We start from the raw sequence: 57,330 nt of genomic DNA, 5'->3' as shown, positions 1-57,330 counted from the left end.
CACACATCACTTCTGTTTGCTTTCCACAGAGTCCGATTCTGTGTTCACCTTTTCTTCCACTCCCCCACCTCCATTTTTCCCCCAGGCCCTCCCAGATGCCCCCAGCTTCGGCTGCTGACCTGCGAGTGCTTTGGCAAACTGTTGATTACTTTATTATTTGAAGGTGGGGGGGAGAGAGGTGTCTGTACCTCAGCTGTGACCCCTGCACAGGTTCAGTCCAGAAGGTGCCAGCTGTTGCGTCCATGGACTGAAGCATGGGAGGGGGGGAAATGCTCAGTCAAACATACCCCCCAGTAGCTAAGATGATCTCCATGTTCACTCAACTGGAAGAACGGCCAACCTTTGCTTCTGCTCAACTGTTGGTAAGAATGCTTGGAACGTCCCCTCTAGAATGATACAGATGGAGATGGAGATCTTGGGGGGGCCATTTCAAATCTCCCCACTTCCTAAAATTATGTTGCAAATCAAGCCTTGAGCACTGTTGACATAGCTGGAACCCCATTTCCCACAATCATAAGGACTAGAGCCATCATTATTTGCGGGTGTGGAGGACTCCCTGGTCCTGAATGGGGCAACTGTGCCCCTGAAGGACCAGGTGCGCAGCCTGGGAGTCATTCTGGACTCACAGCTGTCCATGGAGGCGCAGCTCCATTCTGTGTCCAGGGCAGCTGTCTACCAGCTCCATCTGATACGCAGGATGAAACCCTCCTTGCCCACAGACTGTCTCACCAGAGTGGTGCATGCTCTGGTTATCTCCTGCTTGGACTACTGCAATGCGCTCTATGTGGGGCTACCTTTGAAGGTGACCCGGAAACTACAACTAATCCAGAATGCAGCAGCTAGACTGGGGACTGGGAGTGACCTCCGAGACCATATAACACCGGTCTTGAAAGTCCTACATTGGCTCCCAGTATGTTTCCGAGCATAATTCAAAGTGTTGGTGCTGACCTTGAAAGCCTTTAAAGTCTCCACCTCCATCGTTCTGCCCTGACACTGAGGTCCAGCTCCGAGGGCCTTCTGGCGGTTCCCTTGCTGCGATAAGCCAAGTTACAGGGTACCAGGCAGAGGGCCTTCTCAGTGGTGGCACCCGCCCTGTGGAACGCCCTCCCACCAGATGTCAAAGAGAAAAATACGGTAACTACCAAACTTATAGGAGACATCTGAAGGCAGCCCTGTTTAGGGAAGCTTTTAATGTTTAATAGGTTATTGTTTTGTTGGAAGCCGCCCAGAGTGGCTGGGGAAACCCAGCCAGATGGGCGGGGTATAAATAATAAATTATTATTATTATTATTCAACCTAAACAGATTTCAATTCTGCTGAACAGGCAAGTTTTGCCCTTGCAGGCAAAAGCTCAGAGATCTCCCTCCCTGTCCCACAAAAAAAAGCAGCCTGGAATTTGGAAGACTAGTCCAAGAGGACAACTGACCAATTCTTCAAAGGTCAGCGATTCATTGCTGCGCCCCCCCCCCCACTGCAAGGCCTTAATGCCTTTCCCAGGGACACACTTTCCCCCCACTCCGCCCCCAATGCATTTGCCAGCCCAAGGTGTCGAAACAATGGGGAAGGTGATAGGACGGCAGGGGGGTGGCCCAGATTCCTGCCATGTGCCGCCAGGGTGTGAAACTGCAGCCCCTTCTCCCTGGGGGTGGGCAACACACAGCTGAATAGGAGGCACACTCTTTCGCACCTCGACACATGGTGAGGAGGGGGGGGGGTCCAGCCCTGGCGCACTAATGAAAAGGACAATACCCCTTCGCACATTGTCAAGAAGAGCGTCTCAGAGCATTTCCCAAGTTGAGTAAAAGCCAACTCAGGAACCAGGAGAGGTAAAATTGACAAACGGTTGAGGGGTTGGGTATGTTTAGCTGGAGAAGAGAACACTGAGTGTTGACACAATAGCCATCTTCAAATATCTACACAATAAAACAAAATGCCCAAAGAGTACGTCATTTTGTGTGTGTGTGTGTTGTTTTTTTTTTTTTGTGTGTGTGTGTGTGTGTGTGTGTGTGTGTGTGTGTATATATATATATATATATATATGCAGGTTTTGGTGTCCTCGGGTGTCTTCCCGTGTAAAAGTTGGGGTGTCTAGGCGACGTTTCGACGAGGTCTCACTCGTCATCTTCAGGCTGGTGCTTTCGGCTTCTTGTTACTGGAACAGAGCAGGATCTCAGTGTTTGAGTTCCTATAAATTAATTTTGCAGATTCCAAATTGCTCTTTAACATGGAACATCACCACAAGAGAATAATCATGGAAGCCATCGAGATAGAGAAACACCCTCACAACATGAACAAGCGTGACGACACATCCCGCTTGCCAGACATCTGGAAATTAGCCCTCCCCACAAAATCTGACACCAGATCCAGAGGCACACAGAACGCCATCACCAATCAACCACACCAGACCCAAACCCAGACCCTCTCCACAGATAAATTACAGACACCATCCAGTAGCCAAACCAGGGTGGCACCTCCGGATGCTGCACCCCCCTGCAATCCCTACACAGATCTGGCTGGCACAGGCCACAAAACCACAGCTCGCCCCTATACACGAAGCCAAGCCAGAGCACAACCAAGTGCAGTACAGCCATCTTCTCAGAAAAACTCTTCACAAAGTTCAAGAGTTCAAGACACGAAGGCTTTAGCAACTAATCCACACCTAATGACCCACCTAAGTGGGATTCAGGAAATCACTCAAGAAATCACTCAAGATATCCCTCAAGTAATTAAGGAACAAAAGAAGAAAAGGCACACCAGCCTGGGAACCTCCTCTCTGCCCAGAACATTGGAGGCTATACACCACACCTCCTCAACAGTATTTATAGGAACTCAAACACTGAGATCCTGCTCTGTTCCAGTAACAAGAAGCCGAAAGCACCAGCCTGAAGATGACGAGTGAGACCTCGTCGAAACGTCGCCTAGACACCCCAACTTTTACACGGGAAGACACCCGAGGACACCAAAACCTGCATTCCTGTACCCGTGAAAATCTACGAAAGCAAATATATATATATATATATATATAATTGATTTTTTAACGTATCATTTTCAACAATTGTGAAACATACTTTTATACCTTATACAGTTTTTTAGACTTCTGTCAATCACATCTGAAAATTTTCCTCTCTTTCCCACTTAGTTTACATTTCTTACTTTCACTATTACATTTAAGTTTCATAATTAATAGCTTTCATCTTTGTCTTCTTTGCAATATTTCATATATTCCTCCTTACAAAACTTCTTGTAGTCCTACTAGGGTAATTGGTTGATTACAATTGCTCTTCAAATAATTCGTATATTTGTTCCAATCTTCTGTGAATCTCTGGTCCCGCAGGTTTCGAATCCTTCCTGTCATCTTATCTAGCTCTGCAAGAGTAGGTCATTTTGAGACTTACCAGCGTAGGGCGCTCAGTAGGATAAAGCTGCACCAGGGATACTAAAATGGATAAAAAGGGGTGGCCGTAACAATCAAAGAATAAGACCAGCAACAATTTTCCCTATTAAAAAAGGCTAAAGAGTTTGGGAGATGTTTTGCTAAGAAGGAAAAAAGTTGGGAGGGGCATTAGAGCGCTTTAGATCAGAGTGTGGCACTAAAAATCTTAGAGCTGCACAATTAAACAGGTCAGAGAGAATAAAATTCTCAACGCAGCACACTACCGTCAGATATGCTGAAGAGAACTACTTTTGACAGCTATGAAACCAATGGCAGCTAAATGATGATTGCATATTCGGAGGCAGTGCACATTTTTAAAAATAGCATTGATAGAATTCTGTCTATCTATATCTTGTTGTTTAGTGGTGTCTGCCTCTTCGTGACCCCCTGGACCAGAGCACGCCAGGCACTCCTGTCTTCCACTGCCTCCCGCAGTTTGGTCAAACTCGTAGCTTTGAGAACACTGTCCAACCATCTCGTCCTCTGTCATCCCCTTCTCCTTGTGCCCTCCATCTTTCCCAACATCAGGTCTTTTCCAGGGAGTCTTCTCTTCTCATGAGGTGGCCAAAGTCTTGGAGCCTCAGCTTCAGGACCTGTCCTTCCAGTGAGCACTCAGGGCTGATTTCCTTCAGAATGGAGAGGTTGGATCTTCTTGCAGTCCATGGGACTCTCAAGAGTCTCCTCCAGCACCAGTCTATCTATATATGATCTATTAAAACATACAGATGATTGCAATAAAGAACATCACAGCACCAACTCTTTCCTTAGAAACAGTTTGTTGGAATAAGAAAGTCTTCACCTGCCAGCGGATGGACAACAAAAAAGGAGCCAGTCGAATTTCTGGAGTTCCTATATTCAGAAGCTCCCCTCAGCCCCAGCCAGCACAGTCAATAATCAGCAATGATGGGAGTTAGAACCCATTGACTTATGGAGAGCTGCGGGTTAAGATCATAAGAAAGCTGTCTTATACCATGTCAGACCATTGGTCCATTGAGCTCAGTGTTGTCAGCACTGGCAGGCAGCGGCTTCCCAGGGTTTCAGGCAGGCCTCGGTCCAGTATACCTGAAGAAGCGTCTCCACCCCCAGCATTCAGCCCGGACACTGAGGTCCAGCTCCGAGGGCCTTCTGGCAGTTCCCTCACTGCAAGAAGCCAAGTTACAGGGAACCAGGCAGAGGGCCTTCTCGGTGGTGGCACCCACCCTGTGGAACGCCCTCCCACCAGAAGGCAAAGAGAACAACAACTACCAGACTTTTAGAAGACATCTGAAGGCAGCCCTGTTTAGGGAAGCTTTTAATGTTTGATGTATTACTGTATTTTAATATTGTGTTGGACGCTGCCCAGAGTGGGTGGGGAAGCCCAGCCAGATGGGTGGGGTATAAATAATAAAATTATTATTATTATTGTTGTTGTTGTTGTTGCTGTTATTATGCCTTCTCCAGAGTAAACCAAGGAGCTGACCCTCACCTCTTTCACTCCATCTGGCTCCAAAGGACGAGAAGACGTCCTCTTAGTGGCTAAAAAGCTCCCCTTTTGTGCTGATAGACTGGCCCTTGGATGTTGGAGGCAGAAACAGTGATGGGTCTTTGACCCACCATGACCCTGGGCGACTGTACAACTGGCTAGGGGCCCTTCCCTAGCCAGTGTGAGAGCCAGGGTGGTGTAGTGGTTAAGAGCGGTAGACTCGTAATCTGGGGAACCGGGTTCGCGTCTCTGCTCCTCCACCTGCAGCTGCTGGGTGACCTTGGGCCAGTCACACTTCTCTGAAGTCTCTCAGCCCCACTCACCTCACAGAGTGTTTGTTGTGGGGGAGGAAGGGAAAGGAGATGGTTAGCCTCTTTGAGACTCCTTAAAGGGAGTGAAAGGCGGGATATCAAATCCAAACTCTTCTTCTTCCTCGCCTCTGAACTAGGATGGGCATCAAGTCAGGTCCATCAAGGCTTTTCAGATGGATGGGTGTACCCCAAGAGCACATGTACAGTATACCCTAAGCCGCATTTTCTCCCTCCTATCAATAAAGAAAAGGGCAGGCTTCTTGGGACGGCAGCCAAAACTCCTTTCAACCGACCCATTAAAAAAAAAGGGCATCGTCTCGCTTCCTTTGCCAGGCTGAGCTGTAAACAAACATCATGGCTGCATTAAGAACAGTCCGGGGGTGTCAAAATATTGGCACAGCCGCTGCCAAGGCAAAAGAGGGGTAATTAATTCCTGAAAGGGAGGTTATTGGGGGGGGGGTTGAGTGGGGAGAGGAAGAGAAAGCTGTAATTTTTAAGAGAATCCCCCATTTCGCAAACTGATGCCAGGGAGCAGCTCTGGCAAATTAATGGCCGGCAGCTGTTACAGCGTTAATATCTTAAGCAGGCATAGTTGCAAAGGGACCTCCCAGCCACAGAGCATATAAGAAGAAGACCCCTTTCGCAGTGGTGCCTGGTGAGCTGGAAATGAGGCAGCAGGAAACCTGGAACTCAGTCTGAAATAGACTCGGAGTCGAGAGTGGATTTCGTGCTCTTTATTCAGCTCATAGTGGTGAGGAGGAATGGAAGTTCCCCCAGAATGTCTGCTTTATATACATTATTTACACAATGGGCCCCACGTGATTGGCTAATTCTGGGATTCTCCTGTAGGCCAATCAGGTTGCGGATTCCCTTCCACCTGGAGCTGGATTGGGTGGCTCCTGTGGACCAATCAGACTGCTGCATTCTGGGTCCTATTGTTCTAGGACCAATCAGGCTGCTGCCTTTTGGGTCCTATTGTTCTAGGACCAATCAGACTGCTGCATTCTGGATCCTATTGTTCTAGGACCAATCAGACTGCTGCATTCTGAATCCTGTTGTTCTAGGACCAATTAGACTGCTGCATTCTGAATCCTATTGTTCGAGGACCAATCAGACTGCTGCATTCTGGATCCTATTGTTCTAGGACCAATCAGACTGCTGCATTCTGAATCCTATTGTTCTAGGGCCAACCAGACTGCTGCATTCTGGATCCTATTGTTCGAGGACCAATCAGACTGCTGCATTCTGGATCCTATTGTTCTAGGACCAATCAGACTGCTGCATTCTGAATCCTATTGTTCTAGGACCAATCAGACTGCTGCATTCTGGATCCTATTGTTCTAGGAGCAATCAGACTGCTTCATTCTGAATCCTATTGTTCTAGGACCAATCAGACTGCTGCATTCTGGATCCTATTGTTCTAGGACCGATCAGACTGCTGCATTCTGGGTCCTATTGTTCTAGGAGCAATCAGACTGCTTCATTCTGAATCCTATTGTTCTAGACCAATCAGACTGCTGCATTCTGGATCCTATTGTTCTAGGAGCAATCAGACTGCTTCATGCTGAATCCTATTGTTCTAGGACCAATCAGACTGCTGCATTCTGGATCCTATTGTTCTAGGACCGATCAGACTGCTGCATTCTGGGTCCTATTGTTCTAGGGCCAACCAGACTGCTGCATTCTGGATCCTATTGTTCTAGGACCAATCAGACTGCTGCATTCTGGATCCTATTGTTCTAGGAGCAATCAGACTGCTTCATTCTGAATCCTATTGTTCTAGGACCAATCAGACTGCTGCATTCTGGATCCTATTGTTCTAGGACCGATCAGACTGCTGCATTCTGGATCCTATTGTTCTAGGAGCAATCAGACTGCTTCATTCTGAATCCTATTGTTCTAGGACCAATCAGACTGCTGCATTCTGGATCCTATTGTTCTAGGACCGATCAGACTGCTGCATTCTGGGTCCTATTGTTCTAGGGCCAACCAGACTGCTGCATTCTGGATCCTATTGTTCTAGGACCAATCAGACTGCTGCATTCTGGATCCTATTGTTCTAGGAGCAATCAGACTGCTTCATTCTGAATCCTATTGTTCTAGGACCAATCAGACTGCTGCATTCTGGATCCTATTGTTCTAGGAGCAATCAGACTGCTTCATTCTGAATCCTATTGTTCTAGGACCAATCAGACTGCTGCATTCTGAATCCTATTGTTCTAGGACCAATCAGACTGCTGCATTCTGGATCCTATTGTTCTAGGACCAATCAGACTGCTGCATTCTGGGTCCTATTGTTCTAGGACCGATCAGACTGCTGCATTCTGGGTCCTATTGTTCTAGGGCCAACCAGACTGCTGCATTCTGGATCCTATTGTTCTAGGACCAATCAGACTGCTGCATTCTGGATCCTATTGTTCTAGGAGCAATCAGACTGCTTCATTCTGAATCCTAATGTTCTAGGACCAATCAGACTGCTGCATTCTGGATCCAATTCAACTCAGTACATAACAGTCTCTGCCAGGTTGGTTGAAAGGCGCCTTTGTCAACGTGGCGCCCTTCAGATATTTAGGATGACAACTCCTGTCATCCCCACCCAGCACAGCTGTACGGTTCTGATGAGGGTGAGACCCACAGGGGTGCCAAAACATCTGGATGGCACCAGGTTGGGGAAACCTGTTTTGAAGATTAGTGCCCAGATCTGGCCATAGATGCCCACTCAGCCGCTTCGATCTGCAGAACTGGCAACAGGAGCCACTTAAGACCTGCCCGGCATTGGTAATAAATCAACTTTTTAGTGTGTCTTTGGAACTCCCTGCCAATTGACACCAGGCTGGCACCTTCATTGTAATCTTTATGGCGCCTGCGAAAAACATTTTTGTTCAGATCGGCCGACCCAGATATGTAGAAAGCTGGTGTGAGTTTTAAAGCGCTTTTAACTTTTTGAAAGTTTTAAATTATTGCTGTATTATTTTTTTTACTGATAATTCTATTGTTTAATCATTTCTGTTTACTGTGTTGAGGTTGTTGTTTTTTTAAAAAAACAAAACAACAATCAAGTGGTATATAAGTTGTACAAAATAAATAAAATAATTATTATTAGCAGTAAAAAAAGTAAAGGTAAAGGACCCCTGACAGTTAAGTCCAGTCACAGACGACTCTGGGGTTGCGGCGCTCATCTCGCTTTAGTGGCCGAGGGAGCCGGCGTTTGTCTGCAGACAGTTTTTCCGTGTCATGTGGCCAGCATGACTAAGCCGCTTCTGGCGAACCAGAGCAGCGCACGGAAATGCCGTTTACCTTCCCGCCAGAGCGGTACCTATTTATCTACTTGCACTTTGATGTGCTTTTGAACTGCTAGGTGGGCAGGAGCAGGGACCGAGCAACGGGAGCTCACCCCGTCACGAGGATTTGAACTGCTGACCTTCTGATCTGCAAGCCCAAGAGGCTCAGTGGTTTAGGCCACAGCGCCACCCGTGTCAGTAGTAGTATTTATATTCTGCCTTTCTCCCAAGCTGGCATTCAGAGCGGCTTACAACATTTTAAAGAAACCCATTATAAAATACAAAGTAATAAAAAGCAAAGTTGTTAAAAGCAATAATTAAAATACATTTGGAACCAGCAATTCATTGCAGTTTGCCCAAACAGCAATCCCACAATCTGGGAGCAGCCACAGAAAAGGCTTTTCCTTTCATCTCTGATGTTGATGGGACTGAGAGAAAGGACTCACCCGTGGACCTTGTTACCTGGGCAGGTTTGTCTAAGGAGCTACGACCTTTTCAGGTAGCCAGCTCTTTCTACTTCTCTCTTTTTTTTCTTTTATAAATGATTTTTATTAAAATTTAAGAACACCACCATCACCACCAACCAACAAAGACATCACATCTTATTACATATATCCCATTTTATGCTCTATAGAGCTGTTGACTTCCGTCCTTCCCTTCCGCAAGTTTTCTTATTCCCATCTATAATTCACAGTTTCATTGATTAAACATTACACCATGACATAAGATTTAATTCAATCCTGCCAACATTTTCATATTTCTACAGTTCTCACTTATATAAACCATAAATTTGCTCCATTCTTTTTGGTACTTCGTCTCCTCCTGATTGCGAATTCTGTGTGTCAGTTTTGCCATTTCAGCGTATTCAACCAACTTTATCTGCCATTCCCTTACAGTCGGAATCTCCTGTAACTTCCACTTCTGGGCTATCAAAACTCTGGCTGCTGTTGTTGCATACAGATATAATCTTTGATCTGACTTCTTAATATCTTCCCTCACGAAACCTAGCAGAAATTCTTCCGGCTTTTTTGGGAAAGTGTATTTAAACGTCTTTTTTAACTCGTTATAGATCGATTCCCAAAACTCTTTTATTTTGTTACATGACCACCACATATGATAAAAATTGCCATCCTTTTCCTTACATTTCCAACACGTTTTACTACTCGTCCTATACATTTTTGCCAGTTTGGTGGGCGTAAGATTCCAACGATAGACCATTTTCATAACATTCTCTTTCTACTTCTCTCTTGATCCTTCGAACGGTTCCCTAGCTTCAACGCTTTCCCAAACTTCATCTCCAGGCAGAACTGGGAGAGACTCCTGCCTGGAGAGCAGCTGCCAGTCAGTGCAGGTGACACTGAACCAGATGCTCCAATGTTCTGACTTGGTATAAAAGCAGTTCCGTATCTTCCTATGTTCTTGTGTGCGATTTACGCGCTCCGTAATTGATGCCTGGGAAAATAAGGCTGGGATTTTGATTTATGAACAAAATTGAGGCTTGCCAGCATTTTTCTGGAGACACCCCCCCCCCTTTTCTCCCCCAGGCTAGAGAAGTATACTCTGATAGCACGGCGGCAGAGTTGATTTATTTTTGTAGCACCAACTTTTTTTTTTTTGAGAAAAACAACAATCCTGCTGTCAGCGCTGGGTGTTCCCCAATAATTTATAGCCCTCCTTCCCCCCGCTTGTGTTTTCCCTGTAAATAGCAGGCACAAAGGAGGTGCGGAGAAGAGAGACACAACTGTGAAAACATTCAAGGGTGGGGGCACGCAGCATCTGAGCATGTGCAGAAGACCTTTCTCAGCCTGCAGAGACACAGCTTTTGAAAGAAGGGACTCGGGTGGCCAGGGAGCGCTGCGGCTCCCAGGTGGGGCCCTCTCTTCTTCTTCCTCCTCCTCCTCCTCCTCAAAGGAGGAGGTGCAAAGACACCTCTGCTGCCATGACAAAGAATGAGCAGAAGCAAAGCCTTTCCTAGCATGTTCCTGCTCTTTGAAAGAGGCTGTTACGTGTTCTTTGTGCTGCTGCATCAAAGTCTATGGCAAATCAGCCAGAAAGAAAGCCCCAGTGTCAGGAGTGCGTGCAGGAGCCAGGCCCTGTGACCAATAGGACTTTGCAGGACTGGGGCCTTCCTAAGTTTGTTCTGAAGAGGCAAGGCACGGCCACACAGGTGAGGCCGCTTGGTAACTCACTGCACCTGGTGGCAAGAGCCGGGAAGGGATATAAGGTCAGCATTTCCCTTCGGCTCTTTGCCACAGCAACACGCCTCATGCCTTGCTGCGTTTGGCTTCTTGCTTCCTCATCCTTGAACCTCGGCTTCATGACTCCTTGCTTCCTGACCCTCGGACTCTTGGCTCCTGACTCCTGGCTTCTGGACACCCATTCCTGCTCCCACCCCGCCATCTTGCTCCTGGTCCCAGTGTCCCCAGCCGGGACTTCGATTTCCCGTGAATCGGACCACGACACGCAGCTCAAGTTGCTTTTTTGAGTCTTGAGTTTGATGCTGGCACAGCCGGCTCTCCTCTCAGGCAAAGCAATGGCTGCCTCAGGCAGCAAATACTGGGGGACGGGGAGTGACGTCGTGTCGATGCTGCAAAAACCTTGCATGCGTGGGCAGCGCCGAGGCCACAATGATCTGCTGCGTGGAAGCGCCCCTGGTACATGCAAAGACTTTTAAATTCGTGTATGAGGCCGCAAGCTTGCATCCGGGGCGTGGGAGGCCAAACAAGCACAGAGCCTTGCTGTAAACATGAATGGAAGGAAGTGGCACCGAGGGCTGTGTCTCCAATCTGTCTGCTGCCAGCAACTTGGGCCAGGTTTTTGCTTTCTTTTGGTGGAGGGGAGGCTGTGAGTGGGATACATTAGGAAAGAAAAAGGAAGAAGAAAAAGTACACATTCTGAACAAATGAAAAAGCGATTCCCACTGAGTTCAGGGCTCCTCCCTGGCTGAATGTTATAGCTGAAGGGGATATTGCCCCATAGTCTTCGCTGTTGTTGGGGGTCCAGGGTGCCTTCAGAGTAGTATCACTGTTTCTCAGGAATCAAGCACATGCCAGAAATGCAGGCTTGCACCATTAAAGGGGATCAAAGGGTTCTTAAAAAGCAGAGACATGACCTTGCCGACAAAGGTCCGTATAGTTCAAGCCATGGTTTTCCCAGTAGTGATGTATGGAAGTGAGAGCTGGACCATAAAGAAGGCTGATCGCCGAAGAATTGATGCTTTTGAATTCTGGTGTTGGAGGAGACTCTTGAGAGTCCCATGGACTGCAAGAAGATCAGACCTCTCCATTCTGAAGGAAATCAGCCCTGAGTCCTCACTGGAAGGACAGATCCTGAAGCTGAGGCTCCAAGACTTTGGCCACCTCATGAGAAGAGAAGACTCCCTGGAAAAGACCCTGATGTTGGGAAGATGGAGGGCACGAGGAGAAGGGGACGACAGAGGACGAGATGGTGGGACAGTGTTCTCGAAGCTACCAGCATGAGTTTGACCAAACTGCGGGAGGCAGTGGAAGACAGGAGTGCCTGGCGTGCTCTGGTCCAGGGCGTCACGAAGAGTCGGACACAACTCAACGACTAAACAACAACAAAGGGTTCTGTTGTTCTAGTGCAACAAATCCACTGAAAAGAAAAGGCAAGACTTTTTGCAGCTAGGAAAGTGACAGGGATACACATCAAGAAGCTTGGGATGAACCAATGATTAATGGGAAAACCAATAAACACCTTGCCAACAAATTGGAACGAAGGCTCAGCGAAGGCTCCATGCGCACTGTTCATTTAAAACAGTATCATACCAGTCATTGGAACAGTCATGGCTTCCCCCAAAGAATTCTGGGAGCTGTAGTTTGTAAAGAGTGCTGAGAATCAGTAGGAGATCCCCTATTATTTAACTTACTTACTTACTATACCGCCCTATAACCGAAGGTCTCAAGGCGGTTCACATTAAAAATCACTTACATAAAATCAAAACAAAAACCAGATTACATCCCCCTCCCTGAAAAGAGTCAGCATTTTAAAAGGGTATAAGATGTCAGGTCAGGCAAAGGCCTGGCTGAAGAGGAGTTTTTGCCTGGCGTCTAAAGATGTATAGTGAAGGCGCCAGGTGAACTCCCTGGGGAGAGCATTCCGCAGATGGGGAGCCACTGTAGAGAAGGCCCTGTTCTCATGTTGCCACCCTCCGGATCTCTGAGGAGGTGGCACACGAAGGAGGGCCTCAAAAGATGATCCCAGGTAGGTTCATATGGAAAGAGGCAGCCTTTGAGGTACAGTGGTACGTCGGGTTAAGAACTTAATTCGTTCCGGAGGTCTGTTCTTAACCTGAAACTGTTCTTAACCTGAAGCACCACTTTAGCTAATGGGGCCTCCTGCTGCCGCTGCGCCGCCACTACACAATTTCTGTTCTCATCCTGAAGCAAAGTTCTTAACCCAAGGTACTATTTGTGGGTTAGCGGAGTCTGTAACCTGAAGTGTATGTAACCTGAAGCATATGTAACGCAAGGTACCACTGTATTGCGGTCCTGAGCCTCAACACAGCAGCAATTCTCACAATGGTTTGTCAATCAATCACTGTTCCCAGGAAACTCTGAAATTCATTGCTCCTCTAGTGCCTGGTAGGGGTGTTGATTAGGGGCTGTTTGTGCTTGTCCCAGGGGGAGGTTACCGTGGGGCGAGGTCCAGGACCTGAGTCGAGGGTCGGCAGACAGTCCTCCACGGGCGAAGCGGGGTCCAGGGCGAGGAGCCGAGCAAGGACAGGAACTCTCGAGGAACAGGACAGGGTGCTGGCCGAAACAGCTCTTTAACGACGTTGCTCCCGCAACCTAGGACCGGGCTGACTGGCCTTGATCTTCTCTGAGGCCAGGGGCGGTCCCGGCCCCCAGGAGACCCACCTCTCCTGGCCTTAAGGCGAGCCCTCCTCCTGCGAGAACTTAGTTCCCTCCGCCTCTCTGCCCTGAGCCTCTGCAGCTCAGGAGAGGCTGGAGGGTTACTGGACCCAGAGGCAACCTCCGCTTCCCCTGACGGGGCTGAGAGTGGAGCACCTGCAGGCAATGGGTCCTCCATCACCTCCGGAGCCAGAGTGGATTCACCTGGTGCCTGCTCCTGAGGATCCAAGCACAGGTGCAGGTGCTTCAGATCCAAGGCCCTGCCCCAGCTCAGCCGGCCCTGGAGGCGGGGACTCCTGTGCAGGCTGGCGTTCCTCCGGTTCAGCCTCTGAATCGGATTCCCAGGCCATCACACTGTTGCTGAGGTCAACATTTAGGTTTGGAGATCTTTGCCGCTTCCAGGATTATGCTACTGTCCTTTCACTGTTAAGGATTTACTTGTGAGTGGACTATTTAATTCCATTGCATTAGTTGATACAAACGGCTTTCAGTAGCCTATCATTTATATGACCATGGTATTTCTATGTGTTGTATTTCTAAGCGAAAGATATTGTGGAAACTTTTTTTGTGGTTGTGAGCTGCTTTGAGCAGTTTGCCAGAGAAGAGCAGCACACAGATCAAAGTTCATGAACTATGGAACTCCCTGCCACAGGAGGCCACCAACCTGGACAGCTTTAAGATAGCATTGGACAAGTTCGGGTACAAGGCTATTGATGGCTACTAGCCCCAGTGCTGATGCTCTTGCCTGCGGTTGGAGGCAGAAATGCTTCTGAACACCAGTTGCTTGGGTCCCGTTCGCAGGTTTCCCAATGCTGGCCGCTGTGCGAACAACATGCCAAATTAGATGCGCCATTGGCTTGATCCAGCAGTCTCTTCTTATGTCCTTTCAAGGCCCGTTTTTAACTGGGAAGGTCACCGTCAGGGCCGGGAACGCTCTGCAGGCAGAGCATGTAGTCGGCCACTGAGCTATGGACAGACTGAGGTCTTCCCACACAGGTCAGCACTGAGGAATCTCTCAGCACTCGTTTCCGAAACATGCAACCTTGCACAGCCAGATTACCAGTGAAGGCGGTGAAGGTCCTGTGTGAGTGTCTGGAGGCGGTTGGAGGATGGATGGCGGCTTACAGAGTGAGGTTGAATCCTGACAAGACAGAAGTACTGTTTTGGGCTGACAGGGGGCGGGCGGGTGTGGAGGACTTCCTGGTCCTGAATGGGGTAACTGAAGGACCCCTGAAGGACCAGGTGCGCAGCCTGGGAGTCATTTTGGACTCAGCTGTCCATGGAGGCGCAGGTCAATTCTGTGTCTAGGGCAGCTGTTTATCAGCTCCATCTGGTATGCAGGATGAGACCCTATCTGCCTGTGACTGTCTCGCCAGAGTGGTGCATGCTCTGGTTATCTCCTGCTTTGACTACTGCAATGCGCTCTATACTACAACTAATTCAGAAAGTGGCAGCTGGTGACTGGTGACTGGGAGCGGCCGCCGAGACCACATAACACCGGTCCTGAAAGACCTACATTGGTTCCCAGTCCGTTTCTGAGCACAATTCAAAGTGTTGGTGCTGACCTTTAAAGCCCTAAACGGCCTCAAAGGCCCAGTATACCTGAAGGAGCGTCTCCACCTCCATCGTTCAACCCGGACACTAAGGTCCAGCTCTGAGGGCCTTCTGGCAGTTCCCTCCCTGCGAGAAGCCAAGTTACAGGGAACCAGGCAGAGGGCCTTCTCGGTAGTGGCACCCGCCCTGTGGAACACCCTCCCACCAGATGTCAAAGAGAAAAATAGCTACCAAACTTTTAGAAGACATCTGAAGGCAGCCCTGTTTAGGAAAGCTTTTAATGTTTCATAGGTTATTGTATTTAGTGTTTTGTTGGAAGCTGCCCAGAGTGGCTGGGGAAACCCAGCCAGATGGGCGGGGTGTAAATAAATAAATTATTATTATTATATTACCCTCCAGATTTTCTTCATTCACACGCTGAGTCGCCTCTCTTGCAGCTTCTGCTCTACTGAACCAAGCCTGGGTGAGCAATGGGAGGCGGGGGGGGGGGGGGAGCGGGATGCAGAACAGCAGCCCAGGGGTGAGGTAATGTCAAAAGGTGCAGGAAACGGATTCATTATACACGCCAAACAGGAAGCAATGAGACAAGACCTTGGCAACACTGGGATTTATTTATTTATCGGAGGTGGTGGGGAAGGACGCAGGCCCTGCAAGTCGAACTGCAACCTTGTGTGTGTGTGAGAGAGAGAGGGGGAAATAGAGGACAATTACACCCCAGATTAGCAGCCTCATGCCTCCCAAGCTTGGAGGCAGAGTGTGAGGTTTGAATTACAGCTCAGCAACCTGCAGCTTTTAGGGGTCACTTAATGCAGCTTTCCTGGGGTCTTCCAGCTGTTTTGGACTATCAGCCCCAGAAGACTGCTGTGCAGAACAGCTGGTGTGTGTGTGTGTGAAGGCTGGATTGTCCATAGTTTTCAACACAGCAGCTGTGCTGCCTTAGCCAAGCCACCCTCAGCAGAACCAGCTCCTGGGCCTCAACCCTCAGCATGGCGTAGTGGTTAAAGGTAAAGGGACCCCTGACCATTAGGTCCAGTCTTGACCGAATCTGGGGTTGCGGCGCTCATCTCGCTTTATTGGCCGAGGGAGCCGGCGTACAGCTTCCGGGTCATGTGGCCAGCATGACTAAGCCCCTTCTGGCGAAACAGAGCAGCGCACGGAAACGCCGTTTACCTTCCCGCCAGAGCTGTACCTATTTATCTACTTGCACTTTGACGTGCTTTCGAACTGCTAGGTTGGCAGGAGCAGGGACCGAGCAATGGGAGCTCACCCCGTCGCGGGGATTTGAACCGCCGACCTTCTGATCAGCAAGTCCTAGGCTCTGTGGTTTAACCCACAGCGCCACCCGCGTCCCTCTGGTGTAGTGGTTAGTGTGCCGGAATAAAACCCAGGAGAGACCAGGGTTCAAATACCTGATCAGTCATGCTCCCTGGATGACCTTGGGCCGGCCAGATTCCTTGAGCCTGAACCTACCTCACAGGATTGTTGTGTGGATAAAATGGGAAGAGAACTGCGTACGACACACCTTGAGTCAAGGCAGTCACGAAAGCGTGGACTGTGTGGCCATCAACAAACCTTATTTCCCTTGTTATCTTACTGATAACCATTAGATAGATTCCACCTTTTCCTTGAGATATAAATGGAATACATAGATAATAAACAGAACTCTCCCATCACATGGTGGTGACGACGATGGGGTCAGGTGCTTAGCCTAGCACTGACCAATACAACAGAAGCCACACTATTTATGCCACCCAAAGCGCCAACAAACAGCCAATTCAGGAAGAAGTCCAGAGAGAAAGAGCCTTTTCAGTGGTGGCTCCCCAGCTGCGGCAATGTTCTCCCTGGGAAACCTTGCCTGGCACCACCATTGCCTAACTATAGTCCTCAGGCAAAGGCACTCCTCTTTCCCAAGGGATTTGGCTCTTAATTGGCCTTCACCTTTCATTTTGGTAGGGCAGGATGCGTCCTCTTTAGGGTGTAGCTGGATGCGCATGCTTAGGTTAATTTCTGACCTTCCAGTGGTTTGTTTTTTTAATTTGGCATTGTATGCTTTTGAAAAACAGAGAAACCTGCGCATGGCAGACCTGCGTCCAAGTCTAAAATTACTCCGCCCCCCCAACACACATGGCACACAGAGAAGCCACCCCCTCTTCTTCCTGATGTTTGGTTGCAAGGGGGGGGATATCGGTGCAAAGTAACCTTGCATTTAAAAATCAGCCAAGAGGGGATGCAGACCTCCTTCCAGAGTCACGTCCTGTTTATGTTCTAAACACTTCTGTGCCTCTCCCCCCCCACCTCCAGCTGTTTATTCCTCTCATGTTCCCCACCTTAGACAGCCTGGAAAGGGATTTTCTTTGGGGGAAGGAGAGGAGAAAGGTGGGGGGGGAGAGTGTGGGAAAGATCTGGATTCAGTTCCTGCCAGGAAGCGTCTTTCCCCGCCCCCGCCCCCCACATTCTTTCTAAGAAGAATAAGGTAAGGAAGGCGGAAAAACACACACACACAAACAGCATTTTCAGCTGCCCTGGAAAAAAAGACCAGGAAGGGAATTGGTGCCAGGGACTCACCAGGCCTGCTGTTAATCCCGGAGGGACCAGGCCTCGCTCTGTGCCACGTGGGCTGGGCGCAGACACTGGGCGTCAGGGGCATGCTCTGTGCTTTGGCTTGAAACTGGTTTGCTCACACGGCACATGGCAGCCGTTCTGGCCAGTTCACAGTCAGAGAAGCTGGAACTAAGGACTCACACTTGCAGGTATCGCACCTGCCCCCGCAGTAGCAACCCAGAGCCGCTGCGGCACATCTTTGCGCAAGTGTTGCGCTTGCGCAGGAAGGAGGCAGAGTTTTGCTCTCTTGCTACCTTGGTGGCTGCTCTGGGCAAAGCTGCTTTTAGCCACGTTCCTCAGCTACAGACAGTCCACACCCACCCACCCCAATCTACAAATTCCTCTCCACTTCCAACACATCAGTTTCCCCCTCAACTCCTATTGCCCAGCTTTTTCTCCTGAGTCTGGCAACTTGGTCAACTGAAGCTGGTGTTCCTAAGATGCTTAGCTGCCCAACAACCCGTTACTTGCACAGCAAATTGCGTATTATATATTTGGGCTGAGAGGGACAGTCCTGAGCGCCAGTAGAAATCCCTGCCCCAGAGGGTTTTTACTGACATTTACAGGGAAGGGGGTGGTGGGAAACCACAAGTCATTTTTTAAAATGCAGCACGACAGCGGAGCAGGAGCGAAACCCCCTCAGACGGCTGTGTGCTCCTCCCCTATAAAAGCCCACAGCCCTCCGCACCCCACCCCACTCTAGCCCAGCATCTCCCCAGCTGGCTCCCTTTCCTGTTTACATCCGGACCTGGACTCCGGACGAAGACTGGGGCTGACTTGCCTGCACTGAGATGTCAAGGTGGGGAGAAGGCGGGGCCAGGGAAGTCGCGCTGGAAAAGAGGCAGAGTCTCTTAGGAAGCAGGCTTCCGTCTAAACGAGAGGATGGAGACCCCAGCGCACGCATTCACACATTCCGGCTGGGGAAACAGGGCCCGACAGCGCCTTCGCTAGAAAGATGGCCGTTTATTTCAGAGTACACCCAACATTCATTTCTGTTTGCCCCAGAAGAGTAGCAGCAGGGCCTGGAGCCTGAAGGGAACATGATAGCAGGATGCGAGAGACCGGTCCGGAGGCGATCTAGGAGAACATTGAACGCGCCCCCCATCCTCCCCCCTTTCCTGGCTGGAACGGCGAGGCTCACTCCCTTGGCTGCGCACAGGAGAGGCTGGTCAACAGGCCACCACAAATCCTGCTGCTCCAGAAGAGTTCCTCCCCTGGAAAAAGAGAGATCCCAGTCCATGCGTACAGCGGTCCAGGCCTCGGCGGGGATATTGCTGCTGGAGATTAAGGGAAGGATGAGACGGAGGGTGCCAGCTCTTGCAGCCCCTGGCTTTGGGGGGCAAAGTCTGTGCCGCACCCTCGGGTGTGGCTGTCACCTCCAGAGCGGCCGAGGAGTCCGTTTCTGCGGGCAGTGTGGCTGTCCCTCGAAGGCGCCGGCGTCACTGCTGCTTGGAGCGAGGCCACAGGCGGCTTGCAAGGGAGCCCAGGAAGAGCTGCTGCTTCTTGTGCTGGGAGAGGTCAGAGAGGCGTTGCTGCTCTTCCTGCGAAAGGACAGGCGACACAAACGGGAGCCTGGTCACCACCAAGGAAGGCTGCTGCCCTGAGCCCTGCCGATCCCATTCCCCTACATGTGGACGGGTCAAGGAGGCTAGCAGAGTAACTCAGCAGCCTGGCTCACCTGCCACGTTCAGCCAGAGACTTGTTTTTAAACTGCCTTCGTGCAGATGATCAGCAAACCTTGGTTGCTTGCCCAGGGTGGGTTCGGAGAAAAACAAACCGCAAGCCCAGGATCAAATGACAGGGCAGGGCAGACTCAGGCGCTTGTTTTGTTTGCAGAACCACAGCAGGGGAGGGGAAGAGCTGCGTGAATTATTATTTTTTGCTGCATGCACCAGCATGGTGCTCACGTCACAGTAAACTATGGTTTGATTTAAACTGTGGTTTAATGTGAGGTTGAACTAGGCCAATGCATGGAGAAGGCATTCTGCAGATCCTCTGAGGCACTTGCCTTCCCTTGATCCGCTGGAGAGGAGAACCAACCAAGAAATGGTGGTGGAAGAAATTATCTGGGACCCCGCTATCTGCAAAAGCCACACTCAGACTAAGATCTGTATTGAATGTGGGCTCTTTTTTTGCAGTATTTTGCCCACTGGTTTGGCCTCACCAAACGAGATGGTAGTGTTACCACAACGAGCTTTGAACATTCTAAGTAAGCTAAAATATTTATACTTTATTAGCAGGGAAACCAGGATTTCCCAACGAAGCGACTGGGACGGTGACTGCAGTCCCAGCTCCCTGAATGTGTTCAAGGGCTTCACCAAAGCAGTAGCAGCCTCCCCCACCCAAAGACAAAGCCCCCAGCCCTGGCTCTGCACTCCTCCTCACCTGTTCCAGCTGTGACTGCCTGCGCTTGAAGGCCTCCAGTGGGTCCTCTTCCAAGGAGTAGTTTTCCAGCACGGTCCGGACGTCTTCTACGCCACTCAAGGCAATGGCTGCCAGGCAAGAAGGAGGCAACAAGCATTAAAGGAGAATCAGCCTGGATCATGTACCCATTTCATGTATTAGTGACACCGTAAGAGGGCAGCTTCCTTATGTCCCTGAGTCAGACCATTGCTCCATCTAGCTCAGGACTGTTTACTCTCTCAAGGGCATGGCAAACTAAGGCCCGGGGCCCGGATCTGGCCCAACTGCCTTCTAAATCCGGCCCGCGGACTGTCCGGGAATCAGCGTGTTTTTACATGAGTAGAATGTGTGCTTTTATTTAAAATGCATCTCTGGGTTGTTTGTGGGGCATAGGAATTCATTCTCTCCCCCCCCCCCCCAAATATAGTCTGGCCCCCCACAAGGTCTGAGGGACAGTGGAGCGGCCCCCTGCTGAAAACGTTTGCTGACCCCTGCTCCAGGGTTTCAGGCAGGGAGCCTTTCCCCAGCCCCAGCCTTGGCAATGAAGAAGGCAGAAGATGGGTCTCCTCCTGGGTTTCCTGTGTTCCACCCAGCAGTGCCCACACGCCATGTAGCTCCTCTCTGCAGCGGCAGGAGTCAGAAATTTGCTGTGTTTTGAAACAGGAGATTGTCTGGCCTTGACGTTCTGCACCCTGACACTGCCATGAATATGAGGAGCAGGCACTCACTGAATACCCTTGGGCAGGGATGAGGATCCTACAAATGCTTTGGGGTTGTGCCACGACCTATAGCCCAGCTTTTCTCAACCTTGGTGTCAGAGCTGGCTCCGGGTCCCAGCTCACCAAGGACCAACGCTAGTCGGTAGTACAGTATCAAAGTCTTTATTGAAGAATAGTCTCCATTTCCAAGTCTCAGCGTCCCAGCTCTACGTCTGGACTTTAGACCGGCGAAGCTCTGTCTGAGTCCCCACCCCCTGTGCACCAGTTTAAGACTCTGATCTTACTCCACCTCTTCCTTCTCTCTCTCTTCCTCTGGGTCTTACTACCCCCCGGGGTCTCTTCTCTCCTGGACTCTTCTGATGCAGACGTTGACCCCTCTGACTCCTCCCCCTCTCTTCGGCGGGCTTTAGGACCTGGCTCCCTACCCGGGCTGCCCACCTTGCCGCCCTCCTGTACATTTGAACTTGGCGCGCGCGCGCGTTTAACTTTCCTGATGACCGTTTCCTCGCTCCCTGACGAGGGTGTGGTCACTCCTGCCTCACGTTCTCCCTCTGCCTGCGCGCTCCCTGATCCCAATGCCTTGGACTCCTCCCCCCTACTGCACTCTGGGGGGGACGCTGGTCCGGATTTCCAGCTGCTACTCTCTGAGTCCCCTCTGGCCTCTTCTTCCCGAGGTGTCCCCCTGGGCACTCCCCTTGCCCTGACCGTGGGGGCCCCTTTCTGTGAATCCTCCGAGTCACTGGAGAGACTCAGAGACCTCGGACTACTGTCGTCGCTGACATTTCCTTCAGACTCCTCCCCCTCGCTCTCCGTTTCCTCCCTCTCCTGTGACTCTTCTCCTGAACCCCTGACACTTGGGTTCCCAGGCGTTGCTGGAAAACCCCTCCCAACATCCCTGACTGCTGCCCCTGCTGGCTATGGATGATGGGAGCTGTAGTCCAAGGACATCTGGGAACCCAAGGTTGAGAAAGGCTGGACTAGATAGTTCACGTGGAAGAGAGAACAAGCTTGTTTTCTGCTCTGAAGAGCAGGACTCAAACCAATGGAGTCAAGTTACAAGAAAGAAGATTCCAACTAAACTTCAGGAAAAGTTTTCCAACAGCAAGAGCTGTTTGACGGTGGAACCATCTCCCCCAGGAGGTTGTGGGCTCTTCTTCCTTGGAGGTTTCTAAGCAGAGGTTGGACGGCCGTCTATCATGGATGTTTCAGCCGAGATTCCAGCACTGCAGGGGGTTGGACTAGATGGCCTCTACAATCCCGTAATTCTAAGGTTCTATTTCGGGCGAATGTCTCCTTACTCTTCAGGAAGGCGGCCAGGTCGAAGAGTGTCCGGTCGTCCGAATTCCCGTCCCACTTCTTCAGAGCCATGCCGTTGAAGGGCTGCAGGCGGAACGCCTCCTTCTTGCAGTCCACCACCACCACTTTCGAGGGATCTCTGTTCAGGCAGGAAATATCCTGGCGAGAGGAAGACACAGAGGCAGGCTGGAGGGGTCACCAGTAGACAAGGCTGGCTTCCCCCCAAAAAAACTCAACAGGCGTTTTAGGACGGGCCTGCAAGAAATGCAGAGACTTTCCCAGGTGCAATTGTCCTAGCCTACCTGACAATAAGAGAAATGGGTCAAAGGCCCCGAGAGGTTCAAGAGAGCTTGAAATGGAAACTGCGTCTTGAGATCTAATCACGACCTTTGAATTTCCTGGTGAAAATTCCTCCCTGCCGCCCCCTCCCCCGCCACCCCTTGTTCTGCTTCAGAACTTTGGTTTTTCCTTGGCGTTTTGAGTTTAATACGTAATCTTAATCCAGGTATCCATTTCTGCGATACAGGCACATTAACATTACACAATAACATTAAGATTGCTGTGACTTTGCTTCCCAATAAGGAGCTTCAGGGGTGAGGCGGGGAGAAACTGATTTGAATCTCCCTTGCAATGCGAAACTATTTTCTTTGAAAGAATGAAAGCCATTCCTCTTTCGACTGTCCCATTAAATACTCCACCCCCCCGCCTCAAATGGGCGTTCCTGCTATATCAAAGGCTTCCTCGTTAGAATCGTTCTTTCCTCTTTCCCTGTCCTCAACGCTGCAGCTACAGTACAAGCCTTCTGCAGTTTTACCATCTCTGAGGAACATCAGAACCGCTCCTCACAGCAGGTGGGGGGGGGGGAGAGAACTCCTTGCCCCCTTCCTCTGCCTGCCTGCCTGCCTCCCCCCTCCTCCTCCCCCCACCCCTGCCCCGCTTTCACTTAGGAAAATAGAAAGAAAAGAGAATCCACAACAATCAGAAGCGCACATGCCATGGAGTGAAAAAGACACCCCACAGGCTCCGGGGCAGCAGATGGGAGGTGGAGGGAGGAGGGCAGACAGAAGGCAGGCTGGCTTGCAGCAGCGAAGACGCAAAGCCATCCACACTCTATTGTGGAGCACAGACACAGGGGAACTCGCATTGCGGAACACGAGGAGGGCACCTGCTGCTCCAGCCTTGCGCTCGCCTAGGCTGGGTAGCGGGGCCACGGGTTCGAAACACAGCTGTGGAGGCAGGGCTGCAAGGGAGGCCCAGGTTGCTGCTGCGTAACATCGCTTTGCAAGGAGATGCAGACAGGGAGGACCAGCGTCCCTTTGCCAGAGCCCACTGGGAGCGTCGGGATGTTCAAAAGGTCTCAATCCCTTGCAGTGCATTCCTGTGGATTTTCACTCGCATTAAGCCCCTCTGGAACTTAACCTGTGGCAGTGTGAAGAGTCAAGATTTCAGCACGCCTGTTCTCAGTGATTTTAAGGCAATATCGGAGGAGGCGAAGATCAAGATGCTCAGCCAGCACTCGGCACGCAACTGGTAAAAGGGAAAAGAAATCCCGCAGGTGCTCTCCTCTGTGGGGCTCTGCGTCAAGCCCCAAGCCCACTCTCACCCCGAACTGGCCACAGCTCTCAAAGGAGGCACCGGGGATCCAGTCTGGGAATTGAAGCGGGTCCTCTCGTCGATGCTCGCTAAAGAGCAAACCCTCCCGGAAGTATTAGGTGCCCTTGCAGGGGGAGGGGAGGAAGAAAAAGCAAAATCCTGGTTGTGAAAGACGTAACTTTCCCCCAGGGGGATGACAAGCACAACCTGGTGCCATCCAGATGTCTCCACCCAGAGATAAACGGGCACATGAACACACAAGGCCACAAACACCGCTGGGCGTCTCCCCCCACCCCCCATGGAAAGCCTGGCTGCAAATACCTTCACGTGGTGCCCATCCATGTAGCGCGTGGCATCGCGGAAAAGCCGGTAGGAGATGAACCCGTGAGGGTCCACGCTGTCGATGAGGGGGAAAGCGGTCTGGAATGGAGAAGGGTAAAGCGGAATCACCTCACGTGCCCAAAACATTTCCAGGCTCTGTCTTTGTAACAGTGGGAAGAGCGAGCGAAGGTGCTTTCTATACTGGTTACTATACTGGTTCAGGAGGCCGTACTGGCACATTTATTTCACGAATAAACACACAGCTTGATTACACACACAATGATAAAGAACGTGCCTCGAGGGTCTGACCTGTCTATTCTTGCTGTCACCAGCAAAAGGAACAAGTCACACTGCCTCAGGTCTTGGCCAGCCGTGGGGCACTCTGCCACTAACGGACTTTGCTGTGGCTCCTCATAGGCCAGGGCTGTCGCTTAAAATTCATCTGCTCCAGCTGCAACAAAACAGGTCTCTCCCGGATCGGTCTCCACAGCTGCAGCAGGCGCTGTAACCTTCCGAGAGTTTGATTTCATGCCAAAAGGCGCACACCCCCATTGAGACAGACAGATGCTGACATCCGGTCCAAAACTGGACAAGCCTGCACCACTTCCCAAATACGCTCAGGCTAGGCTTTCCTTCATAAACGTGGACCAGCTACCCAAAAACACCCTCTTTAATGCGTCTGCTCTCTTAGGAAGGGGTCATCAGGTGGTTGTTAAACTGCAAAGCACCACAGATTAAGGCACGTTGTCGCTGGAGCCGCAGCTCTGAACGCAGATAGCGCTTTAGACCTGGGCTTAACAGAATCCCATGTGCTAAGAGCAAACAAGCCAGGCTGCTCCCTCGTCTTCTGCCCACAAGTCTCCTGGCCGCGCTGTTGTTCTCTCCCCACAAGGACAGGCCCACTCAATTAGCACAGTAATAGCCTGGATTCAATGGGCTGAATGGCCGTCCGGCTGGACCCATACATATTCAAATGAGCAGCGGCACGCTCCCCTGTGGGACTCCCCTCCCGCCACTCAAGCGTGAGAAAGGAGACGTGGAAGGGAGGAGGCTTGACGCGGGAGGTGCTGGGCAGGCAGGCAGGCAGGCAGGCCGGCCGGCCCTCTCCTACACGACACAGATTCCTGAGTCCGCTGCAAGGCTTTGGGGACCCCAACCCCAACTGTGGACCCCTGCCAGCCCTTGCACCACGCAGATGTGGGATGTGGCACCTGGCACAGAATTCAGGATGTCAAGAAGCCCAGGGTTTCTTTGTTTTTTAATGAAACAGCAAACTTCTAGTGTTTATGGTTCCTGAGATAAGATGGGTAACAGTCTAGGGTGGAGCTTTCATGTCCTTTCCCCACATCCAACAAAAGCAAAACATGGCAAGTGTGCTCGAGTTGCATGATTTATAATAATAATAAAAATAATAAAATAATAATTTAAAAAATGTTATTTATATCCCACCCTCCCCAGCCGAAGCCCAGGCTCAGAGTGGCTAACAGCAGTAAAAGTAACACAGCATTCTAAAATCAATTCATTCTAAAATCAATTCTGAATCAAATTGATGGCAACCATTGCGCTAGAGGTCTGTGAAGAATTACCAAAGGAGGGGGTCAGGCTGTGCCTTGGCCAAAGGCCTGGTGGAACAGCTCTGTCTTGCAGGCCCTGCGGAAAGATGTCAAGTCCCGCAGGGCCCTAGTCTCTTGGGACAGAGCGTTCCACCAGATCGGGGCCACACCAGAAAAGGCCCTGGCTCTGGTTGAGGTCAGTCTAACCTCCCTGTGGCCCGGGACCTCCAAGATGTTTTTGTTTGAAGACGGTAAGGTCCTCCGTGGGACATACCAGGAGAGGCAGTCCCGAGGTATGTGTAAGTATTTGGGGGGGTGTGTGTTAGTGTATGGGCTCCAGCTTTGATCTGCTTTCTCTGGGCTCTTACATTCCCACAACCCTTTTAAGTCCTTCATTCTTATGACCCCCTTCAAGGCTCTGTATTCTGCTCTGGTCAGACCTCACCTGGAGTACTGTGTCCAGTTCTGGGCACCACGGTTCAAGAAGGACACTGACCAACTGGAACGTGTCCAGAGGAGGGCAACCCAAATGGTCAAAGGCCTGGAAACGATGCCTTATGAGGAACGGCTAAGGGAGCTGGGCATGTTTAGCCTGGAGAAGAGGAGGTTAAGGGGTGATATGATAGCCATGTTCAAATATATAAAAGGATGTCACATAGAGGAGGGAGAAAGGTTGTTTTCTGCTGCTCCAGAGAAGCGGACATGGAGCAATGGATCCAAACTACAAGAAAGAAGATTTCACCTAAACATTAGGAAGAACTTCCTGACAGTAAGAGCTGTTCGACAGTGGAATTTGCTGCCAAGGAGTGTGGTGGAGTCTCCTTCTTTGGAGGTCTTTAAGCAGAGGCTTGACAACCATATGTCAGGAGTGCTCTGATGGTGTTTCCTGCTTGGCAGGGGGTTGGACTCGATGGCCCTCGTGGTCTCTTCCAACTCTAGGATTCTATGATTCTTCTATGATTCTCTCCCACTGTCCAGCCTGCCCTGAGTGGCTGCAGGTAAAGAAGCATCCCTGCAGCCCTCCTTAACACACACAAAAACACACACGCGGGAGGAGGAGAGAGGGTTTGTGTGGGAATGCGCTGCTGGAGGAGGAAAGTGGTGCACACCTATGTTTCTGCCTAGGCAGAGCCATCTTTGTTTCCTGGGATCAGGGTCCCAGGGTCAGAAGCTGACTCCGCCTTGCTGTAGCTCCAGGACTACGGAAGCCAAGCCATGCCTGGCAGGGGGCAGCGACAGAGCACTCACCATGCCCGTTTCAGAGGTGAAGATGACGATTTCAAAGAGAGGCGCCAACTGCTGGAAGAGGTTGTCAATGCCTGGTCTCTTCTTGAAGCGCCAGCCGGTCACTAACTGAGGGAGGGAGGGAGAACAGCGTCAGGGCGGTTGGGGTACAAGAGGCAAGAAAGTAGAGCCCTGGGAGAAAGATACAGAACCAGCTGCACAGAAAGAGCGCTTGCCAACCAGCACAGATCAATGCTGGCAGGAGACCAGGAAAAGTCCATGACCCGTCCCCAAATACGAAGGCAGCTCTTACTGCATATCCCAGCTACTGCACTGCAAACAGGAGGGCAGGAAGCAGTCCTCTGTGCTGTCCGTCAAGGGATAGGCTACCATATCACTTAATCTGACCAAGTAACACTCAGGTGGGGGGGGGGAAACGAGTATGCTTGCTACACCTCCCTAAATGCTGCCCCAGGATGGATACGCACCGACCATTCCGGATGAAGGAGAACATCTGTGAGTTCGATGACTAGAGTGTAAGGGGGCTGGTAATAGGGCTCCTTCAGGGGGTCTGGAAGCAGCTTAGGACTGGTTGGCTCTATGATCATCTGCAAGAGACACAAAGAAAGAGCAGCAGCAGCAGTTAAAAGAGCGGAGGACAGACCCTTAGAATCCTAGAGTTGGAAGAGACCACCAGGGCCATCGAGTCCAACCCCCTGCCAAGCAGGAACCACCATCAGAGCACTCCTGACATATGGTTGTCAAGCCTCTGCTTCAAGACCTCCAAAGAAGGAGACTCCACCACACTCCTTGGCAGCAAATTCCACTGTCGAACGGCTCTTACTGTCAGGAAGTTCTTCCTAATGTTTAGGTGGAATCTTCTTTCTTGTAGTTTGGATCCATTGCTCCGTGTCCGCTTTTCTGGAGCAGCAGAAAACAACCTTTCTCCCTCCTCTGTGTGACATCCTTTTATATATTTGAACATGGCTATCATATCACCCCTTAACCTCCTCTTCTCCAGGCTAAACATGCCCAGCTCCCTTAGCCGTTCCTCATAAGGCATTGTTTCCAGGCCTTTGACCATTTTGGATCCTTTGGGGCATCCAACTTAGAGGTTACCACAGCGTAAGAGACAGAGGTTAGGCTGTCTCTGTCCACATAGGGCATGGGTAGGCAAACTAAGGCCCAAGGGCCGGATCAGGCCCAAGTGACTTCTAAATCTGGCCCGCGGACAGTCCAGTACACCTTCTTTCCCTCTCCCTCACACTGCGGCGGCTCTTACCACCCTCCCTCCTCCTGGCTTCTCCCTGCCCTGCCTAGAGGAGGAAGGGGGCTGGGCTCTGTTGGTGCCAGCCCCTCTACAGAGCTCTTTTGCGCACCACTCACTGTCCCTCTTTCATTCCCCCTCCCCAAACTATAGTCCGGCCCCCCACAAGGTCTGAGGGACAGTGGACTGGCCCCCTGCTGAAAAAGTTTGAGGACCCCTGACATAGGGGCACAGTAGGGCTACCAGCCAAAGCTAATGGAGTTTAATTACTTTCTAACTATAATCTTTCATTATCTGATGACACCTTCAGTTCTGGTCTGGTAAAAAGGAAGGAAATAATTAACAGCAGCCGCCGCCGCTATTCTGGATCTGCATACTGAGGATCGGATCGGATCCAGACTGCTTCAATTATGTCCAAACAGTTGTTCTGATCTGTACATTTTATTACTTCTTTCAATTAAGCGGAGAAACACAACACAAGAGTACACAGCGCAAGTTTTTCTTTTCTTTGGAAAGACCTTCAAACTTTGCAGTTCGTTTTAAAGCCAGTCTTCATGGTATCCAGACCGAAAAGCCAAGGTGCGTTCTTGCAGCTGCTACAAGGATAAAGTCTTTGTAGAGCGGACTCCCCCCCCTCCCCCAGCTGTGCCTGGCGACGGTCCTTAAAAGGAACATGAGCGCCCAAGCAAAGCAAAGCTGTCGGGCTCAAAGCAGCTTGCACGCTGGCAATGGCAGAGTTCAGGCCAGCGATTTTATCACCCTGGCGGCAGATGGGATTCTCAGCGCACAGCAGCGGCAAGAGGCACAGAGGTGCTGATAGCAAAGCAATAGCCCAGGAGCAGAAGCCATACAGATACTGTCACAAAAAACTCAAGGCCCGACAGGCTTGGTGACTGGTGGTTTGCTTCCTTTTTTAACCAGTCCATCCACCTGCACACACTTCAATCTCACAAGGGTCGTTTGGGAAGAGAAGACTGAGAGGTGATATGACAGTCATCTTCAGATATCTGAAGGGCAAGCTTGTTTTTTTTGGGGGGGGGGTTGCTGCTCAAGAGGGCAGAAACTGAGCCAATGGATTCAAATCACAAGAAAGGAGATTCCAACTGAACATCAGAAAGAACCTTCAGTAGGGAAGAGCTGTTTTGACAGTGGAACACACTCTCCTGGAACCTGGGCTCTGTTTTTTAAGCAGAGGCTGGATGGACATCTGTCAGGGGTTCTTTAGCTGCGATTCCTGCATTCCTGTGTGTAAGACTTGGCTTAAATAAAACTAGCTCATCGGTAAGATGCCCGGAGTCCATCTTCAAATATCACTTATAAGTTCTGAGCTGTGTGTGTGTGTGTGTGTGTGTGTGTGTGTGTGTGTGTTTTGTGTGGAAAAGCAACAACTGTTTTCAACATACAAACCCATAATAAGCCATGACATTGGCTTAAATGCAGAGCATAAAGCCGGCAGATAAAAGAGTTCAGAGCCACTGGCACACGCGCACAAAGGCTCTGGGTGCCCCTGGGCTGAAATCAACAAAACTGCCGCGTAGAATTCAGAGTAGCAGCACCCATTTGCAAACAGGTGCTTCAACGGGAGAAAACAAAACCAGCTTTTCTTCTGGTCACGGCACTTAATACTGGCAAAGGAGTGTTAAGGTCTCCTTGTGTTTCTCCACAACCAGGAACTTGCTTTAAACTTAAAGGATCCGAGGGCCTGAACTCTTGGGACACAGAAGTGCCGGCACAGCAACTTACCTTTTTAAAAACCCAGTTAGGATAAAGCTCCTGCCGACACCTAGGGGAAGCCAATTTTTACGTTTGGGGAGAATCAGGAACAGATTTGGGGAGAATCAGGAACGGAAAGCTCACTCACCTGCCTGTAATCTTTAAAGTATTTGTATGATCTTCGGAGCTGCTGGATCACTACGGGATCTGAAAGCCAATTTAGAGAACAGGGTCAACCATGGGAAACAGGAACGTCAAGGCACCTGAGTTTATGCTCTGCACATGTCTGAACTTCGTTTCTTCCCTCCAAATACTTGGAGGGGATTTTTCGTCAAGGAGGGACGGTGCGTGTCTCTGTGCTGGTAGACTTTACTCACGCAGATGTGCCTTTCTGCTTTAACTGTCAAGGCTTCAGGCAGAGAATCTAGGGGGACCTAGCAAAACAGTCCCAGCTCCCTCAGAAATCAAGAACTACACTTCCTGGGGAATCTTTGGGGGGCTGGATAAGCTATTCCAGTTATATCTGTTTCAAGCCAGTTTATGTTCAAGCTGGCTTGTTGTTTCATTTATCACTGGGAAGAAAAAACTCCCTCCCGGACTGAAAGGTGTTCCCAGAACCAACAGAGGTAATATTTAGCTGTGATTCTTGCCTTTGCAGGGAGATTGAGCTAGATGACACTTTGGGTCCTGTCCAAGTCTGCAATTCTATGATTCTGTTGCTGCTGCAGCAGCAGCTAGTAAGCGTAAGGCTGCCAAAAGTTAAATCTATCTGTGAATGGGTATTAACCAAGCAGGGCTCTGTGGCTGGCAGCTTAGCCGGGGCTCCCTGTTCTGTAACACCCCCCCAGCCCCCCCCCAAAGCCATCTGATGCAGTTTGAACATATGCGGAGTCATGCAGTCCTTCCAAAAGAATACTAATGGATTCCTCAATTACCAGCTCACTTAAGCAGAGGTCAGGCTGAAGAAGAAAGAGCGTGTGAGCCGGGACCGCAGTCCCACACCAGCGCTGTTAACTATCCCTCTGAGATTACAGCTTCAGCATCTTAGCGCCAGGGTTATTCAAACAGAAACTGTAAGTTAATCAATCAAAGGCAGGCGCATTGAATGGGGCGTAATTTGGGAGCCATTGTCATGATAATTCAAGCTGAGCAGCTGGGGAAGATGACTGGCTGCACCAACACACAGGCCAAAGGGATTCAGGTGTCTGCCGGGGGCTTATATGGTGGAATTTGGCTGAGAGGCTGCCTCCGCTGGCCACCGCCAGACTGAAACGCCTCATTTTCAGACAGTTGGCTGCAGCAGGAAGGAACGAAGTTAAACCGGTATTAAAGCTCATCCAACTTGGATGCACCAGAATCTGTTCCAACTTTTAGATCAATCTCTTTACTCGGTCAACAGAGCCTGTGAGAAGAAACAAGGCTTTACTTGAGGAGGCTTGAGGAGGAAAGATGCAACTGGCCACAATAATACAGTCTGTGTTGTCGACTGATTTCAAAGCAAGCAGCCGCTTGTGCTTCAAACACTTTGCTTCAGTGTCTGCACATTTCTAGCAAGCTACGACGTTACGCTATAAAAAAATCAAGGCCATTAGTTTTGTTTTCTAGAAACCAGCTTAAAAATTCCGGCAGGCATTCACTGATAAAGAACAAAGGAGGACAAAGCTCAAATAATTGGTATTTATTTACATAAACTGTTACCTGCCCTAAAGCTTTTGATATCTGGTTTGCTGCAACAAAGGACAGGCTCAGTCTTCCAGCTCTGTATATGTAAACAGGCTAGATAACTAGGGGTGGGCAGCATGATTTAGATCATTTTGCACCATATATTAAATTATCTAATAGACTGGATTTCTCTGTCTCAAGGAATGCTCTCCTCCCGCTCATCCACATGCACTTGGGACCTTCTGGAGAGGCTTTGCTTTGGCTTCCATATGATGTACATTAGCCCCAACAACAGATGTGGGAAATAAAATATTAGAAGAAGAAGAAGAAGAAGAAGAAGAAGAAGAAGAAGAAGAAGTAGTAGTATATGCTGCCCAGCCAACAAATTAAAACATCAAACATTAAAAACTATCCCTTTGGCCCTCCAGATGCCGCTGAACTACAACTTCCATCATCCCTGGCACTGATTCAGATGCCGCTGAACTACAACTCCCATCATCCTTGGCAACTGGTCATGTTTGACGGGGTTGATGGGAGTTGTAGTTCAGCAACACCTGGGGGGCTTAAGGGATCCCCAGCCCTACTCTATAAGGAGCAGGTCTTTCAGTATGGCAGTCCTTAATTTCTCTAAGATCCAGCTCCTCCCTGCTGTCTTTTCAAAGGAAGCTGAAGACACTTTTTCCCAAGCATCCTTGATTTTAAAGATGTTTGGCTTTGTTTCTTACGCTGCTTCTGCTGCTGTTTATTCAACCTGGGCTCTTGATTTCACCTGCCCATTTTACTGGTTGCTGTTTCCATTCTTTGCTGTAAAATGCTAGCACAGCGTTTCCCAAACTTGGGTGTCTTCAGCTCTTTTTTTTGGACTACGATTCCCATCATCCCGATCACTGGTCTTGCTAGCTAGGGATGATGGGAACTGTAGTAAAAAAAACCAAAAACACCCAAGTTTGGGGAAGACTGTGTTAGACACCTCCCAATGAATGGTGAGCCATTTTAAAATCTAAGCTTTTAAAGATTCCTTAGGGGGAAGTAAGCTGACAGTTAAATAAGACGCAAGGAGAGCGAAGGAGGGTTGCAGAGAGCAATTTCGGTGCTCCCAGCGCAAGGACCAGGACAGAGCAGCTTACACAAAACGTGCCAACAGGAACCTGCCTGTACAACTTTCTGTCAATGGGTGGATGAGGTTGGGGAGTTAGCTGAAAATCTGGACGGCAGGGAAAGTGGTGGGAAGTGTAAACGGGGTGAGGAGGGGGTGGGGGTGGGGAAGAGAAATAATAAATCTATTGTGGGCAACAATGGGGCCACGACTGGAGAATGCCTTTTAATCTGCTGGGAGCATATGCCAGGCCGGCTGAAAGGAGCTGGTGAAAGAAGCTTCCTATCCCAGGCAAAAAAAAAAAAAAAAAAAAAAACACAACACCCTCCCCTCCCTACTGGCTTCCTACATATTTTATCGGAAAAGTTCCCTTAACTGGGCAATCTGCTTTCTGAAAGGCCTGCGCTAAGTTCCATCTGGCCTTCTATTGTACAGACTCTCCCCCCCCCCCAAGAGCCTCCGTTCGCTTTTGAAACTCCTGGACTGCGAAAGCCTGTTAAATAAATTAATAAATAAATGACCCCACTCATGTGCAAGTATTTCGGGACAAGGGAGCTAGAAATAGCCCAACAGTGTCCTCACTAAGCCAAGCTCAAAAGTGTGCATTTTTTTGGCAAACGCTGTTGACAATGCACCAGGGAGGGGATGCTGGGAAGAAGACGGTTGCTCAGCGGAGCGGGACCGTAGGAGACACCCAAAGCTAACAGCCAAAAGTAAGCACCCCGAGTAGAGAATCACGTCTGGGGGCCCCCGTGGGCCAGAGGCTCACACAGAGTGTCGTCCCAGCCAAACCGGCAGCTGCAAAGCAAAATCTCAGGCAACCGAGACATGCCAACGGCATAGCTGTCAACTTTTCCCTTTTGATGCGAGGAATCCTATTCGGAATAAAGGAATTTCCCTTTAAAAAAGGGGAAAGTTAACAGCTCTGCAATGGTACGGAAAAGGAGAGGCCTCTGCAAACCCGATTTGCTCCAGGTATTTGTGAGGACAACCCTGGTCACCGCTCTGGGCCGCTGGTCTGAGAGGGCTAGGAATTCGAAACACCTTATGGGCGCCAGGTTGGAAGAAGCTGCTTCAGAATCTGACCCAAAGCTCTCGCTCCCCACAGGATTCTGTCTTGAAATCTGCCTCTCCACCTGCCCCTCTCCCTTCAAAAGCGGAATAGCTAAAGAGGACATCTGGAATGCCTATGGCTTGGCTTTGCCCCGGGGGACAGGCACACACCCCCTCGCACCCCCCTCTCCCCTGCCCCAAAGGCTCCCCGTCTCTCCATTCATTCGCATCATAACCTCAGTGACTGCTCTTTGCCTCCAGCAGCCCCCACGAATGGGCACGGGGGGGGGGGGTGTTGGGTGTCTGTGGGGCGCAGCAGAAGCATTGTGAACTCTCCCCCCCCCCGGCACAAGTTCCGCCTGACCTTCTGTTCTCGACAAGGGGCAGGCGTGCTGTTTATGCGCCGGTACATCTGCTCTCAAGGCAGCCGCAGAAAAAAGCCTCCTCCCCAAACCTTTCACCCGTCCAATTAGAAATGTAAAGCAATTCTGGTTATTCCTGGAAGTGTTATGTGGGGTTTTAAATTTTTTTCCCCTCTGTAAAGAGGTGGGTGGGTGAGCAGGTCACGCCTGTTTCTGTTCCCTTACTCTCCGGTTTAACACGTCAAGGAATTAACATATTTATAGCTTAACTTCTGGGGCATTTCATCTCTCCCAGCCTGCCCACCAGACTTCTCAGCTGCTTAAATACTGAAGTGTCGGAAGGCGCTTGGCTAGCTGGCAGCACAAATTTAAAACGCTAAAGACAGGCTCAGGCTTTTATCAGATGTGCCTTGAGCTGCGAAGAAGGTGCCTGAGCAGGGAATGTCTATTGATGCACACAAGGTACGGAATGCTATCGTGTCCCAAACTGCACATGGGTCAAACAGCAGCTTGAATGTAAAACCACTGAGAACTAAGAACGGTGGCCCTTTTCCCCATTCTAGTGTTTTTAACCTTTGTTCTGTGCAGCTTTAAGGTCAGGCTGCAGCACAGGATACTTCAGACTTCTCCAACTTGGTGCTCTGGAGATGTTGTTGCGACTACAGTTCCCATCACGCCCCAAACACTGACCATGCTAGGTGGGGCTAAGGGGAGTTCAAAGTGCATGCAGGTCTGCAGATGAAAATGATGGGCTACATGGAACTTGCCGAACGGACTTGGAGACTCCGTGACCAGAGAGAAGAGGCGGTGGAAGAAGATTGGAAGAAGTTTAAAGAATATTTGAAAAAAATATGCTAATATATAAATCTTAGAATAGCTTTGGAAGTGGATATAGGCTGTAGGGTTAGAAGTAGAAGACAGTGTTTTTTAAAATAGTATTATTTGTAAGGGATAAAATGTGAAGATTCTTATGGTAAAAGTAAGCGTGATAAAAATGGTTAAAATTATGATATATGTAAACTGAGAAACATGAGGTAAAATGAAAATCAGATAGGGGGGACTTGGGGAAGCTCACTTAACAATGTTTAGAAAAAATAAGGATAAGACAAGAATCTGTTTGTATTGTTTGTTTTTCTGTTTGTGTTGTTTAGTTGTGTTATCCAGCGCCGAGGGCCTTCTGGCGGTTCCCTCCCTGCGAGAAGTGAGGTTACAGGGAACCAGACAGAGGGCCTTCTTGGTAGTGGCGCCCGCCCTGTGGAACGCCCTCCCATCAGATGTGAAGGAAATAAGCAGCTATCCTATCTTTAAAAGACATCTGAAGGCAGCCCTGTTTAGGGAAGCTTTTAATATTTAACACTGTACTGTTTTTAACACTTGACTGGGAGCCGCCCAGAGTGGCTGGGGAAACTCAGCCAGATGGGTGGGGTATAAATTATTATTATTATTATTATTATTATTATTATTATTATTATTTAAAAATTTGGGGGAAAGAAACAACAAAGGAAGGCTGCACTCAATGACACGCTCTCCAAGTTTCCACCCAGAGCATGTGTAAAGTTCTCTTCTATTAGCACTTGGAATGCTGCCTAGCAGGCCTTAGAAGCCACCAGAGCACCTGTTTCGCTCTCAAATGCACTCAAATCTGGTCCACACAAACGGTGAGGGCTCATCACTGTGCTGAGAAAGTACCACAAGGCCTAGTTGTCAGGTAAGCATGAATCTTACGGCTTTTCAGCTGCTACTCCAGTTCCACGTTTGACTGATTAGCCATTACAAAAACCTCAGGAGATAATTAAACTGAAACGTGGAGAACATTCACACGCCTGCCACAAAACGGCACCTGTACTGCAAGATCTGAGGTGGGAATTGGCATCTTTGTAGGGATGGAAGCACGGGGTTCTTAAACCATAAAAAGCCCAAGCGCTGACCAAGGTATTCCGAGGAGCAGAAAGGCCCTAGTATGTCTCTTTCTCAAGTCTTCCGGTGCTACCAGCAAGGGTTCTCCTCCGTCTAGCTTGCTGTGACTCCAACATATCAAGGCGACTTTTAAAAAGCAGGAAGGGTGGTCTGCCTACTCACCGTTATCAAACTCATCGGGGATCTGCAAAGAGAAAGAGAAGGTAGTATAATTCTTTTGACTCCACAGCGTGTTTCAAGCCACAAGGCAAGAGCAGAGGGGAAGCAGCCTGTGAGTGTGCCTATTTCGCAGTTCATTTATTCTGACCAAGCCTAAGTAAGGCTCAGCTACAGTTACTGTTTTGCCTTTTTTAAAACCTCCCCAGCAGCTGTACCCACACCATTTTACAGTTTTCGGGCTTCATCTATTGTTTACTTATTACATTTATATTCTTTATATTCCCCCGCAAAAGGAGCCCGGGGAGGCAAACACATCAGCCTTAAAACGCAATTTAAAAAACCACAGCAACATACCTATCCTGAAAGCAAGCAAAGCTGAAGGATTTTCATGCAGGTGTTTTACTAATTTCCGCTTGTTCAGCCCTATGAAGCAAGAGCCCCAGCATTCCTATTTTATCAGCAATAAAAGAAAATTGGGCAGAGAAGCGCCACCAATTCAAGATTCTGGACCAGAAGGATCCAAATTCCCACCTGGGAACAGGCAGCAGCTGCCTTTGACCTTTGATGGGCACCAGAAAACCTTGAAATGGGAAATGCATCTTTATAGGCTTGCTTGGTCTACATTCGTTTTATTCATTTAATTTATATACACCCTGCATCTGAGGATCACAGGATGGTTTACAGTATAAAACTACAAAAATGCATAGCACAATAACAAGCAAAACCATATCTCCCCCCGCCCCCCCCCAGTTTAAAAGGCCATAGATTGTTTAATTAGCCAAAGGCCTAGGAGAAGAGGAACACTTTTACCTGATGCTAAATGTATGTAATGAAGGCCCAAGGCAAGCCTCCCTGGGGAAAGCATTCCACAAATGGGGAGCCACCACAGGAAAGGCCCATTCCAGCGTTGCCACCTTCTGGACCCCACGTGGAGGGGGCACATGAAGAAGGGCCTCAAATGATGATTGCAGGGTCTGGGTAGGTTCGTATGCAGTGAGAAAGGCTTCTATCTCACCACAGATCAATATGTGGGTCAATGAGCCACCAGAGATCAAGATAATCTTCAAGGGTGAAGACAGCCCAGGCTGGGCATTCAGAAAGGCCACCCTCCTTGACGCCTCCCAACTGTTAGCTTGATCTGGGGAGGCAATTCTTACATGATAGACCATGATAGGTCAGCAAACTTTTCAGCAGGGGGCCAGTCCACTGTCCTTCAGACCTTGTGGGAGGCCGGACTATATTTTTTTTGTAGGGGACACGAAAGAACGAATTCCTATGCCCCACAAATAACCCAGAGATGCATTCTAAATAAAAGGACACATTCTCCTCATGTAAAAACACCAGGCAGGCCCCACAAATAACCCAGAGATGCATTTTACAATAAAAGGGCGCATTTTACTCATGTAAAAACACGCTGATTCCCAGACGGTCCACGAGCCGGATTGAGAAGGCTATGGGGCCGGATACGGCCCCTGGGCCTTAGTTTGCCTACCCATGCGCTAGAGCTCTGTAGCAGAATGGATGCATACATTGCTCAGGTGTCTCCAAGAAGCCAGCCAAATCTCACCAGTGAAAATGCTCTTGGACCGAGGCTGCATAGCAGCAGAATGACTTGCTTCCTTCCTTCCTTCAATGTTTACAGAGCAGCAACTACCTCAGGGCTGTGGCAGCTGCGGACAGTGGTTTCGTGCTGGCTGTTCCTCCAATGCAGACGGGTCAGTGGAAAACAGGCAGGGTCAAAATGGGCAACAGGAAGGAAGTGTGGCACACACAGAAAACAGGGGTTATTGTTGGTTTGTGTGTGTGTGGCGGGGGTGTATTTATTTCCCATAACCCACAGCACCCTTCCAGGAGCAGGGACCTATTTTTAAAAGGGACAGGCAGGATACGGTAGAGACCCAGACACGGAGGAAGCTTAGCAAGACAACGCTTGGGTACAAGAAGAGGAATTGACATGGCTGGGGCGGGGGGGGGGGGCTGTGTTTGCTCTGCAGAGCTGGTGGAAGCCACAACGTGGGTTCGGGAGTTGTCACAGCTGCACCTACGCAAAGATGCCCTAGTGCAGCCTTTGCCACCTGCCAGCTGTCTGGGCTTGCATCCTGGTGCTGATGCAAGTTGTAATCCAAAGGGCACCAGAGTTGGCAAAGGCTGCCCCAGAAAGACAAGAAACAGGATTTTGATGCAATGGAGGTTTTGTCACGGATTCCGGAGGTGGCATTGAGCTCTGGAAGTCAGCTATCCATCGAACGGGACTATGTCCTTCTTCTATTGTATAAAGCTCTTACAAGCTGTTTCGATCAATGGTGTGAGCTTCCCTGAGCTATTGTGTAAAGGCAGGTTATGAAAAGCCTCTCAGTTTATATGCCTCTTCCCAATGGAATCTCAATGGGGCCAATGGCATCGAATGAAATTAGTGTGAAAGGTACAGAAACAAATCAGACGCTCAATCTCTTTCCTCTTCGTACTTGCTATCTCCATTAGAAATATCCCTTAACTCTTTTCAGGCAGCAATTGGTGAGTATTTGGTGATCTCAAGTAACAGGATCGTTGCCACACTGCAGATTTAAGGCCACGTGTAGTGGTTAGAAGGTTGGGCTAGGACCTGGGAGACCAGGGTTCAAATACCCCCACTCAGTCACTCCCTCTCAACCTAACCTACCTCACAGGGTTGATGTGGGGATTAATTGAGGAGGGGCAGAGCCTTACATGCCACCTTAAGCTCTTTGGAGGTAGGAGATAAATGCAAGAAAGAAATGGCAATTTTGCCCAGCTGTGATGCAAAATGATGCATTAAATGCCGTAGGGGAAAGGAAACTGCTCTGACCCATTTTTCTTCCTCCAGGTTATCACAAATCGTCCCTTGTCCAGGTTTGGCACATCCTGACGGACCCCACCAGTGACAGATACCCGAGCAAAACAAAGGCATCTACAGTATAGCTATTAGTGAGAGTTCAGCCCACTGCTAAGAGACTACACTTACCATGTCGAAAGCAACAATGAGCATGTCCAGAGTGCTTATTTGCATTAATCGCAACCAGCCATGACTGGGGGACGTATCCCCAACACCTGACACCTCTGCTTTTAGGAGTCAGCTACCACTTTTGAGCTGGGGGTTATTCCATTTTGTGCTTGACAAAGTAAGTTGAGCTTTGGGGCTGCAGCCAAATGGCTCTCACACCTTTAAGCCGCGGGGCTGCATCAAGGGACAGAGCTGCGCTGCGCAATCAATGAAGAGGCTTCAGCAACCTCCACACAGCATGTTTCTATAAACACTGCCCTAATCACCCTGACCCTCATGTGCCCCATGTTTAGATACCATAGAGCCCCCGAGCCCCCATTTCAATCACAGTTCTCAAGCTCACAGTGCCAACAGATTTTTCAAAGGGTAAGTATAGCAGGGAGTTGTTTTAGTAATCCTGATTCAACACGAGTCTCGAAAACTGCCTTTGCATTGCCCAGCTCCCTTCCAGGTGTCTGGTGGACGATGGGGAGGCACCCACAACTGAGAAAGCCTGGGAAGTTTTATGGGCTGACTTACTCCTTCATGCCCTCTTGCTGCAAGAATAAGGGAGCAGGGAATGGGTGTGTCTTCAATCAACACATATCCACACGTTGAACCTTTGTTACTGTTGAAGGCATTACTTCATTACTAGGGTACGATTCTCTCCTTCTCTTCTTTCCCAGAGTGCCTCTAACTTCTCCACAGAAAACAAGACCACTTCCTCTTTGGAAAGGAGCCATTCAGACTTGCAAACATCAGATTAAGATCCAAAGAAATGCAACCAGTTCTACATGCCTAAGGGTATTTTTAGCAGCCCCATGACCATCACATGGGCACACACCTGGGGGACGTGTGTGTGTGTCTGCTGTTATACATAATATATTTATCTCCTATCACATCTGCTCAAACTCCCGTTTACCTCTGAAGTAGCTCTCTGGTTCTGGGCCCTGGATATTACTACAATATTGGTTTCTATTGTTTCTTAAAAATTCCAGGGATTTCCCTTCTGAATTAATGCCAAAACGACGGTACATCATTGTTTTATTTTCTCTATTAATCTGAACTTAGGAAGAAGTACTCTGTACTTCTGTACTCTAGCATGATGAGCACAGCTTCAAAGTTATCTGCAAACATCCAAATTCTGAACAGGATGTAAGTCTTCAGAGCGGTGGGGGAAGGGGGAGGGGAATCAAGTGAGACTGTCTTCTTAAATGGGTCAAAGCCTTGCATGCATGGATTTGTCTGCCTGAAGGACTTTGCTTTCCAGGTTGCCAAAGTTCTGGGCTGGTTGAAATTAAGGCCCTGCAAATTTTGAATCTTTTCTACTGTACACTTGTAACAGATATTTTCATTGATGCACAGGGCAAAGAGGACTCACTGGAAAAGCCCCGCCCAGTTTGAAAGGCTCTATTGCGATGCTGCACCAGCTGTTTTGAGTGCCGCAGAGTCCTTGAAAGCCACGACAGAATGGCTGCAAGCAAGATTTCATTGTTCGCAGACACAGGCGCAGGAGCCCAGCAGCTGCTGACCTGAAATGGGCAAGACTCCGCTACGAAAACAATGACCCATTCCTCTAGTCAAACAAGCTGCAGGGACTTGAAACAATCCCACAAAGTCTTTGGCACTGACCTCCTCTGGACAACGTCACAATGGCTCTTGGCCTTGTGGATACGTTGCAAAGGAACTATACCGGGACTGTCGCTGTCAGAGCAGAGGCGGAATCAGGTCCAGAGAAAGGAATCAGTAAGCACTCTTGGGTGAAACTAATTCTGTCAGTCACTGAACACACACACAGAGTTTATGAATCACTTTGTTTTGCCTTTCCTCCGGTGTTTGGGATTATGTAAAATAACTGGGAAATGGCAAGGCGAAGGACTTTAAGGCACAGCAAGACTAATTCAGTGTCTACTCTCCTAACTCCCTTTTGCAGAGGGCAGTGGAACATTGGCTTGGCAGGGCAGGAAACTGGAGCTGACAAGTGGGCGCAAGCAGAGAACTGGCAGCTGTCAGAGGCCCTCCAAGCCCCATCTTTCTTGTACTTAACCAAATGCCACCATTGCTACCAAGTCAGCCCAACTGGGCATGTAAATACCGAAGAGCATCCTGGCACTTGCTGGCCCAAGTCAAGCAGCTCCGCAATTCAGATGGCATCCCCAGGGGCACCATTGTCTGGCTGGGTTTTAGAAGACAGATCTCTATACTGGTTTCAATCCAAGAAGATTGATCATAAAGGCTGAGGGATTCACCAAAGTCTGACAAAGTCAATGCACTTAAAACCCCTGCACTTTCAGGGAGCACATGACACGCCTGCTGTGGAACACCTGTGCTTCGCAGAATATTCTGGGAAATGTTCTAGGGTGCAAAAACAGAGGACTGGCCAAGGCTTTTGGCCGCAATGTTTCCCTGCATGAATTGTCAGTATACCCCACAAGGAAACCATCTAGAATGTCCTCCCGCAACCCAGTGCCCCTCTGATGTTTTGGACTACAACTCCCAGTGCTCTCTGGGGCTGACGGGGGTTGTCATCAAAAGCATCTGGAGGGCAGCAAGTTGTGGGAAGGCCGTTTTTCTAGAATATCTTTCCCCGAGCGCCTGCTCACTGCAAGAGATAACGTGCAGGGGGCAGACAAGCTGCCTTGAAAATAAGCTCACACACTGCACTACATTGAGGGTCCCCATTTGCTTCTGAGAAACCTGCAGATTGTTGGAGAACACAGTTTGAAAAGCACTGATCTAAACAGATTATTTATGTTTAAGAGTGACGCTCAAGCTGTTTAGTGCTAGTCATTTAGACTGATGTTCCCCTAGTCTTCTGAATCTACTTTGCGGGACAGGGGTTGCAGGTTCCTTCAAAAGAAAACTAAGACAGAATGTAAAAAGTGCCTCTGTGAGGATACAGGAGGCCAGATAAGCAAAGAAGAACAAGTGAGGCAGTGCAGGATGCTATCCCACCGCAGCCATCCAAACTGACCCAGAGAAGCAGCAGATGGGATACCTGCATTACACAGACTGGGGTGCATCAGCCAGCAAATAGCATTCAGATCGGTATTTTGTTCCCTGGGTTAACAATTAAGTGAATCAGAATTTCAGCTCTTTGTGGATGTTTCTACAACCAAACACTTTCCACAGGAATCTCAAAACCAGTTCAGTTTGAAAGTTCAACAGTGCCACCTTGAGGGTTAGAGCTGGAAAAGCACACACCACAGACACCAGGGTCAAATACACACCAGGACACCTACACATGGTTAACAAAAAGGGCCTCTTTGCTACCTGATGTTCATAAGACATCCTTGGGGAAGATGTTAACTTCTTAAACTTCAGCTCCAAAATGTTTGGGAGCCGTTAGGACCAAGTAGCTCAAAACACTGTGAACAAACTAATCCAAGCCCCTCGGTGCAAGTCTCCAACTTTTAAGCTGCCAAGAGCTAAGAAGTTCTTCTAGCCCTAAGACATGTGCAAAAATTAAAAGAAACAAGCAAGCAAACTGTCAGATGTACAATTCCAGTAAGCACAAATATATGGGTTGACCAGGTTCTGAATTTTTTCCAATTGTGCATCTTGGTGATAAGACGTAAGAGGAAGCTGCTTTCAATTTCTCTCCATCTTCTTCCTTGCTGCGCCTAAAATGTGCTATCTTCTAGCTCCCTCTTTTCTCTACTGTCACAAAGCTTCCCACCTTCCAAGGTTCATCTGGATCCATTAGCCTTTTTTCAAGATATCCGTGCTGAAATATTTTTGGTACTCGCCAGAATGAACCTAGTTTTACATTATGTTTAAAACCAGAAGCTGGAAGATCAATGCTGCGCACATGAAGGCTTGAAGAGTGACAAAGGAAATTTGTAATTAAAAAAAAAAAAAAGGATCAAGAAACTGCCTTCTGCAAATCCACACTTCCCAGAGAAGGAGGAAAAGGAAGAGTGTGGGAAAGAGAGGCAGATCAAAGGCCAGCCCCATTTTACAGCCACTTAGGCAAAGATGTCCAGACAAATCAGGTCCCCCTGAAGACCCTCTTGCACCCAGGTGATGCCATGCGACTTGCAGGAAGCTGTGAAGTGTGCCAAGGCCTTTGGAGAAGACACATTTGCTCCAGCACAGGCGGCCGGAGCTTCATTGCGGCCATTCACATGAATGCGACAGGCAGCCTAAAAAGGGCTATTAACAAAACCAAAGGGGTTTTATTATGGCTCAAGAACAGCAGGTAAGGGAAAAGACACAAATACCTTTGAGAAAGGCAGGCGCACAACCACTTCAAAGCATGGCAATTCCCCAATATCTCCACAGAAATTTCAGCTGTGAAAACCCTCAATTCTGCATCCCCTGTATCAGCTTGACAGATGCCACGCTCCCCGTGGACATTCCTATAAAGGGAATATATTTTGCTATAAACTTACAGCTGTGCACATTTCCAGCTTAGTCTACTCCAGCAGCCATTGCCTACATTTTGCAGGAAGCCTGGGTGTAAAGCATGAGTTCAAGGAGAATGGAGCTGCCCTCTGGGGACTCTGGTGCTCAGAGGCACATTTCACTGAACATGAAAGGTAAATTTAGGTATCATGGCTAAGAGCCACAATCTAACCCGCATGAAATGGCTTTCCCTTTTGAAAGCAATGATCAAGTCCTCTGACAACATCAAGCATCAACATCAAGAGAAAAAACAATGCTGTCCAGGGTTGTAAAGACTGCGGAGAGAATAATTGGGTGCACTCTTCCCACCTTGGATCAAATCTATGCTTCCAGGTGCCATAAGAAAGCTGCAGAGATAGCGCAGGATAGTGCACACCCTGAAAATGATCTCTTTCAGCTTCTGCCTTCTGGAAGAAGGTCCAGGGTTATAAAGACTCGGGCTAGCCGCCTGCGAAACAGCTTCTACCCAAATGCGATTTTGGTTTTAAACGCATTGTAAGGAGTCTGTATGGGAATATTTAAAAATGGGGTATCAGAGTTTTTAGGGGGCTAACCAGGTTGGGATAGCTGGGATAGCAGGCTTGTTGGGTTTGAATGTTTTATGTAGATTTTTCAATTTTGTTGTTCTGTATGGGACAATGGCAATAAAGATTATCGTATCGTAGAGGCAAATGCAGCAACTCCTTTCCTTCACTTAGAGAGGGGAGAGACAAGGCATAGGCAAAAGAGCCTAGCATTCTGAGACTCCCCCACCCCAGCGCACACACTTATGACACGCACATCTGCAAAAGAGGGCAATTGTGCCCGGAAGGCCCTTGTTAGCACAAATGATCAAAAGCAGTAAGCTGGCATGCGCCAGCAATAAGCCGACCTGCTGCCTGCAAAGGTGAGAAGGAATTTGTGGAAGCATGAAAGGAGCGTGTTAGCACCAGCTGAAGGAGGTAGGTGGAGGGAAGGGAAGAAAGAAGGGCCATTCACCTGGGACAGCTCTTTGCAAAGAAATATTGCAGGCAACTTCCCCAAGACAATTTAGCTGCTGTTTACAGCACAGTGAGAAGTGACAGCTTTGTCTTGAACATCAAAAGCTGCCCAGTTATAGAAAGGCAATAAGGAAGTCTTACCCACAGTTCAAAACAGTTAATTTGGGTATGTGAGATGCAAGGCCACTAGCACTTCACACCTCCTTCCCTCAAGAGCACTCAAGGCTTGTGCTGCATATCAAAAGAGAGTAGACAGCCCTAATCAGCCTCCTTGAAATGGTTACGGAAGGGTAGTAGTGTAGAAAGCAGATATATCTCCCCCCCCCCTCCGCCCCACATGAAAAGCTATGGAGGGTGAATCACAATTTTTACAAAGCACCAAAAATTAAGAAGCTTTGATTTAAAAAAAACCCCCACAAACTCTAACCTAACTTCCAAGCTTTGTAATACAACGTTAATTCAAAAAGCCCTGCCCACTTACAGAGGAGTAAGCTCCATTCTGAGCAAACTTATGTAAGAATGAACAGTTAAAAAGATGCAACCTCCACAAACACATTTGAACTCAAGGTACCCAAATTAATTGCACTTGCCAAAAGAATCTGCTTATTGGCCGGTCATGTTAAAGGGGTGGGGGCTACAAAAAAAGAGGCCCATGGAACAGGGTCCTTCAGACAGATATGCTGTAACCCTTAACCACCACCTGAAGCAGGTATAGCTGTTGTGCAATAACCTTGCTTTGCTCCAGGTGTACACTAACACTGTATTATTTCAGTAACAAGCAATTAAACCCAGTAGTATACAGAAGATTGCGGTGAACTTTATACACTAAGATTTTCCCACCCAGACTCCTACAAGAGATGATGGAAGCAGACCAGGAAAGAAGTGTTTTGCCCACGTTCCCGCTCCTCTCACCAGCAGCGAAATCTCAGAGGAGACCTGTAATAAACCCACAAATGGGCTGTAGCAGGAGGTTTTTCATCAATTAGCCCAATTAAGGCAACTGTTTCCAAAGGGATGCGTTAGGGAGCAAAGGGAGCCAGTAAAAGCCACAGTTGAATATGCAGAGCTGCCCAGCTCAAGCTCCCAGGACAACAGGTAGCACAAACTCCCACCAGCAAGGCCCATTCACACATCCATGGCAACATGTGCCTGCCGCAATAAGGACCACAAAACATTTATGGGAACCTGGCTTCAGACTTCTCCCCACAGCCTCTTGCTGGTCTCAGGGCTGAGTCACAGTGGAACAGGAAACAACCACCCACGTCTTTTTTTGGTGGCATAAAAGGGGCTTGGGAAAGGTGGGGACTTGGCTCAGGCTGGCTTATATCCTGTGCTTAATGAAGAAACATATGTTCGCTTTGCTCAAAGTTAGGCTTGCCTGGTTTGCTCATATAGCTTGTTCAGGATCAGAGCCGGCGCAAGTGAGAGAGCCTGGAGTGGCAAGAGACATTTCAGAACGGGTGGCGGGAAAGGTCTGCTGCATGCAGGGGGCAGATGACAATGCCAGGAAGGAGAGAGAAGTAACTGGGAGTGCAGAAGCACTGGTGCCAAAAGCTGAAGTGGTCTTGGAGGCTTGGGAAAGTCTTTTGTCAACCCGCTGCAACCCTTTGGATTAATGAAATGCATTATATGAAAGCAGTCTAGAAACCTCAGGGTGGTCAAGAGAAACAAGATTGTTAAGTGGAGCTGGTTGATATGATATGATCAAATCACATCCAGCCCAGTTCTTTACCATCTACTTTGGCTTCCAATCCATTTCCAGGCCCAGTTCAACATAGGAAGTTACCCAACACTGAGGCAGATCAGCAGTGCGGTATTATCTACACAGACTGGGAGCAGGTGGGGGGATCTTTCCCAGCCCTACCTGGTGATTGAACCTGGAATCGTCTGCATTCAAGGAATGTGTTCTAACTTTAAGATATAATAATAATAATAATAATAATAATAATAATAATAATAATAATATAATTTATTATTTATACGCCGCCCATCTGGCTGAATTTCCCCAGCTACTCTGGGCGGCTTCCAATCAAGTCTTAAAAACAATACAGCATTAAATATTAAAAACTTCCCTAAACAGGGCTATGACCCTTTTCATTATGCTAGCGGTAAAAAGTAAAGGTAAAGGGACCCCTGACCATAAGGTCCAGTCATGGCTGACTCTGGGGTTGCGGTGCTCATCTCACTTTACTGGCCGAGGGAGCCGGCGTACAGCTTCCGGGTCATGTGGCCAGCATGACTAAGCCCCTTCTGGCGAACCAGAGCAGCGCACGAAAATGCCATTTACCTTCCCGCTGGAGCGATACCTATTTATCTACTTGCACTCTGACATGCTTTCGAACTGCTAGGCTGGCAGGAGCAGGGACCGAGCAACAGGAGCTCACCCCGTGGCGGGGATTCGAACCGCCGACCTTCTGATCGGCAAGTCCTAGGCTCTGTGGTTTAACCCACAATGCCACCCGTTTCCCTCATGCTAGTGGTATTAGCCTTTAAAACTCTAATCATCCTGGGGCTGGGTTACTTCATGGATTGCCTCCTTCCATATATATAACTACCTTAATATCTTCTGAGGGCTTTGTTTGGGTGCCTTCATTAAATGAGGTTTAGTGAGTGACTACTAGAGATCTGGCTATTTCAGCAAACGCCACAGCAGCGATGGAACGCCCTCCCCATGTAGGTTTGCAGCCTCATTTTCCCAGGCTTTTTGTGTGTGTGTGTGTGCTTTTAAGGTATTTTATACGGCTGCTATTCCACTGCAAATTTTGAACCTTGATTTACTCTGCTTCTGGTTTTACTCTGTTGTAGAAAGATGCTTGTTGTAGTTTGTATAGTAAACCAGAACTGGGCAGTATATAAATGCTGTAAATATTTAAAATTAAATACATCACTTCCTGGCAGACCTGCCCCCCCAAGCAGTGTAGTGAATTCTGAAGAGTTACGTCTTCAAGGCTGAGCCCTGCTTGCCAGCAATGAGTTTACTGGAGAGCCATAAGGAGCTGGGGAGAACGAGGAGGAAGGCCTTCCAAGATGCCCTTAAGGGCTGCGAGTCCATGTCTTGCTCTATAAAAGGTAAAGGTAAAGGTACCCCTGCCCGTATGGGCCAGTCTTGACAGACTCTAGGGTTGTGCACCCATCTCACTCAAGAGGCCGGGGGCCAGCGCTGTCCGGAGACACTTCCGGGTCACGTGGCCAGCGTGACATCGCTGCTCTGGCGAGCCAGAGCCGCACACGGAAACGCCGTTTACCTTCCCGCTAGTAAGCGGTCCCTATTTATCTACTTGCACCCGGGAGTGCTTTCGAACTGCTAGGTTGGCAGGCGCTGGGACCGAACAGCGGGAGCGCACCCCGCCGCGGGGATTCGAACCGCCGACCTTTCGATCGGCAAGCCCTAGGCGCTGAGGCCTGGGGAGAACGAGGTGGAAGGCCTTCCAAGATGCCCTTAAGGGCTGTGAGTCCATGTCTTGCTCTATACCTCTCACTTAATTTCTGAGCTGAAAACTATGAGGGCCACCTGCCCCACCTGAGGGGTCCAGATTTGACCGTGGTACCTCCAGTTGTTGATTTGTAGCCTGGAGGGTTCTTGCCATTTCACAGCATGCTACAATGGTTAAAATGCTTCGGGGGGAAAAGAAAGACGTGTATATTTTGGCAAGCTTTTCTGGGTGGATTAAAAGGTTTCTGCCTTGGACACTCATTCTGTATTGCTTTTAAAACTTAGTTGCTTTTCAGTACAGTTTTAAAACTATCTCTAGCTGTTTCTTTTGACAACGAGGTCCCTTCCAACTCTACAGTTCTTTGATTCTCTTTTTGTAAATTGCCTTAAACTCATAAAAAGGGTGAGCCATAAACTTAAATAAATAAAGCTGGATATAGGCACAAAAGACCTGAGCCCATTGCATGGCATTGGAAAAACTCTCAGCCTAATCTTCTATTATTATTATTATTATTATTAACCACCCTTGATCCACAGATCTCAAAAACGTGACAACCAGTAAATCCTTTGCATGCTGAGAAATGCTATAGAAACGGCAGTGCACTTTACTGCCACCACTCATGAAAACTGCACACAAACTACTCCCATCTTCTACACGAGGGGCAACCAGAATCATGCTGCTGACCTCCAATATTCTATAGCTTGCTTATTTACTCAGTTCTGAGCAGGTAATAAGTTTAACGGTTGCCAAGTTTAACCTTCACTCTGTTGCAAGATTGATACAGTGGAACCTCGGGTTGCGGACGTAATCCATGACGGAGGCACGTCCGCAACCCGCAGTGTTCGCATCCTGAAGTGCCGCGCCTGCCCAGGCACCGGAACTTCTGTGCATGTGCAAAGAGCGATTTAGCGCTTCTGCGTATGCGGCAAAACCTGGAAGTAATCCGTTCCGGTACTTCTGGGTTTCCCAGTCAGCAACCCGAAAACACGTAACCTGAAGCATCCGTAACATGAGGTATGACTGTATAGCTTTCAGCAGTCAACTTCACAGCAAATTTCAAGCACACAGTGACCCCTAGCGGCAGACACCTAACAAGTCAAAGACTCAGGAAAGAAACAGCTTACCTTGACACCATGCTCATCCACCGAATTGCTACCTGCCATCAAAAACAAAAAACAAAACGAAACAGGTCACTTTGTATCATTTCACAGAATGGTGTGTTACAATGTCCAAGAAGTACTGTATTTTTTGCACCATAACACTCACTTTTTTCCTCCTAGAAAGTAAGGGGAAATGTCTGTGCGTGTTATGGAGGGAATGCCTACGGGTGGCATGCCTACGGATTTTCCTCCTCTAAAAACTACGTGCGTGTTATGGTCGGGTGCGTGTTATAGAATGAAAAATACGGTATATATAATACCAATTCAGTAAGAATAAGAGGGTGTTTGATATTTCAGTCTCAAAAGAACAGCTGATTTTACTTTTTAAAAATACTGTAACCTTACTGGCAAGCAGAAGAAGACAGGAATAAGGTCCTTCATTTACCAGTCAGAGGAGAGAGATAACCATCTGAAAACACAGATCATATTTCAGGAAGTAACAAAGTGATTCCGTGGGGAATTCTCCACTGTTACCGAACTCTTATGTCAATTGTGATCCAATAAAGGCCCCCATGCTTTCTGCAAGAAATATCGATTTGCTTACAGCAGCTGGAGCTCCTCTGTTACTGACACTATAAGCGATCAACCCAAGATAAACAAGAGACTATCACAATTACACTATCACAATTACTCCAATTACATGTCAAACTATATCCACGCCGGCCCTGTTTTAAGGACGTTAAGCGTTTCTCAGAAATTGTTTGTTAGGCAAGTGGGCACATAGGGAGCCAACCATTTCTGTTGTTTTCTATAGGGAAAATCCCAGTGTGTTCCTGATAGCCTGACATTTTCCTACCATGTATCTACACTGACAGAATCCCCTCTCAGAACAACATGGCAGAACCTCCTCCTCTGGTGCAGCTGCTGCTGCTGCTGCCTTCCTCCTCCTGCTCTTCCCTCCTCTGGTGCCAGGGACGTGGTCAAGGCTGAGAGAGAAGCCACCTCTGAGCCCTGAGCTGTCACTGCCACAGCCCCTGAGTGGAAAGCGCCTGAGAGAGCATGTTGAAGCCCAGCCTGCAGAGAACCAGCCAGGCTGAAGAAGAGGGCAATCCCTGCTGCTGGGGCTGAGTAAATGGATCTTGTCAGGGAAGTAGGTGCTGGAGGAGGTGGTGTTGCTGCTCTCAGTCCTAGCTTCAGCCCCCCCCCCCATGAATCTGCAGACTGTATAGCAAGGTTTGTGTGCACTGTATTTTTTGCTCTATAAGACGCACCAGACTGTTAAATCTGCCCCCACCCCACCTTTGGAGGCATTGAATTACTGCTGAATCTTCCAACAGTAACTAGAATCAGATTTGGGGCATTTGCAGCAGAAATTGTAAACTGTATTTTGTCACCAAACCCTCCCAATGAGAAGTCTTCATGACCAGACAACCAGCCACTTATGCAGGCAGGGAAGACACAGCCAGGCCACAAGCTCTTCGCAGCAGAGAGCAATGCTCTCCTGGCAAGGCTATACAACCCCCCAACTTGAAATCCACAGAACCTCCAACCCACGCTGCATCACTGAAAGAGCAGAAACACGAACCAGGAATTTCCACAATTCAAACCAGCTGGAAGACACCTGTCAAGGTGAGTAAGAGGTGGAAGCACCCCCCCCCAAAATAGTACTGATAATGGGACTGGGGGTGTAGTTTCAACGCAACATATATTCATTTATATAAGCAAGCACATTTAAAAGGTCATAAATTGTTTTTTTATTTATTTCTAGAGTATACCATAAAGCACAAACCATTACTTTCAGTGGATGAACGCAAACTCACCAAAGATGTAAATAATCGCTACGCCACTGCCAGCTCCCATAAGCCCTGCTATCCTGAGGACCATCTTCTTTGCATAGGCAGTATTTTCCTTCTGCTTCTTCTCCTGCTGCTCATCAGAACTTTTTCCATCTTCACCTTCTGCTGACTAGAGAGAGAAACAAACACATATAGAAATAAATGGCTTCCCAAAACTGCAGGGACATCTTTTTCCTGTTTAAGTAGCCACGGCCAGGGTATAAATGTATATAATTTAACAAACTTTGACAATGTTTCTTGATTGTCTGGATGGTGAGGTGAACACGTGTCTGTAGAACCCTCTGAGTTTTGCATATCTGAAGCAGACTACGTACAAAGGTAAACGTCAGGTCCCTTTCTCTACCACTTCTGCATCTGTTTCCGCCCACCACTTGGACGTGGTCCGCAGAAGCGAATTTGCTCCTTTAGCTGAAAAAGGTTCCCCACTTCTGATTTAAGAAGAATTGCTTATCCAAAGAAAGATGAATCAGCTAAAACCCATTAAGTCAACTAAGATTTCATTAATGAGATGACAGGTCACAATTACCATTACTGAAAAATTCCACAGGATTGCCATGTTAAAATCTGTTACAGCAAACACAACTGAGTCTCAGAACATCTACCCTGCTGTCAAAATGAACTCTGATCCCTGAAACCTCATTCCAAATACAAACCTGTCAGCCTTAAGGTGCTTTACAGGACTCTCTTGTCATACTAATGAAGGGAGGCATGCAAATTTAACAAATAATAACAGGACGTAGTGGAGGGGAAGACTAGGGGGGTGACGGTGGAGCACGTGCTCGGTCTAAGAAGGCCTCAGGGTCAGAGCCTGGCATTTCCCAGTCAGGAGAACCAGCCCTTTGGGCTGATTAACATCCAATGGATGCCCTTTTAAAATGTGTTGGGAGGTGGTTACTGGGTTATTTTCGTTTTTATGTTGATTGTGCATTTCATGTTTTTGTATTGTGAAACACCCTGAGACCTGTGAGGGGAGAGACTTCGTCAGGCAAGGCCTTCTTCCACCTGCTTTGCCCCACCCTCCACTCTGTAGTTTAGAAGTTATTTATTGCAATTGTTAAGGGTGGGTTTCTGTTTCATTTTCATATGCTGATATTTAGTATTATTCTATACTATTCTCATGATGGTTGGACGTTACTTTATTTGATGTTTGGCTGCTCATTTTAAAGTTATGTTTTATTATCACATTAATTTTCTTAAACTGATATTTTATTCTGTACTATTCTAATGATGGTTGAATGTTACTTTGATGTTCGGCTGCTTATTTTAAAGTTATGCTTTATTATCACATTAATTTCCATATGCTGATATTTAATATTATTCTATACTATTCTAAAAAGGGATGTGGGTGGTGCTGTGGATTAAACCACAGAGCCTAGGACTTGCCGATCAGAAGGTCGGTGGTTCGAATCCCTGCGACGGGGTGAGTCCCCATTGCTCGGTCCCTGCTCCTGCCAACCTAGCGGTTCAAAAGCACGTCAAAGTGCAAGTAGATAAATAGATACCGGTCTGGTGGGAAGGTAAACAGCGGTCCCGTGCGCTGCTCTTGTTCTCCAGAAGCGACTTAGTCATGCTGGCCACATGACCCGGAAGCTGGACGCCGGCTCCCTCGACCAGTAAAGCGAGATGAAAGCCGCAACCCCAGAGTCGGCCACGACTGGACCTAACGGTCAGGGATAATTTTACCTTTACTTTACCTTATACTATTCTAATTATGGTTGAATGTTACTTTGACGTTTGGCTGCTTATTTTAGAGTTAAGTTTTATTATCACATTTAGGCATTGGCTTGTTACAAAGTGTACATTCCTTGCTGTTTCTTCAGCTTGTAAACCACCTTGGGCATTGCAAGATAGAAAGACGGTATTCATGAGGGTGAAGGAGGAGAGTGCAAAATATGGTCTGAAGCTCAACATCAAAAAAACGAAGATCATGGCCACTGGTCCCATCACCTCCTGGCAAATAGAAGGGGAAGAAATGGAGGCAGTAAGAGATTTGACTTTCTTGGGCTCCATGATCACTGCAGATGGTGACAGCAGTCACGAAATTAAAAGACGCCTGGGAGAAAGGCGATGACAAACTGAGACAGCATCTTAAAAAGCAGAGACATCACCTTGCCAACAAAGGTCTGTACCGCTAAAGCTCTGGTTTTCCCAGTAGTGATGTATGGAAGTGAGAGCTGATCGCCGAAGAATTGATGCTTTTGAATTCTGGTGCTGGAGGAGACTCTTGAGCGTCCCCTGGACTGCAAGAAGATCAAACCTCTCCATTCTGAAGGAAATCAGCCCTGAGTGCTCACTGGAAGGACAGATCCTGAAGCTGATGCTCCAAGACTTTGGCCACCTCATGAGAAGAGAAGACTCCCTGCAAAAGACCCTGATGTTGGGAAAGATGGAGGGCACAAGGAGAAGGGACGACAGAGGACAAGATGGTTGGACAGTGTTCTCGAAGCTACCAGCATGAGTTTGACCAAACTGCGGGAGGCAGTGGAAGACAGGAGTGCCTGGCGTGCTCTGGTCCATGGGGTCACAAAGAGGCGGACCCGACTAAACGGCAACATACGAATTAAAAGTGATGATGATGACGATAGGGCGGTATATAAATTTAATTAATAACAAGGATAACAATGATTAATGAGGCAGCAGCTGGCTGCTCTCCCCCAGGGTCTCCCGGGGGGGGGGGGGCGGGAGCAGCCGACGTCACGAGCCCCCCTCATCCGGGGACCCTCCTGGCCCCGCCCACTGGCCTCACCTGCTGCTGCTGCTGCCGCTGCTTGACCGCGTCCCTCAGGACGGCCTCCGTCAGCCCCACCCCCACCGCCTGAGGGGGCGCCTGAGGAGGGACCCCCGCGCTCAGCGCTCTGCCGGGCACCGCCCAGGCGCCTCGCCGCTTCCACCGCCGGCAGCACCGCCCGCCTGAGGCGCCGCCGCCCTCCTGCAGCAGCAGCGCCCGCCGCCCGCCCGCCAGAGCCGCCGCCGACAAGGCGCGAGCGGCCGCCGCCGCCGCCGCCACAACCGCCGCCATCTTGCCTCGCGCTGCACTGGGCGGCGCATGCGCCGGGCTCGGCCAATCAGGCTGAAGGAATGGGAGTAAGGCCTAGGAAGCGCTCCAGCCAATCAGAGGGTGAGAAAGGCCAGAAGCTACGCCCGCCCACCCCTTTACGTTTCTGCCTTGGCCAATCAGCTGACGTTTCCCGCCCACCCGTCGGCTCTCGGCCAATCACGCGTCCCACTAAATTGCCGGGTGTGGTGTGTGTGTTTTTTTGTAATTCTCTCTAGGGCGGGAACTCCGAGCGGACAGCGTGCCGCATTGCCCAATGGGAGGGGGAAATTGGGCGGGGCGAAGATCAGGGCCCCTTGTTATTGGTTAGGAGGCGCAGGCGGCTTTTTCCTGCCGTTACAGTGATTGGCGCTCCGCAAGGGCGGGGCCGGCTGCGGGCAGGAAAAGGTGGCGGCCAAGGTTAAAGGGGCAGAGCACGTGCGCGACCCCGGTCTTCATCGAAGCCCCCAATGGCCCTATCCGCCTCGTCACTCATTGCTTTTTGGACTACTGCCTCCTGCAGGGCTGGCCGTCCACTTGGGATGGATTTAAAAGAGGGTTAGACAAATTCATAGAATCATAGAGTTGGAAGAGACCACATCGAGTCCAACCCCCTGCCAAGCAGGAAACACCGTCAGAGCACTCCTGACATATGGTTGTCAAGCCTCTGCTTAAAGACCTCCAAAGAAGGAGACTCCACCACACTCCTTGGCAGCAAATTCCACTGCCGAACAGCTCTTACTGTCAGGAAGTTCTTCCTAATGTTGAGGTGGAATCTTCTTTCTTGTAGTTTGGATCCATTGCTCCGTGTCCGCTTCTCTGGAGCAGCAGAAAACAACCTTCTCCCTCCTCTATGTGACATCCTTTTATATATTTGAACATGGCTATCATATCACCCCTTAACCTCCTCTTCTCCAGGCTAAACATGCCCAGCTCCCTTAGCCGCTCCTCATAAGGCATCGTTTCCAGGCCTTTGACCATTTTGGTTGCCCTCCTCTGGACACGTTCCAGTTTGTCAGTGTCCTTCTTGAACTGTGGTGAACTCTGCTCTGCCTCCACAATTGGGAGGAAGCAGTGCTTCCTAATGCCAGTCGCTGGAGCTCACAGGATGGGGAGGACCCTTGTGCTAGTCTAGTCCTGGCTTGCAGGTAAAATAAAAAAAATAAGGTCATATATATGTGTGTGTGTGTATATATATACCGTGGTGCCCGCAAGACGAATGCCTCGCAAGACGGAAAACCCGCTAGACGAAAGGGTTTTCCATTTTTCAATGTGCTTCGCAGGACGAATTTCCTATGGGCTTGCTTCGCAAGACGAAAATGTCTTGCGATTCTTGCGATTTTTTTTCGCTCCCCACCCCCTTTTTCTAAGGCACTAAGCTGCTAATAGCCTTTTAGCAGCTAATCCGCTAATCCCTTAAGCCTTTAATAGCCGCTAATACCCGCTAAACCGCTAATAGGGTTGCTTCGCAAGACGAAAAAACCGCTAGACGAAGAGACTCGCGGAACGGATTCTTTTCATCTTGCGAGGCACCACTGTGTGTGTGTGTGTGTGTGTGTGTATATATATATATATATTCATAAATGCACCAACCAAGCACGTACATCGATATATAAACCACATGTCTGAAACCCCACAGAAAGTCCTGAACCCATTTTGTCCCTCCCAAATTGACCTCAAACATTTCTCTGCAAGGTCCAAGGAAAATGGAAATGCCCCCCCCCATTGTCTCCGCCTTCACAAATCCTGTCTTAAGGGTATGTCTGTGTATGAAAAGGGGAGCCTGTGACCTGGCTCAGGAACTAAGTCATTACAAGACTGGCTAGGCTCCCCGGGGTATCCAATCAAGTAACTATTAACAGTTAACCTGCCAGGCAGGAGATAAACAACGCACTCAAATTTCTGTTGTAGACCACCCTTTCTGTAATGTAGGTATGATGTATCTGGGGTGGTGGTCTTGAGCTACACCCCTTTCTGTGAAGTATGTATGATGTTTCTGGGGGTGGTCTTGGACTCCAGGGTGGGCAATTTAAAATGTCTATATAAGGGCGGGCACACCTTTGTTCTGGGTCCTCCTCCTTTCCTGCGTGTGAGGGGAGCACCCTGTTGTAACAGTTCAATAAAGATCAGGCTTAGAAGCTGCTTTGCTTCTCAATATTCTCTGGTTGCCCTTTTTCTTTTCTCTGACCGATGGAGAACTTACAAAGGACTCTAAAAGGGCTCTTGTTTTCCCCATAAGGGCAGATTTTTTGTTTATTGCACAGATTTCCCACAGGCATCTGGTTGGCAGCTGGGAACAGCATGCTGAGCTATATGGGCCAATGACAGGCTCTTATCCACACAACCAATACCCAAGGATATGTCTGCCTAATGAAGTTTTATTGCAAATATCCGCTTAGCTTTTCTCTCTTTGCAAGGTTGCAAATGGCAACTGACCCATTGCCACCTAACAAGCTGAGGAGATTTCACCCCTCCCATATCCAAGAATCTCCTGAGGAGTCTGCTGATTCTGCAGAGAGGAGGAGGCGTGTTCTGCTCTCTACATATTCTGCTCCAGCACCACATCAAAGAGTCAGTCAGTGAGAGAGTCGGTCAGTCAGTCAGTGTGTCGGAGAGAGAGACTGAGTGTTAGAGATTGTGTGCTGATAAGAGCAGCTGCAGGCACTCAGTGCGGTTCAGCATTCCTTATGCTTAAACCTGTTTAGCTCTGTATATACTTGTATAATAGTTGTAGTTATAGAATAAAGAGAATATTCTACAGAGCTGCTCTCCGAGTTGTTTATATACTCTGCTGTACTCTGACTGTCTTCTTGTGGAAGTGAATCCGGTGCTCACAACTCTAAGCTGTGAGTCCACAGCACTTTGACCTGTTCCTGTGCAGAAGGTGGTCTCTTGAAGTGCTACCCAGCTCGCCTAGCCCAGTCGGGGCTGAAGTGGATGAGTCCAGTTAGTGGCACTGGCTCAAGGGCGATGCTGACACAAGCTTCAATCCGAAATAGGTATATGGATGTAATCGTCCTATGTTCACACATTCTAATCACTACACTAAACTGGAATCTACTCTAAAAGGTGTTGGCATGCCCAGGCACAAATCACAGTAGAATCGTAGAGTTGGAAGGGACCCAAAAGGTCATCCAGTCCAACCCCCTGAAATGCAGGAATCTCAGCTGAAGCATCCATAACTGATGACCATCCAACCTCTGTTTAAAAAGCTCCAAGGAAGGAGAGTCCACAACTTCCAGGGGGGCCGTTCCACTGTTGAACATCTCTTACCCTGGGGTGTATCGGGGGGAGGGGGCCCCACGGGGGTGGGGAAACGGCAGTGAACTCTTGCCCTTCCAGCTCAGGCTGGATATGGGAATACAGTGGTACCTCGCGTTAAGTACTTAATTCGTTCCGGAGGTCAGTTCTTAACCTGAAGCACCACTTTAGCTAATGGGGCCTCCTGCTGCTGCCGCGCCACTGGAGCACGATTTCTGTTCTCATCCTGAAGCAAATTTCTTAACCCGAGGTACTATTTCTGGGTTAGCGGAGTCTGTAACCTGAAGCGTATGTAACCTGAAGCGTATGTAACCTGAGGTACCACTGTACAGTAGAATCTGTGCAAGAGATAAACCAAGGCTTGTTCTCTTCATTCCTGTGAAATGTACCATAGACAGTCTTTTAC

The 57,330-nt window shown here is 48.9% G+C and overlaps 1 protein-coding gene across 1 annotated transcript; it reads right to left on the bottom strand.

The window, feature by feature from the left end:
- Positions 1 to 18,459: 18,459 nt before the first annotated feature.
- Positions 18,460 to 53,672, bottom strand: TIMM50 (translocase of inner mitochondrial membrane 50). The gene is made up of 11 exons (XM_083455696.1): positions 53,376 to 53,672; positions 50,594 to 50,738; positions 48,798 to 48,829; positions 35,858 to 35,879; positions 29,754 to 29,812; positions 27,114 to 27,233; positions 26,650 to 26,754; positions 23,849 to 23,947; positions 21,937 to 22,093; positions 19,902 to 20,008; positions 18,460 to 19,057 (listed from the first exon to the last, which is right to left on the bottom strand). Exons 1-11 carry the CDS (start codon positions 53,646 to 53,648, stop codon positions 18,956 to 18,958), a joined length of 1,221 nt encoding a protein of 406 aa, XP_083311822.1. The 5' UTR covers positions 53,649 to 53,672; the 3' UTR covers positions 18,460 to 18,955.
- Between the last annotated feature and the right edge of the window lie 3,658 nt (positions 53,673 to 57,330).

Source organism: Podarcis tiliguerta (assembly GCF_965153285.1).
Source record: "Podarcis tiliguerta genome assembly, chromosome: 8".
NCBI classification, from domain to species: domain Eukaryota; kingdom Metazoa; phylum Chordata; class Lepidosauria; order Squamata; family Lacertidae; genus Podarcis; species Podarcis tiliguerta.
The sequence above is the reverse complement of the archived record's forward strand: the minus strand, read 5'-3'. Positions and strand labels throughout refer to the sequence as shown.

Bases quoted from the DNA above. Each gene is read 5' to 3' on its own strand.
- TIMM50 (XM_083455696.1), bottom strand. From the start codon at position 53,648: ATGGCGGCGGTTGTGGCGGCGGCGGCGGCGGCCGCTCGCGCCTTGTCG. The intron at 22,094-23,848 runs GTATTTGCAGCC...TCCTCTCGCCAG, and splicing joins TGGATGGGCACCACGTGAAG to GATATTTCCTGCCTGAACAG. The intron at 19,058-19,901 runs GTGAGGAGGAGT...GTCCTTTCGCAG, and splicing joins GGCAGTCACAGCTGGAACAG to GAAGAGCAGCAACGCCTCTC.